This window comes from Carya illinoinensis, chromosome 6 (genome assembly GCF_018687715.1).
Source record: "Carya illinoinensis cultivar Pawnee chromosome 6, C.illinoinensisPawnee_v1, whole genome shotgun sequence".
Lineage (NCBI taxonomy): Eukaryota > Viridiplantae > Streptophyta > Magnoliopsida > Fagales > Juglandaceae > Carya > Carya illinoinensis.
The window spans coordinates 27,451,945-27,512,972 of NC_056757.1; the positions used below are offsets into that span (position 1 = coordinate 27,451,945).

Here is a 61,028-nt window from a genome sequence, read left to right on the forward strand (position 1 = left end):
AATTGTCAAAGACAACATCATTCACTTTTTCAAAAAAATCAAACCTAATCTTTTACTTTTGGCATATGACAAAATGAGCACATTTTCCTTTTCAAAAAATTCAAACCTAATCTTTTACTTTTTGCATATGACAAAATGAGCACACTTTACTTTTCAAATATTTCAAACAAAATCATCTACCTTTTGTATAAGTCTAAAAAAGTATCAATCACTTTTGAAAATATTCAAATAAAACATGCACATATGAAAGATGACAATCAATCATCTTTAATATTTTCAAAGTTCAACCCTTTAATCAAGGCATGCACATGCAAAAGATGACAATCAATCATCTTTCAAAATTTTCAAATTTAATTTTCAAAAATATTCATGCACATGTGGAAAATGTATTTTAATGCTTTATGATAAAATATTAATTTTGAGCATTAATCCTAATTTCGAATTTTAAGAGATTTACAACATTACTCTATGACTTTAGTGTGAACTTGTTTCTTTCTTATTCATGCTTGGTTCTTTGATGTGCTTGATTTCATTGTGTGAATAACTTGAGCTTGAAACTCTTTTATTCTTTGAATTCATTTGTTATCATCAGAATTTATATGTAGATTTATAATTACATAAAATTTAAAATCTTGAATTCAACATATTTGATTTCTTCTATAGTATTCATCATGAAAACCAACCTGCATGCATGCACGCTAGCTATTTGCTAATTATGAAAAACGTACAAGAAATGTGAGACCGATCAGACGTCCTATCAAGCTAGAGACTATCATGTATGTATAATGTGGTACGTACCCCAAGTAACTGATATTTGATTTAAATTGTGTAGGTCTATTTAATTAATCAGCTTCCACGTGTTTAATTATTTAGAGCTAGTTCATCACGATTTTGGAAAAAGGCAAGCATTGAAGGTTGAGCTAGCACGAAGTGTTTGACTCATTTTTAAACTTTGGTTGCACGCTTGCATGGGAAGCAAAAACCTAGGTCAAGCAAGGAACAGACAGAAAGGGTTCCAACCGAGGGCCGGCCTGGGGCTAGGTTTTGGGGAGTTTCACTGATTTTGGAGTCCCAAGTTTTAATTTGCTTTTGACTCGGTGAATTAATTGCCAGCATTGATTACATCGTACTTCTCTTGCTATCCAACCAGTAGACATTTCTAGCAAATTGTATTATAAAAAGTTGGACGTAATTAATTAGGATAATTAATTGGAGTTTTGGAGGAAAAATTCAAATATTTATAATAATTTGGTTCACTAAAAGCAAGAATTGAGGAATTCCATACCACTTTTGGGTTTTCCGAAGCCTACAAAATGAGAGGACTTTGACATACCTGTGCCTTAAAAAAGGAGAAAAAACCCTAGCTTCAATGTCTCCTTTCACATGCACTTGGCTCGTGTGATCTCTATGTGGGAAATAATTATATTAGAGTTTTGCTATATACAAGCACAGTCGTGTATTAATCTGTGTATCAATATTGATTCATTTATATTTAAAATTTAAATTAATACTGTTTTCAATAAAATCTATTTTTTGACCAATCACATCATATTAGTGTACAGATTAGTGTACAATTGTACTTGCAACTATATTTTTTCATTATATTATGTCCTATATATATATGACTTTTCCATCTTAATCCCAATTTTTAAAGTTACAAAAACTAGCTTAGGAACATTATTATTATTTATTATTTTGTTTTTTAAGTGGTAAATGCTTAGGTGTAATATTTTGACATATTTCATCACACGTTTGTAGGCTATGACCGATGACGTGGCAGTGCCCACACCTCATGGCTTGCCTAGCTTGAGGAATTTGGATAGAAGGAATTGATCATTAATTAGCATTGGTTTATCTACATGCATATGCAAAATTACATATTTTAGAGATTGACTTTACCATTTAAGAAAAACCTCCATATTGAATTATGTATCTTTAAATCAAAATAATAATAAAATTTTATTATTATTAATAAAATATTAGATTATGGGACCGGATTCAAACCACTCCACCAAAGTCTATGACCCAAGACTTGGTGGGCCGGGAGATAATATGAAAGAAGCCCAAGCTGGCCCAAGCAAGAAGAGAGATGATTGATCGCATTAAATGTGATGTTGAATGGTCGACACCAAAGTCAAGTCCCTGCTATTGATAGGAACGACTGCATTAAATGCAAAGCTATGCCGTCCAGAACATAGAGTGATCATTATACTGATAGAGGGTTGGGGATTTTTAGAATTTAATATGAATTGCAAAAGGCTGGTAACGGAAGGAGGTCAATCACTCTATGAACTCTCTAAGCTTTTCCCTTTTTATTCTATGTGAAAAACATGTTTTGACTTTGATATCAAAGATATCACAAGCACATCCGACCACCACTTCTTACTCCTTTAAAGGCACTCGGAGCGTCATCGGAGCTTATGGTTACAAAACAAGCTGTATGAAAAGTATAATTCTACCTAGCCCTTCAATTGCGTACGTACCGCACTCCGTTTTATTTTTCAAACTTCTTTTTCACATTCATTTTGTAGTTAGAAAAAAGATATACAACCTCTTAGTACTATTTACACAATTTTCACACATCACTTTTTTTTTTTTAATTTTTTTAATTTTTTCTTTCATTAAATATTTAATATATGGACGATGAATAGAAGAATTTAATTAATTTAAGAAGAATAAACTCAAAGCAAAATTTTAAAAAAATATTAAAAAATTAAAAATATATGGTGTAGGGAGGTTGGGTGGTTATATAGCTAGCATTGCTCTCTCTGTTTTTTTTTTTTTTTTCCTCCCTTTTTTTGTTTTGACTTTTTCCCATTTTGAAGATGTTTTTGAATCAGAAAAAAGTAGCTAGCTAGATATATAACTGATCATTTGTATTGATAAGCATCTACGTACGAGAAAAGAGCGGTAATTAAGGGGCTAAGTAGCATTTTCATAATCATCATGGTAACGTACACGTAATAATAAAGACTATAGGGAGGGCTATCTTTTGCAATTAAAGTAATTATAACGACATTATTGAAATTTCTAGTTCTCTGGAAAATAAAAAATAAAATAAAATTGCCAAACTGAACGCAATGTTGAAGAGCCATAGCCACTAGGGTCAATATATAATAGCCAGAGAGTCAATTCTTTTACTCAGATTTTTTTTACCGCTGTGAAAGCTGATAGGGTACTGGAGAATCTGGAGACCACCGGCCTTCGAAATTAAGGTCAAACAAGAACTTACAGGCACTGCTATATATTTTCTAATAATGGTAAGTGGTCCCTTTTACCCTTTAGACACCGTCATCATCATCAAGTACACGTTCGTTTGGAGGAATCTGCCCATTACTTTGGCTCAAAAATATATAGCTTGGGTCTGACAAAGTCAGTGGAATAGAAGCTCTGGGGAATGGAATAGAAACTGGATTTTCGGATTCTGAGAAGCTTAAAGACAATAAAATATAAGTCTAAGCTACTAGCTTTGTGTGTCATGGGATGTTAATCTAGATCATTTGAATATAAATTTGAGCCATGTGTTGGAACTTGGTTCAGGTCTACTTACGTACTTACATTTCCAAATAATAGCGTTCAAAGACTGACAATATAAAATTACTAATTCCTTGGAAGTTTGCTTTGTCTTGATTTGCAGTGAAAATATCAGAACTTTCATGAAATTAAGATGATAATTGGGAAATTAAACATGGACCCATGATCCCTAGAAGCTCCAGATTTTGTGGTTTCTTGAGATTCCTCGATTTGGATTAAACTAAAATGAGGTTCATTAAGGCAGGCACAAGTAAATTACTAGAATTAAATTAGACCTTGACAAAATCCATTTTCTTGTCTTGGGGCTTTCTTGGTAGTTGTTCTGTCTAAGAGCTTTGTTATTTGCTTCTCTGTGAGCCAGCGCAGCCTCGCAAAACACACACTCCTTTAAGTCATCGCCAGAAAAGACGGCTTAACCTTCGGAGGCAGACCCCTTTCCAGGAAGCATATAATGGCTTCAAACTAAGTGAGCTTCGTCAAGTAGTTGGTGCTTTTGTGTTGCTTCTTTGAGCTAGCTGGTGATCATTATCTTGGGGTTTGCTTCACAGGAGCAAGAAAGCAGCTTTTGTTCCAAAGTTTCAGTTTGGTTAGTTTTGCAGAAACTTTCTTAATCCACAAGTTCTTTTCTGTTAAAGATAGGAAGACACGTTGAGGCTGAAAGTTTCTCATTAGTCCATTTCGAACGGGAAATAATTTAAAAAAAAATCCGTAGATAGCGTTTCGATCTCTAGCTAGTCTTTTTCTTTCTAGTGTAGTCACCAAGAAAAAAATTAGGGTTCAGAAAGTAGGGAGAGGAAGATATGGATGGGAGTAGTACTGACGCTGAACATAAACTAGACGAAATATTGCTTCCGGGGTTTCGATTCCATCCAACTGACGAGGAGCTTGTTGGGTTTTATCTGAAGAGAAAGATTCAGCAACGGCATCTCCCCATCGAGCTTATCAAGCAGCTCGATATCTATAAATATGATCCTTGGGATCTTCCAAGTAAGAAAGTCTTTCAAGCTTATGTAAATTACTATTATGCATGACTCGTTGTAGCTTTTCATACCCTAGCTAGCTAGCAAGCAAAGATAAATTTTACTGCAACTTTGAGTCTGTTTCTGTGTTCCAGCTCAGTGGCTAATAGTTTTTGCTACTAATTTTTCGTGTAGAGTTGGGGACTACTGGGGAAAAAGAGTGGTATTTCTTCTGCCCTAGGGACAGGAAATACAGAAACAGTGCGCGGCCTAACCGGGTAACTGGAGCTGGGTTTTGGAAAGCCACGGGAACTGACCGGCCGATCTACTCTTCCCAAGGTTCCAAGTGCATTGGCTTGAAGAAATCCCTTGTTTTCTACAGAGGTAGAGCCGCCAAAGGAGTCAAAACTGATTGGATGATGCATGAGTTTCGGTTACCTTCACTCACCGACTCATTACCATCAAAGAGATTCGTGGACAAAAACATTCCTGCCAATGTAGGTATCTCCGAACTAAGGTGTATTCTTTCAATATTTTGCCTATATTTGAATTATAGATATTAATCATGATTATCTGTGCTTTATGTGCAGGATTCGTGGGCAATATGCAGGATATTCAAGAAAACGAATTCCACAACCCAGAGAACTTTCTCACAGTACTCTTGGGTCTCTCCAATACTACCGGAAACTAATTTCAGTCAATTATTCAGTTCGGAGAACACGTCATTATTAAGTACATCAAAAACCAGTACTTGTTCGGCCGTTGATCAGTTCCCTATCAACAATGATATGGCTACATTTTCTCCCGTAGATTTTCCATCGTACCAGTCATTAAACCAGAAAATAGTAGATAAACCTCCTCAACTGCCCGTACTCTCAACTGGAGAACACCACCCAAGCTTTCTTTTTTCGCCTCTAGAAACTTCAGTACCGGCAAAATGCAGCTTGGACATGCTGTTGAACATGCCGCCTTCAATGTTTGGTGATTTTGGGAACAAGCTGGCCGGCATTGAGAGCATAGTCGACGACTATGGTACCGGCCCACAAGAACATTGCAATGGCTTCTCTATAAATTTACTTCAAGACATGCAAGGTGGGAAGGTCGATGGATCAGGAGGTGATGAACATGACAATGTTTCAATGAAGTTTAATATTCCTAATACCGATGATCAGTGGGAGACAGTCCGGTCCATCGGATTTCCATTCAGTTTGCCTTTGAATAGTACGTCTAGCACTAATGCTTGGAAGCCGAACTTGGTCATGTGGGATTCTTCACCATGTCCTAGTGAAATGCCCACACGTTTTTCTACAACCAAGAGCTATACCTAAAAACTCAAAAACTAGATTAGTAGTCAAAGTCAATTCATGTTTTATAGCTTTTAGTCGACGCTAGCGCTGTCGAGTGCTAGTACTTGAGTCCATCATGATTTTATAAAATCTTTTTGTAGGCCCTATGAATGTTAATTTTCAAGATTGAAATAGAATCATGTGACCGCACGCACGCGTTTATAAGGACGTGAAGAAAGTTAATTTGACATTGACAACCATCGTTCGTCGATCTGATCTCATCGTTAGAGACAAAAATACATACACTAGCAAACACGCCAATCATGGGGGAGTTGGTCTGGTCTCAATATCATGATAACTGTATAAGAGTTTTATTTAAACTCTATGTTCCACGTATCCATCTTAATAGAATTTAAAATAGCTCAAGTTTATCAGATTAAAGATGAGTGATAACGGGATAACAGAAATCTTAAGAGATAAGATTAAAACTCTATCTCTAATTATAGTCAGATACAAACTCTTAGATTTCTTGATGGTCAGAAATCTATAAATAGCACTGAGGGATTAAAGGGTTCTCACCTACAACATTAGAGTGCCTTTTGCTATCGTGAGACACTTGTGAGGCAAAGTTGCTAGGGTGATCCTTCTCTCATAGTCAGATTTAATTCTTCATCAAACTGATGGAGAAAGGTATGCATTTATTTATTACTGTTTATTATTGTGGATCATATGAAATCGAAGATCCGTTTATTAATGTTCATGTTAAAATATTTAACATGTGGTATCGGAGCTTTAGGTTATAGATTTTTTATGATCTCAATATAATATTACACATGCCGTATATCTCTTTAATATTTCTTTCGGTCGTGAAAGATAAAAATATACTGCTTATATTATGCATCAACGCCACACATGCATGAAATTATAATTTTGATTCTGTGTAATATTACCACAGTGATATTCATAATCTGTATATGAAATATATATATATATATAGATATATATGTAAAATTGCATATGTGAATTTCTGTATATTTATGCATATGAAATTGTTTCAATTTTAGAAATTCTAAACTGTTCTGTGATTAAACCGAATGATATTGTTTTCGGGTTTAATAAATAAATAAATAAATAAAAAACACTTTTCTACTCGCTGGGTCTAGTTTTGCCACAGTGTGTGTGGTGGCTGTGGCTCTCATCGGCTGAGGGAGGTCAAGCGCCAGGAGGAGGTCGTTCTCCTCCTCGACGACGTACCTGTAACGGCGGCAGAGGGCTCTAAAGCCCAATGCTGCAGTGGTTCCGTGGTTTTTTAATAAAAAAAAAAAAAAAAAGGGGAGGTTGGACCTCGGCGGCGGGTGGGGCTGGGGATGCCTTGCCGTTCTCCTCCTCGCTGGCGAGAACCACCGTGAATTGCCATCAGTAGATGTGCTGCGTACTTGAGGGGAGAAGAACTCCCTGCTGCGGCACTGGTTCTTATCTGAGGAGCAGATCTGTTTTAACACTTTAGGTTTTCATGTTATAGACTAAAGGCTGTGGGCTGTGGGCTGTGGGCTGAGGCCCAATATATTCATTAAACTGTTTTATGTTATAAGACTTTCTATTTGGGTTGTGGGTCAACTGGGCTTGACCCAGTCCAAGATAAAAGAAAACAAACGGGCCAATAGGTGGCCCAGCCCAATAATAGAACAAAAAAAAAAAAAAAAAGGTGAGACGGGCCTGTACAGTATCTCTGGCCCAAGTCAACATATCCAATTGACTTGGTCTCGGACCGGATTGCTGAACCGGTCCGGTTCAGACCCGGACCGGACCGGTCAGATTAAAATATTAAAATATTATTATTTTAATATTAAAAAAAATCCGAATTTTATTTATTTATTTATATATACATGTTATTATTGTTATTTACATGTATGAAAATTTTATTATTGATAAATTTATATGCATGTTATTATTATTAAATACATGTATTAAATTTTATTAAATGTTATATGCATGTTATTATTGTTAAGTACATGTATTAATTTTTTTTTTCTTTTTAAATGTCATGTGCATGTTATTATTACATACATAAAATACATGTATGAATTGGCTCTTTTTTATCATGCTATATAATTATTTATCCAATATGGATAAGTGATTTTCATCAAAATTAAAGAAAAACTTGGTTGCCCAAAGGTACAAGATTTTCTTCAATTTAGGTGAACAATCATTAAATTCCATAGTAAGGTGGATATGATAGAGTGAACAATCTTGGGTGTCAAGATCTACTCCCAAAGGAGAATCTTGATGATACTACTAGTTCATCTATCAAATTAAGGTTGGAGTGAACACTTTGTGTGTCAAGATCTACTCCCAAAGGAGGGTTTTGATGACACTACTAGTTCATCCATCAAAAGAAAAGTTGGAGGGAACAATTTGTATGTCAGAGTTTATTCCCAAAGGAGAATTCTGATGATACACTTAGTTCATCCACAGAATTTAATATTGGTGAGAGCACTTTGTGTATTAAGATCTACTCTCAAAGGAGGGTTTTGATGACACTACTAGTTCATCCATAATTATTTAAATTCTGATTATTATTTATAAGTGTCTAACTCAAAGCATTATGTGACGAATATTTTCTTGCAGTAAATGTACCGACTTCATTACATTCACAAACTTCATCAGTTCTTGTTTTGAATGGCTCTAATTTTTCTGAGTGGGTTGAGCGAGTCAGATTCATCTTAGGGGTCCTTGACCTGGACTTATCCCTTACAAGTCCAAAACCACCACCCATCACTGAAGAGAGTAACAGGGATGAAAAAGAGTCATTTAAACAGTGGGAGAGATCAAACAGGTTGAGTCTAATGTTCATGAAAATGACCATATCTGAAAATATTAAAAATTCACTCCCTAGTGTTGAGGATGCCCAAAGTTTTTTGAAAAATACTGAGGAGAGATTTAAGTCTGCAGATAAATCTTTAGCAGGAACACTGATGACTAGACTTACCACCATGAAATATGATGGAGCCAAAGGAATGCAAGAGCATATCCTTGAAATGACAAATATTGCCGCTAGATTACAAACCCTGGGAATGAAGGTAGAGGAGTCCTTTATTGTTCAGTTTGTTCTGAACTCATTGCCACCTCAGTATGGTCCATTCCAGATGCATTATAATTCTATTAAGAATAAATGGAATGTGAATGAGCTGGCAAGTATGGTAATTCAGGAGGAAGTAAGACTGAAACAACAAGGGCATTACTCTGCTAATTTTGTGACCAAAGAAGCTGGAAAGAAAAAGCACCATTATAGTAAAAAGAAACGAATTGGACCACCAAGAGGTAAGGAGCCTGGAAATGTTAATCAGGTTCAACATAGTAGTACCAAATGCTACTGGTGTGGGAAAAATGGACACATGAAATTTGAGTGTCAGAAACGTAAGGCTTGGTTTGAAAAGAAGGGTAAGCCTCTTGCCCTTGTATGTTTTGAATCAAACCTTGTAAATGTTCCTACTAATTCTTGGTGGCTAGATTCAGGTGCTAATGTTCATGTTTCTATAACCATGCAGGGATACCTTACAAGCCAAACACCAAGCCCCAGTGAGCGATTTATTTTTATGGGAAATGAGAATAAGGCTGAAGTTTTGGCCATAGGGACTTTTCGTTTAGTTTTGAGTACTGGTCATTGTTTAGACCTTCATAACACAGTTTTTGTGCCTTCTGTGAGGCGTAATTTAATTTCCCTTTCTAGATTGGACTCTGATGGTTATTCCTTTTCATTTCACAATGGTAGTTTCAATTTGTTCAGAGACTCTTTATCTATTGGTTCTGGGTTTCTTTCCGATGGTCTTTATCTACTTTGTCTCGATAATACATTTATTCATAATACCTATACCCATAACCATGAAATGTGTATTGGAACTAAAAGAAACATGATGAATGAACATTCTTATGACTTGTGGCATAAGAGATTGTGGCACATCTCCAAAGAAAGGTTAGAGAGATTAGTAAAAGAATGGATACTTCCGCATTTAGATTTTACTAATCTTGAAGTATGTGTGGATTGCATTAAAGGAAAGCAAACCAAACATACTAAGAAAGGTGCCACAAGAAGTAAAGAGCTTCTTGAAATAATTCACACAGATATATGTGGACCATTCTCCACTGAATGTTTTGGTGGAGAAAAGTATTTTATCACCTTTATAGATGATTTTTCACGGTTTGGATATATCTATCTGCTACATGAGAAATCTCAAGCTGTTTCAATACTTGAGGTATTTCTCATGGAGGTGGAAAGGCAGTTAGATAGAAAGGTGAAAATCATCAGGTCGGATCGAGGTGGAGAATACTATGGAAAGTATGACGAACGGGTCATAACCCTGGCCCATTCGCCAAACTTCTAGAACAACGTGGCATTGTTGCACAGTACACGATGCCAGGGACGCCACAGCAGAACGGTGTTGCTGAAAGGCGTAATCGGACTTTATTGGATATGGTCAGAAGTATGGTAAGCAATTCTACCTTACCCAAATCATTGTGGGGTGAAGCCATTAAGACGGCAACTTATATCTTAAACCAGGTTCCTAGTAAGTCAGTTCCAAAAACTCATTTCGAGCTATGGACTGGTAGGACACCAAATTTAAGACACATGCATGTTTGGGGTTGCCCAGCAGAAGCGAGACTTTACAACCCATATGAAAAGAAATTGGATCCCAGAACAGTAAGTGGGTACTTTATTGGCTACCCAGAGAGATCCAAAGGGATAGGTTTTACTATCCTAATCACAGTCCGAGAATAGTGGAAACAGGGAATGCCAAATTCATTGAACTTGGCGAAATCAGTGGGAAAATAGAACCTAGAGATGTGATCATTGAGGAAGTACGAGTAGATGTCCCCATACCTACATCCTCAGAAAAGATAATGGTTCTTCTAATTGATCATCACAATGATACATTGGAACAAGAAAATGATCACCCATCTCAGAATGATAATATCACTGATGAACCAAGTTCGGAGTTACCAGAACAGATAGTCTTACGTAGATCTCAGAGAGATCGGAGACCTGCTATTTCAGCAGACTATGTGGTATATCTCCAAGAATCTGAATTTGACATTGGGACAAGTGAAGATCCACTAACGTTTTCACAAGCTATAGAGAGATGTGATTCTAGTAAATGGATCGATGCCATGAAAGAAGAGTTGAAATCCATGGATCAAAATCAAGTTTGGGATCTCGTTGAGTTGCCTAAAGGATGTAAAAGAGTCGGTGTAAATGGGTCTTTAAGACCAAACTCGACTTTAAAGGCAACGTCGAACGACATAAGGTCAGACTTGTTGCTAAGGGTTTCACCCAGAAAGAATGCATTGATTACAAAGAGACCTTTTCTCCAGTATCTAGAAAGGACTCATTCAGAATCATTATGGCATTGGTGGCTCATTTTGATTTAGAGTTACACCAGATGGATGTGAAAACAGCTTTTCTAAATGGAAGTTTGGATGAAGTGGTCTACATGGAGCAGCCAGAGGGCTACTCAGAAAAGGGCAAAGATCACCTAGTATGTAAGCTTAAGAAATCAATATACGGGCTTAAACAAGCTTCCCGACAGTGGTACTTAAAGTTCAATGATACCATTACTGCCTTTGGATTTAAAGAAAACATCGTTGATCGATGTATATACCTAAAGGTCAGTGGGAGCAAGTTTATATTTTTGATCTTATATGTTGATGATATCTTGTTGGCTAGTAGTGATCTTGGCTTACTTTATGAAACCAAGGGTTTTCTATCTAAGAACTTTGAAATGAAAGATATGGGTGAGGCATCCTTTGTGATCGGAATTGAAATCCTCTGGGATCGAAAACAAGGACTGTTGGGATTGTCTCAGAAAAATTACATAGAAAGAGTTCTTGAGAGATTTGGCATGAAAAGTTGCTCATCACTTGATACTCCGATATCAAAAGGTGATAAGTTTAGCCTATCACAATGTCCTAAAACTGAGTGGGAGCGTAAAGAGATGGCAAAAATCTCCTATGCTTCAGTTGTGGGAGCTTGATATATGCACAGATTTGCACGAGACCAGACATCATTTTTGCAGTTGGCATACTTGGGCGTTACCAGAGTAACCCAGGGATGTCTCATTGGAAAGCAGCAAAGAGGGTATTGCGATATCTGCAAGGAACTAAGGATTACCAGCTTACCTTTAGGAGAACTGACAACTTAGAGGTAATTGGATACTCAGACTCTGATTTTGCCGGTTGTTCTGATAGTAGGAAATCTACTTCTGGATATGTTTTCCTACTAGCCGGTGGAGCGATCTCATGGAAAAGTATGAAGCAAACTATCACTGCTTCATCAACAATGGAGGCTGAGTTTGTGGCATGCTTTGAGGCCACAGTGCATAGTTTATGGCTGAGGAACTTTATCTTAGGGCTTGGAGTTGTTGACTCTATAGAAAGGCCGCTGAGAATTTATTGTGATAATTCCTCTGCAGTATTTTTCTCCAAAAATGATAGGTATTCTAAAGGTGCTAAACACATGGAGCTCAAATACCTAAGTGTCAAGGAGGAAGTACAGAAACAAACAGTGTCCATAGAACATATTAGTACTACGCTTATGATAGCAGACCCATTAACAAAGGGTCTAGTAGCGAAACAGTTTAAAGAACATGTTGACAGAATGAGTCTTATGATGTAAACATGTTATTGAGCTCGTAAATCTTTTATTTTGTTTTGGACACTTAATGATATCTATTATGGTTGTTTTGTTTCTATTTTATTGTCTTTCCAATTCTTTGTACATTGAATGGTTTGGAAGAATGGTGACAAGATAATGTCTGCAACAGACATGAATTGGAACCCAAGGCATTACGGTATTAGCCTTAATTATCCCAATTAAAGATCATGTAAAATTGGTTGCTGGTGTTGTGGTACATGGAAGGGAATTTGTTGATTATATAACAAAGGACCGCCATGACTCGCATCAGTAGTTGATTTAACATTGATATTACAGAACTCATGTAACATACTTTGAGCTATGAAAGGTTCAGGAAATGAATTTGCGCAGTATGGTTAATTTCCTGTAATAAACCCATGAACGGAAAATATTATTTTATGGGCGTATGGGCCAAGTGGGAGAATGTAAGAGTTTTATTTAAACTCTATATCCCACACACCCATCTTAATAGAATTTGAAATAGCTCAAGTTTATCAGATTAAAGATGAGTGATAACGGGATAACAGAAATCCTAAGAGATAAGATTAAAACTCTATCTCTAATTATAGTCAGATACAAACTCTTAGATTTCTTGATGGTCAGAAATCTATAAATAGCACTGAGGGATTAAAGGGTTCTCACTTACAACATTAGAGTGTCTTTTGCCATCGTGAGACACTTGTGAGGCAAAGTTGCTAGAGTGATCCTTCTCTCATAGTCAGATTTAATTCTTCATCAAACTGATGGAGAAATGTACGCATTTATTTATTACTGTTTATTATTGTGGATCATATGAAATCGAAGATCCGTTTATTAATGTTCATGTTAAAATATTTAACAAACTGTTCACATATATGGTCGGCGAACGGATCACTAACAGAGAAAACTAGGAAATTAAACCCTCATGTACTGCTCCGGCTTTAGCTGATCTGATTCTTCTTCTTTTCATTCCTTTTTACTGGCGGGCATGGCGTGCACTGCATAAAGTATAACGTACTTAAAACATCAAGTACCATATGCTAGGCTTTAGAAAAATAAACATGAAAATTATATATCCTAGCTAGGGGTGTGCATAAAAGGCCTTGGGCCGGTCTGTCCGCAGCAACCGAAGTAAGCTCACCCGACAAATATCAGGTTATTCAGATCCAACTCTCTTACGGGTTGAGATACGCTAACATCGGTCGAAACCGATTGATCCGCAATCTTCATTTCACACTCTTCCTATGGTTTTACAAACCCTAGCCACCAGTTCGTTGTCCAAACCAGTAAGTATTTTTGTTAAACGCATTTCCCCCGAACTGAATGATCGCTTCTCAAATCCCTTACTTTGTCGCCGACGACAAGGACCTCGATGACGCAGCTATGTGGGTCATAATCGATACCGTCGCAGCCTCTCGCTCATCCTCCAAATCTCGCAAGCCTCTCGTAATCAAATATCCCAAATTTTTCTTGTTTTTATTTTCTGGGTAGAGATTTTCATTCCGTTCGGTTTGTTCTAGTTTTATTTTTCTTTTGGACAACATTAGTTTTGATTTCTATTGGTTGGTCGGCTTCTTCATATTTTTCTTGCTTTTATTTTTGCTCTTTTGGACGTAGCGTCGTCTTTATTGTTCAGTTTCTCAAAAATCAGATTGAGTCCTAGGGATGTGCATAAAAGGCCTCGGGTCGGTCCGTGGGCGTAGTCCGCTTCTCGTGGTCAGGAATGTGCAGCGCATGCCCACCACGCCTGCGTATTTGTCTCCTGAAGCACATTTGTCCTCGGATATCGAAAGGTTCGACGTGAAGGAGGAGGATGAAGATGGCCTGAGCTTTGGTTTAGGCCATGGAGAGAGAGGGAGGTGTTGGTGTGAATGATGAAAAAGAAGAAGAAGAAGAAGAAGAAGAAGAAGAAAGAAAGAAAGAAGCGACCGATCCATCTGTACAGACCCGCATGCACGGATGGGTCGGGTCGGGTTGGCACGTCTTGCCTATGGATGATCAGTAGGATTACCTCCAATGAACGATTGAATGGAGTATATATATTCTGAGTCCCCCGACAAACGGATTTCTTTAAATCAATAGACAAAAACAAACGTATACATTAAGAAATTAAGGCTTTGATATTGACAAGACATGCAAGTGACTCGATCGGAGAGAAACTCCAAGTACACTTCAAGCAAAAACACTTGTGACCGATACTGATCTATATACTGTCTCTTTGCAATTGATCTGATCAAAGGCAATGATCTCCAACTCTTCTCCAATTCTTTTCATATTTTATTTTTTCTCATAGCCAATTCATCTGCATTCGATAGTGATCACTACAATAGATTTTATTTATTGTGATGGACGAAACCATTACAAAAAATAAGCAAACCGTCACATAAATATTTTTGTGACTTTTTAAAATCGTCTCCATTATTGTCACCAAAAAAACATTACAGAAAGTATTTTGTGATAGTTTATTGTACAACCGTCATTGACAAAATTTTTGTGACGGTTGAAAGTCAGCCATGAGTTGCAATGTTCGAATGTGAAGAGATTTTGTGAAAGTTGAATTCCATCACAAAAAGTACGTTCGAACATTGATAATAACGTTTGAATGTTCACCCGATCGATTAGCATTCGAACAATAAATATCTAGTGTTCGATATTTTTCATTCGCAGGTTCGATTTTTAAGTTCGAACGTTTGAATTTTACATTTGCACATTATTGGGCAATTGCTCGAACGTCAAAGATTAAACGTTTGAACAATATAATCGCAAAATAAATCTCACAAATCACAATATAATCCCATAAATTGTAATATAATCACAAAATAAATTACAACATAATCACAATAGAACCCCAAAAATCACAATATAATTAGTCACAAAATAAATCAAAACATAATCACAATATAATCCCGCAAATCACAACATAATCATAACATAATGCCATAAATCACAAAAATCACAATATAATCATACAATAAGTTTAGAAATATACCTAGCTAAAATCAATAAAATATTAGTTCAAAATATACATAATAAATAAATAGACAACAAATATTCCTTTAAAATAAACAAATTAGAATAAATACAAAATAAACACAACAATTACCTTCATGCATAACCTTTATCTCTCCATGCTCTCTCTCTCTCTCTCTCTCTCTCTCTCTCTCCCTCTATCCCTCTCTCACGCCATCTCTCTTTCTCACTCACTCTCTCTCACAAGCACCCTCTCTCTCTCTCTAACTTCTACTCACTCTCTCTCTGGCTCCACTCTCTCTCGATCACTTCCTCTTGCTGAAATGGGGAATAAACAACATTCCCTATTTCTTAAACACGACCCAGACTTGTATGAGTTATATTTTTTTTTTTCAAAATTTTTCAAAATTTCAAAATTTTTAAACGATATTCTATTTAGCATATGATACTTTTGCGGTGACTTTTTAAATGCAAAGTAGTCGCATCAAAGTGTAGTAACGTTCGAACAAACGTTTTCAAAAATTTTTCAATCCCGCTAAGTGTCCCACCAAGTTTGATCTACATAATGTAACGTTCAAATCGAACATTGTTGACATGAAAACGTAGATGAAATTGGGTTCCCTGTATATGCTATAGAGTTAACGCGGGAAAGGTCCTACCAATTTTTTAAAAAAATTTGAATTTCATTATTTCAGGTTCCAACAAAACAAAGTACATTTGAATGTAATACTATTAACCTCGAACATAGATGAAATTAGGTTCATCGTATATACCATATAATCAACATGGAAAAGTCCTGCTAATTTTTTTACAAACATTCAAACTTTATTATTTCACGTTCGATGTAACAAAATAACATTTGAACATAACACTATTGACATGCGAATGCAGATGAAATTAGATTTCCTGTATACGCTATAGAATCAACGCGGGAAAGTTCCTGTCAATTTAAAAAAAAATAACTTTCAAACGTAATTTTGTTGACATTTGAACGTAGTCTAAATTAAGTTTCTCGTATATCGCATAGAATCAATGCAAGAAAGTTTCCGCCACTTTTAATGAATATTCAAATGTTCATTATAAAATTTCAACATAATTCCTACAATGTTCGAACGTTTATTCACTGTTCAAACATGGTTTATAAATTAATATTCAATACTATAATTAATAATAAATTATATAGTTATAGAGTATTGTAATCTATATTTATATAGTATATAAAATATAATTATATAGTATTGTAATGTATAAATACAGTATATGTAGTAATCTAGTATATAGCATATATAGTTTATATAGTATATATTATATATATGGTTATATGGTATAGAAATATGAGAGTTGCTACAGGGAAGCCCCTTGTATAGCACGAAACAGCACGAATTGTGCCAAGTGTATAAGTACAGGAAAAATAAAATAAAAAAATAAAAATAATAATAAAATGTCAAATCTCTTCATACCTAAAGTTGTTGGAAAGACAATTGTGTTTGCTACGAAAAGCTGCTCTAGCTCTTATGTCTCCCTTATCTGGTTCACTACTGACTTCTTTGGGTTAACCCCCACCCTGCAGCTCCCTATTTGATGCGCCGAACATAGAGGAGTTGAAAGCCCTTTCAACCGCCTTGAACTTTCCTCTTTCACAAACTTCTTAAATTCATGTGAACTAGCATTTTTCACATTTAAGGTATTTCCTTTGTAGTTATGGGTTCCTATTTCTTCAGCTCTGGTAGCTGCCAATATCCTCAGTACCTTCTCTAGCTCTTTCTTTAGGTTCTCTTCATCACTTTTTTCCATTTAGTAATTGATTGAATTTGTTGAAAGCACTCTTTGCATTTTATCTTGATTTGTATGCTTATTTAGTGATTTTTAACTAAATTGATAGCATCTATTTTATCTGCATTTGTATGTGTATACTTTAGCCTTCTACAATTTTAAAAAACAATTGAAAAAAAAATGTAGAGCACTAGACATGGTCAAGATTTGCATTGTTTTTTTTTTTTCCTTAAAGAAATCATTTTTATGTACAACCTCAAATTTTTCTTAAATATTTACACTATTGAATAAAAGTTATGCATGCGCACAGGAAGACAAAATAAGAAAATGATCTGTGTTATTATCAACGACATGTAGTTGGAGACAAAAGCTTCACACCGACTTTCCTAGCTTTTAATTAGTGTGCAAAGGGATTCTTTTATGAAGGGTAAAATGGAATTTTCAGACTTTCGTGCTTCCTACCTTTAGTGCATCCTAGCATTTTTCTAGAAATATATGTAGTATATAATATATGCTTATATAGTATAGTAATATGCATAGTTAGCATAGAAACTTATATTACTATTACTATATGTATTACTATAGATATTACTATATAATGTCTTACCTTACATAAAAAAAACAAAAAAAATTCAATCCTTTTATGTTTGAAGGTTTACAACTAACGTTCGGATGATATGGGAAATAATGTAACGTTCGAATGTATTAGTTATAACGTTCGAATCACTACAAGAAAAAACCGTTTTTACGGCCAAAACAACTTGCGGTGAGCAGCAATTGGACGGTAGAAATATCAAATTTACTGTAGCCGTGTTTTTCTTCTGGAGAGCTAGGGAAGCATCGCTAAAAAGACTATTTGAAGCGATAATGTGTTGTTGCAAATAGAGTTGCAGAAACATACTACGTTATTGGTCTTTGACGGCTACGTTCACTATATTTGCGGCGAGTAATGACCGCTCCAAAATGTCATCATAAAATCCTCCCAGTTAAGTTATTTCGCCCCGTTTCCTTTCCCCTGTTTCTTTTCTTTCTCCCCCTTTTCTCTTTTCCCCCAGCTCGAGACTCCCTCTATATTCTCTCTGAGTTTGTTGCTGCCTTTCCCAAGCCGTGCCATCGCCATCTCGTCGAGGAGGTGAGTCTCTTAATCCTCCATCTGTTTCTTTCTCTATCTTCGTCTCTGTGCGCATCTCTCTCTCTCTCTCTCTCTCTCTCTCTCTCTCTCTCTCTCTCTCTCTCTCTCTCCCTCTCCTTTATCTCTTTTCGTCCGTTTCTCCCACTTTGTATTTCGCCCTAATTTTCTCTCTCTCAATGGGGTTGGCTCTGGCTTTTTCTTTATATTATTTTGGGATCAGGATCCGTAGAAAGAGAAGATTTGATCAACGTATGGAAGCGGTGACGGAAGAGAACTAGGTATTTGTTTTCCAGAACAAGTTATTTTATTTATTTATTTATATTTCATTTTCTATATTTTTCTTTGTTCTTCATTTTTCCTATTCTGTCTATTGAAGTTTCTCTGTTTTGCATTCCTTTTTTCCATGTTAGTCATGTTAAAAATGACTGAGCGTAAATGTATTCGAGATTTGCAAGTTTTGTTTCTTCGCGGTCAATATTATGTTTTGACTTCATTGTGAATCTATACAAAGGGCATTTTCATTTTTTCTTTAGACTTCTCTGTTTGTTTTATTTGTGTTGTTAATTTATTTGGTTTCTAAACTACTGGGTGTTAGTCCCTGAAATGTCAAGCATTGGAAGCAGTCAACTAAAGGGTGATAGTTGATAGAAATGTAAAATGTATCGAGATGCAAAATTCTACTTTCTTTTTTGTTGGCTGACAATTTTTTATGATGGTTTTTTGGGGTTTGATGCAAGTATTACAAAAGGAGATACAAGATTCAAGCTCCCTACTGCAATGAGATCTATCCGTGTCGCCATTGTCACAACGAGTATTGGTTACTCTAGTATTACAAAAGTATTTGTTACTATTTCTATATATTACACGATATATGTTCACATAATCACATTAATTCTTGGTTTTGCAAACTTGTTTCCACGCCATGCATTTTGCTCTTGTGATTCTCTTCATCTGGGTGTTGGTTAGTTGTTATGTATTTGATTTACTAGAGCATGTTGAGCAACCAATTTGATTTATAAACATTTATGTGCATCTAGTAGGAGTTTGTGTTGTTGTTTTAAGTTCTTAATTGTTTGTGACACGGGAAGTCTGCATGTGTTTCTAAGTAATGTTGTGTAAAGCTTTCAGATTCTTCATTAGAAATATCTTAACTGGTTTCAACTACCTGAATGGGGAAAATAAGAAATTTATTTATTTTATTTATATCCAAAAAAATTAGATTACATTGGGTTGATAGAGAGTTTTGGGAGTATATAGTGCTAATATTTGTATTTGTTATTATGCTTTTACAAGAAAAGCTTGTTTGCCTTATATTAATTTACAATGTATATGTTTGCCTTGTGATTATGCAGGGTTGGATGCTCTGATTTTGGTTCTAAAATCGATCTTGATCCTCTCTACATATGTTTGCCTTGTGATCCTCTCTGATTTTGGTTCTTGATGACCTGAATGATAGATATATATCTTGGTGGTAGTAGAAGCTCAACATTTTGAAGATGACATCAGTGATGTTAGTATAAACTTTCTTCACTTGTCCTTCTTGATGGTGAAGAAGGTTAAGTGAGGTGTACACTTTATACACACTTAAGTAGATTGGAACTTGATGTTTTTCCTCCTGTAACTTTTGATGAACATTAGTGAGGTAGATGTTTTGTCTCCTATGCTTCACATATCATTATTGATTAAGCCTCTGTGATATTACCTATGTGACATTAGAATCATGTATGCCACGTAAATTAAGCATGTTTTGTCTCCTATGCTTCAATCTTGCTTTTTTTTTTTTTTTATTCATCTTTAACTTTTATATGATCTTTACCTTCTAGAGGATATTTATTTCCTATTTTTTTGGTTAGTTTCTCTTTTGCTTGGATTTTTATTGATTTTCCTTGAAATATATGGTTTTTATTGATCTCAGATTTGTTGGCTTGGATTTTTACTAATTGGTTTTATGCTTTTATTTTTTTTTTGCATAGTCAAACATCATTTGTTGTGATTTAGGATTTTGTGTCTTTTTTTTTAAATGCTGAACATTATTTGCGGCGAGACCTTCTCCTTGCAAATAATAATTTCCTGAGAACCAGCCTCACGGCAACAGAGTTTGTACCTCATGTGAAACTATAATTTGCGACAAAATGGCTTCGTGGCAAAAGATATTACATCTGATGCAATGCAGAGGTCACCGAAATTGATCAATCCAGATGTATTACTCCCGACCAATTTACCACGAACCAATTTTGGTCGGGTGCCTTTTTTTGTGGCGAGAAGTAGACTTTTTGTGGCGAAATTACATGGCCGCAAAAGATCTTAATTTTTGTTGTGAATGTTACTAGTATATATGCAATGTGTCGGAATGTCAAATGACATTTCTAATCACATCCAAAATTTGAACTGTTGCACTTAGCCATTGAATCCGTCACATCCCGCTGTCAATCACCACCACAACCATCACAAAAAATATTAGTTTCCATCTCTTCCTTTTATATTTTTTTCTTTTAACCTTTTTAGAGAGTTTCGGTATGAACTGAAACATATTTGGAGTCAAATTTGTAATTTGATTTTTCAGCCGCCCATGAGTGGCCAATGGCCACCATAGATGACGCACTCAGTGTATACTTCATTTTTATGGTAGCCATTATAAGATTAATGTCATATTTGAAAAAATTGGAATTGGTTGGGTCGACTAAGCCATTTCTGGGTTTGAACATCAAAATGTCCCATTGGCAACGTTTGAACGATCATATGTACTCAAAACGTATGTTAACTTACATTCAAATGTATTGTTATGTTCAAACATATATATAATCAAACGTTTGAATGTAACGTTTTGACTCCTAAAGTTCGAACGCAACATTTCTATAGTTTGAGCGTTTAGATATACATTCAAATTGTATATCTCAAACGTTTGAATGTAACATCTCATGGGTTGTTTTAGTCCTACTGCTCGAATGTAGGACTGCAATAGTTTGAACGTTCAATCAAATACGTTCGAATACACTAGCACATTCGAACGTATTTACATGAAACGTTCAAATGTAACATTTTGTGGGTCTTTCAACTCTTAACATTCGAGCGTGAATACCTATACGTTTGAATGTTAAGTATAGTCCTACTGTTTGAACATAGGACTGCAATAGTTTGAACGTTCAGTCAAATACGTTCGAATACACTAGCATGTTCGAACGTATTTACATGAAACGTTCGAATGTAACATTTTGTGGGTCTTTTGACTCCTAACATTCAAATGTACCTATATGTTATCATTTTACATTTAAACATTATGTTTGAACATATTTCAAAACAATTTTAATTTGTTTCTAATTATATATATGTATGCTCATGTTTTTTCTTTTTGTAGGATATGGCTCATCCTTTGACAACTAGAAAATAGGGTAGAGAAAGAACCCAAAACACTTTTTAGATAGACTATAGAACTATTATGGCCAAACGTGAAGTGTATATCAACGAGTTTGACAAGTTGACATGGGAGGAGAATAGTTTGGGGTCCCCGTCTTTATTTCCAAAGGCTGGACTAACATCTGCACACTGAGAGGGAGGATACACCCCTCTATGGTTTGCGAGCTTTATATGGAGATATCATCCATGCCTCAGGATGTATTTAGGGCTATAAATGAATCAGTATGTTTGAAAGACTACCTGATACTCACTTGGTTAAACTCGAATCGAATTCGACTCGTTAAAAAAAAAAAAAAAAAGCTTGTTCATGAAAGCAGATACGTACTCAATTTGTAAATGACACATACTTGATTAAACTTGACTCGACCAGGTTAAAGCTTGTTAAAGCTTGCTCGTTTATACTATACTTGACTCGATTAAAACTCATTCATACATATGTTTATGTGTGTGTGTGTATGTGTGTGTGTATATATATATATATATCAACTTTTATACTTAAATATATAATATGTAACCTAATTATTTATACCTATTCACCTATGCATATATATTGAATATACTATATATATATTATTTAGTTTAGCACTTAAGACTTCTTAAGCCATTAAATTATAATTTATACAATAGTTAATCGGTATGACTTAATAATTTAATATAGGAGATGTTATTATGTAACGTATGTAATATGAGCCACATACCATGATGCTAATACACACACACACACACACACACACACACACACATATATATATGTACATATAGTTATATATCTATATATATAGATATATGTAACTAGTTAACATTTGTTCATGACAATTATAAATTATATGTTTACATAAATTAAAAATTAGTTATATGTTATAATTATATCTTGTATAAAATGTTTATGACATAGTTTATAGCCGGTAGTTAAATATTATTAACTCTATCTAGGATATATTTAATAAGTTTAGTTATATAATTATTTTTTCTTAAATTATTAACTCATAATATATTTTAAAAAATTATATTATTTATTATATTATTATAATATACTTTCCTTTATGCTTAATTGTTATATAAGGCAATTGAAATGTTGGATTTCCAATGTCATGCGCTCTTTTTTTTTTTTTTTAATAGAACATATAAACTTTATTCAACTCAAATAATCCAATGGATGAATACATGAGGGAATGTCCCCCAAAATAATACTCTCCTCAGAGAGTTTAATTGCATCCTTGGCTAAGACATGAACCAAATTATTACAAACTCATGACACATGTACTACTGACCACCTATCAAAATGAAGCAATAAGGTTTTGACATCTGATAAGATCATTCCTGCTGAAGTCCCTTTCTGGTTTGGGTTATTAAGATCCTCTACAACCTGTTGTGCATCACCCTAAAAAATAACATGTTTAATACCCAACTGTTGACACAAAATAACTGCTTTCAATACTCCATAAGATTCTGCTAGATGAGCATCAGGAAAAAAAATTTTTGGTGAACTCAGAGAAGCCACCATTCTGCCCTCCCAATCCCTAATCACAACACCAGCACCTATCTTGCTTCTTCCTCTATCAACAGCCGCATCCCAGTTGGCTTTGAATGTATTCAATGGTGGAGGACTCCATCTAGGAATAATGTGACTAGTTTCTACCTAAACAGCTTCACAGGTTTCATTAGCTTTCTTGAAATCTGATACAGCAGTTCTGGCTACCTCAACTGCCTTCCCTGGATCCCAAAATTTGTTTTCAAAAACTAAGCTATTTCTCTCTTCCAAATCTGGTAAACTATTGCAGCAAACTCATCAAGCTCCTCATTTTCTAGAACAGAAATTAAGTGAATCCACAGCTCCTTTAACATACTTTCCATAACTGCACCTTTCTGCAATTTCCTAAGACTTATATCCTACACATCTTGAACTGAGCTACACGACCACAAAGCATGCATGACAGACTCTGGCTCCTGTTGAAAAACTGGACACAGAGGAGAGTCCACTATCCTTTTCATGAGAAGATTAAGTTTTGTGGCCAATGACTCATGACAGGCCCTCCAAAGTAGCATTCTATTGGCATTAGTGACTCCTAGTTTCCAAATATGAGACCAGGTTTTGTTCTTTTGGACAACATATGAAGACTGACCCTGATCCTTTGTCTCCATCGTACCTAATAAATGATAGGCACTTCTTACAGAAAATTTCCCATCACTAGTGCATCGCCAAGTCATTAAATCACTTGCATTAGTAATGCTCAAGGGTATTCGACTTATAACTGCAACCTCTTCTGGATCAAAAACTTCCTGCAATAAGGTCACTTCCATTCACCTCCTTGCTGGTCAGTTAGACAACTAACTTTAGAATTTTCATCCAGGACCTTTCTTGAAGATTGGACTTTATATGAAGTTGGTCTTGGAACCCATCTATCATGCCATATTCTAACTGAGTCAACATTTCCAATATACCAGAATATTCCTTTCCTTAAAACCTCTCTACCTGCAATGAAACTCCTCCATAAGTAAGAAGGATTGCTGCCCACTTTTGCCTTCATAAACTCTGCTATGTGAAAATATTTTGCCTTCAAAACTCTAGCAGCTAGTGAGTCTAGACGTTTCATGAGCCTCCACTCTTGCTTAGCTAGGAGGGCAACATTGAACTTCTCAAAGTCTCTGTAACAAAGACCTCCATCTTCTTTTGATATACCTAGAGTTTTCCAAGAGATCCATTTTACTTTAGATTTGTGCCCTTTCATCCCCCACCAGAATTTCTGCATTAATGAATTAATAGCAGTCAAAATTATTTTGGGAAGTTTGAATATGCTCATACAGTAGGTTGGAATAGCTTGCACAACAGATTTCAACAAAACCTCCTTGCTTGCCTGAGATAAGAACCTCACTGTCTAGTTTTACATTTTTGCCCTTATGCTATCCAAGATAGGTTTAAAGGCATTTAATTTTTATTTTCCCACATAGGCTGGAAGTCCTAGATATTTTTCAAAGGACTTTGCTTCCACCAGGCCTGCAGCTGCCAATATAGCATCCTTTGCTTCAATCCTTATGTTACAACTAAAATAAATAGTTGTTTTGTCCATATTAAGCCTTTGTCCAGAAGCATTTTCATAAGCTTTGAGAATACCACAGAGCCTGCTCCACTCCAATGCATTGGCTTTACAAAAAAGCAAACTATCATCTGCAAAAAAGAGGTTATTAACTAATAAACTTCCTCTAGCAAAAGGAAAGCTTGCAATAAAACCCTTCATTTCAACTTGGTCTAGCATCTTTCCAAGCACCTCAGAACAAAGAATAAATAGGTATGGGGATAAGGGATCCCCTTGTCTTAGACCCCTCATAGGATTAAATCTTGGCTGAGGTCTTCCATTAAGCAAAATGGAATAATTAACAGTGCTTACACACTACATGACCAAGGCAGTCCATTCCTCACTGAAACCCAATTTTAGTAAAATAGCTTCCAAAAAAGCCCACTCAATCTTGTCATAGGCCTTACTCATATCTAGTTTTAAGGCCATATACCCTTCCTTCTTACCCCTCATCCTATTTTTTAAGGCCATATGTCATGCGCTCTTATCCCTTATTTAATTGGATTTACTATGTCAAATTTTTCTCTTCTTCTTCTTCTTCTTCTTTTAATTTTTTTTTTTTTTCTAAATGTAAATAACTGTTTTTCTTTTGTGGTTTTCTTTGAAGGCCCTTTTGTATATTTCTAAATTACTAGCATTAGCTCGTTTATTGATTCTTTAAATTGCAAATGGATACAATGCAAAAAAATTAAGTTATCTTACATGCATTTTTTATTTCTCTAATACTTTATTTTATTAATTTATATAAATTAAAATTTAAAAAAACAAAAAAAACAAAACTCGAGTCGAGCCGACTTGGTTCGAGCTCCTTTTTGTGTTGAAGATCAAGCTTGAGCTCGAGCTTGATCTGGAAGCTTGAATTATTGAGCCGAGCTTGAGTAGAAAAAAAATAAATTTTTAGTTGAGTCGAGGTTGACAATTCAAAAATCAACTCGGCTCGATTACAACCTTAGATGCATCATCTCACACTGTAATTGTAAGAGGCTTTTAGTGTGAGATATCGAAAGATGTCATTGCCGAACTACTTAGGATTCGTTGCGTATCTGAGGCATCGACTATAGTGGATGTTCAAGTTGATGATGCACTAGATGTAGGTACATTTGCATCATCTACTAGACATTGGCATGCAGATTGGTTGAAGGGTGAGGGGATTGGTTAGCCTTAGGATGACGACCACTATGAGGATTCTTCATTCTCACTAAGAGATACTACACACCATTCAATAAGAAGAGCACGTTCTCCCAAATGTTGATGCTACTATTTTTCCATATGTTGTATCTCATAATTGCAACAAACATAGATCCTGTGGCACATAAGGCCACATTCAGTTAAACTCGCATATAGTTTCTTCTACGAGTGGCACGTGGAGAACCTATCGACTTGTCATTGTGCATATTTGAGAGCATCTGTTATGAGACAAGCATCATCTCCACTAACAGCCTACCATATGGGATAATTATTACTCGGCTATTACTATAGCAGAGAGTGGCACCCCAAGCATAGGAGTGGTTGACTGAGCAGATAAACTCCCTAGACGTGACCTCACATTGTTGGAGCATTGGACAAGGAAAGAGGCGTGCTTGCTGTGAGCTTGGCCTACACCAGATGCAATGATTTGTAGGGGATGTGTACCCTGCTTGGCTCGATGCAATGGTCTTGATTATTATTGCGCACATCGACTAACAAAGCGCGTCATTATAGCAGAGTGTCACTGAGGTTGGCCATCGCTTAGATATCCTAAACGAAAAGGTCAACACATTGACTAAGGAATTTCATGCATTTGTAAACAACTCGTTCTGGGCTTTGCTACACTTTTATCGTATTTTGTATTTTTATTTTAATATATTTTTTCTATACTTTATGTAAGAAACAATATCATTTAATATATATAGTGTTTTTGTATTTCAGTTCCCAATCTTTTTTAATTTGGAATTCCATATTTAATTTTAAATCAATTCACTTTCAAACTTTAATGAAGATCATTCGAACATAAACTAAATCGTTTAAACTATAAGACAAAATGCTCGAACAAATAATCTACACATTCTAACGTTCGAACGAATAACTTACAAGTTTGCACGTAAGTGGGCTTAATGTTTAAACATACATGAATCGTTCGAACGTAATATTTTATATGTTTGCACATATTCATTTAAAAAGGACATCTTCTGAGTTACGTTTGAACGAATTAACACTATTTTAAGTCAACTATATAAACATTTCTCGTCCAATGACGGTTTCCTTCAACAGTCACAGAAAATAATTTTTGGTGACTATTTCAGTACTGTCACAAATTCAAAACCGTCACAAAAACTCAATTGTGTTGTAATGAGTATTGATGCGACTTCTTGATCAATATATATCTATTCTAATTAATTTGTAGTACTGTTTTTTTTTTTTTAATCTTTTTCCAAAAGTACTCTAGATGTGATCATGGCCGGTGAGCACATGCAATAGCATATGTACCCCTTCAAGAGAAAGATTGCCGGTGTTCTCTTACAATAAAGAGAAAGATTGTGCATACCCTTTTACTTTGTATATTTTTAAAGTAATTTCCTTCGTAATTCATCCGATAATATATATATATATATATATATATATATAAAAGGTCACGATAGTATATATCCTGCTGCATGTATCTCCTTAGTTTGTCGTTCTTAATTCTATGGCATGCATGAGTTATTTATTTATTTAGTTTTTAGTTTTATAGGCCTAGCTGTCGGCATGACTTTTGTTACAAGTCATTGAACAATTATATATATATGGTACTGATGTTTTGTGTGAAGCAAAAGAACCAAGTATATATATACGAGACATGGTATTGAGTACAAGTCACATAATTAACTTGAAGATGCCCATACTCGTACAAAAGTCGCGAACGACTTATTGTCACCGGCCTAGCCCCCTTCATGATCTTAGTTTCATGCCTACCTCCTATATACCTAGCATTTCTATACATATATACACATACATATATTCGATCCATATATATTATAGTATTTTTTTTTATACATTTGAGGAAAGGGTTTCGAACTCCAGACTTTTATTTTAGAGACTGAAGGTATTTAATTAATATTGATACCAATACTGAACATGCAATTATGTTCACAACGATATTAATGGAGATGATCACTCTATGTATTTGCAACACTAGCCATCAATGGTAGGGCGAGTATATATATATGCAAGCATGCATGCGAGTAATCATCATGAATTTATTTTATCTTTTGCTTTTAAATTGAGTACATAATTAAATTTTCAATTATGTATATTTATTTTTAATTAATTGAGAAGTGAATATTTGAAATTCAAGTTGGCCTCTAACACGTAGTAATTATTAGATAGGCTGGTTTAATATAGAAATGTAATTCATCATTCTTTCATCATCCGTTAGTATGATATTATTAAATAATTAAAATTTTATTTTTTATTTTTTACTTATTCATCAATTGCCAAATAAGATAGCGGAAGGATAATAATTAAAATGATTATAAATAATATTTTTTTAACTACTTTAATATGTGAGTAATGTTATACATAATTATAAAATACGTAAGCACTGTATAATTATTTTAAAAAAGAATAAAATTTATTATTAAAATTTATTTTTTTCATATAAATTTAATATTTATTTATCCTTTTTAAAATAATTATACGATAGTTAGATATTTATAAAATTATAACTGTAAGTGCATTTCTTTTAATACGTAAAAGGCTTTGTTGTTTTGTCAAGAACGCCATTAATATTGTATATTGATCTCAGTGTAAGCCCACTCTGAGACAACATAATTTCAATTGGCCCAAAGTATTGAGTGGATAAACGATCGCGTTTCTTTTGACCCAAGAAGGCGAAGCTTCGCTGGTTTACTTACACAACTTTTCATCGAATGTATGGTTATTGTATACCATAAAATCAATCACTTACCACGGTTACTTACGATGTTTTGGAATAAAATGATATAAGAAATTTGTGAATAATAAAAAATAATTTGAGTTATGATGTTTTATAAAGTTTTAAAAAATGAAAAATAAAAAATTGAAGAAAATATTGTAAAGTTAAAATATTGTTATAATATAATTTTTTAATTTTAATTTTATTTTAAGATTTGAAAAAATTCAATTATTTTTTATGTTTTGTTTGAAAGTTTAAAAAATTGTAATGATTAGATGAAAAAATTAAAAATTAAAAATTAAAAAGTGTATATTTAAATGGTATTTGAATATTGAAATGTGATTATATAAAATAAGATGAGAAAAGATGAGATAAATATAAAAACATCTCAATATCCAAACAACCTAAATAGGCTTCAACACAAATGAGATTTGCCCCCTTCAATTCTCCAAAGGAAATTAATCGTAATGTCTGAGATACTTCTCCCCTGTCAATCTAAACAAAGGAATGTCAGATACTTCTCCACTGGCAAGCTTAGCCAAACGAAAAACATGTGAGCTCTTAGTTCTGGTTTGGTTATAAAGTTCAAACCATCTCATCTGATATAATCATTATAATTTTTTCAAATTTTTATACAAAATATAATAAACAAGTCAATTTTTTCAAATTTTAAAATAAAAATTATATTATAATAATATTTTATTCAAATTTTAACTTTTACCTCATTTTATCTCATCTCATATGAGTAATCAAACGATGTATTTCAAGATGGGCAGCACAGTTTGCACCCCATAAACCTTTCAACTGTGATTATTTACAAAAATGTAGGAAGAAAATTTGCAACTGTTCAAAAAATACTTTTTATTTTTATTTTTATTTTTCCTTTTGGTAAAAAAAATATAGGATTGAATAATATAAGAAGTGATGGGAAGAGACGTGGCTTACTCTCTTTTTCTCTCTAACAGAAATTTCTACTAAGGCCAGTTTCTCACCCCTTCACTAGGTGAAGGGGGTTCGGAACTTTGGCTCCATCCACCTCCTCCCTTAGCCAGCCTCATTGGCTTTTCCCATTTGTCTATTTTTCTTAATTTTTCTCTCCGTAGCGCCGATTCTCACTAATCTCCTTATTTTTGGCAACATCCAACCAATACGCACTGCCTTTTCATTGTCTACGGTGGCTGATCTTCATGCTTGAGAAAGAAAATCGTGATTCCACTTAGAGCATGGCCCTTGCTATGCACATTTTCCACCCACAGTAGCGTCTTGGCACTGCTTTTGAGCCCACGAGTGACCCTGCTGGCTTTAGAGGCCTCAGATCCTTCGGATCTGCCCATCCGTTCACCTCCTTAGGTGGCGTGTGTCTTGCATGCGCCACTACTACTTGTGTTGCCCTTTACCCTTGACTCGACTTAAAGTCCGACTACTATCCTATGTTACCGCTTTTCCTAACCCACGATCTTGCAAGGTGAATCATGAATCTTTCTAAAAATCATCTCAAGATAACAAGTGACAGTATACCCGCCATCTTCATCACTTCGAGTAGAGGTTCCACCACCCCCCCAACGATAGTTGCATTGTTTGCATTTATACGCACACATTTTTTTCGTCTTTTTATAAGACGGCATCATATTGTAGGACATGAGTGGGGATCAAAAAATTGGTTCCAAATAAACTTGATTTTTTTCTTTTTTCAATCACTTTGCATGTTTTGGGGCATTTGTTGGGGAACTCCACCTCATCTTCACGTATAATCTTTTTAATTTAATGAAGTTAAGCTTGCTTAGGAGAAAAAAAAAAAAAAAAAAGGAAAAAAAGAAAGAAAGAAAAGAAGTAATGGGAATTGGGGAAATAGCTAAGGGAGTTGGGAGTATCTGATCCTTGCATTTTTAGGACAAACCAAACTATCCTATCTCATATTATATAATCATTACAACTTTCTTAAATTCCTACATATATAAAATGTAATAAACAATTTAATTTTTTTCAAATCCAAAAACAAAACTAATATTATAACTATTTTTATTCAACTTTTAATAAAATATCTCATCTCATCTCATTTCTTGTTCACGAACAAGAAAGCAATGAGGGATGCGTGTGGGTGGGGTTGGGTTGGCCCAAGTTAGACTTCTCTCCAAGCTAAACTCGATCTAGTAGTCTTCCTCTTACAAATTGTTAATATTACCTCCAATTTTATAATCGAGAGGACTTTATCAAGATTGACTAAACAAGATGATGACTCTCACCAAACACCAAAAGCCAACACAAGAAATCCCACAGATGAAGCTGATCTACAAATGCCCCAAAACTGCATGGCAGCTATGCATTAGAGACAGAGACGACAATGGAGAAACAAAATGAGGTTGTGGTGTTTGGGACATGGTCCAGCGGCTACTGCAAGAGAGTTGAGATAGCCCTTGCACTCAAGGGCATACCTTACGAGTACAAAGAGGAAGATCTGACAAATAAGAGTGAGTCGCTTTTGTACTACAATCCTGTTCACAAGAAGGTACCTGTTCTTGTTCATAATGGGAAATCCATTGCCGAGTCACTTGTTATTCTCGAGTACATCGATGATTGCTGGAAACACGCACCAAAACTACTGCCAGAGGATCCTTACCTGAGGGCCAAACTTCGCTTTTGGGCCAACTTCTATGATCAGAACGTGGGTATATCATAACAAGAGAAACGTTGTTTTTTATCTTAAATTTTACTATTTCCAATTATACTGATGTATAGATATGACAGATTTTAATTGGCTTTGTATTTAAACAATTAACTTATTAAACTACTTTAAATATGTCATATCACCATGTATGACCAAAGATAATAAAATACCATGTATGACCAAAGATAATAAAATCTAAGACGAAGAATATAGTATTACTCTAGCTTAAGATATTTATTTGTCCAAATTTATGATCTCCATCCATTTGTCCTAATGACTTTCTTATATTTAGCAGTTTATGGCAAGTACCACACAGATCATCATGTCAAGAGGCGAAGAGAGAGAACGAGCAGTCAAAGATTTCGGCGAGGTGCTTAAGGTGTTTGAGGATGGAGTCAAAAAGGATTTTCCTGCAGAATTTCCTTGTTTTGACGGCAAGAACTTGGGGTTTCTCGATATTGTTGTGGGCACGATTGCTTGCAACTACGAAGCTTTTCATGAAGCGTGGTAGCAGTGATTTTCAGCCCTGAAACGAGCCCAACATTTTGGTCGTGGCTAACTGCTCTGAAGAACCACCCATTGATGAAAGAGATGCTCCCACCTCATGACAAGTTGGTTGCCAAGATGAGACAAAAGTATTTCCAGTCTGCTTGAGTTTGATCCTTGTGCTGCCTTTCAGAAATCTTATTGAATAAACCAAGATTTGTGTTCTTTGGTACCATTGACTAATTGCCTATAAATAAAGTCGTTTCGATTGGCATCCTTTACCTTTTTTTTTTATTTAGAAAAAAATGGAGTGTGTATTAGATGCTAAATGAGTAATGTTAAATATAAGTCCGTTTGATATATTTTAGTATTTTATCTCATTTCATCATTACATTTTTTTTAAAATTTTTATATAAAATATTATAAAAAATTCATTTTTTTCAATTTTAAAACAATAATATTATTAATAAAAGAATATTTTTTTCAATTTTCAACTTTCATCTCATCTGAACTTATTATCCAAACCATACCATAGTTTTAGAGTGTGCAACTCTTGCACTCTCTTTGAAATAAAATGGGGTCCACTATTAAAAAAATAATTTTTCTATATAAGTCATAGATTTATTCATTTTTTTTAAAGGTATGCATGCATACCTCAAGACTATAATTATTATTTCTCAAGTAATGTTATATACAATTATGGAATGTGCAATCCAAACATACTCCCTTTGAAAAAAAAAAAGGAGGGTTGGGGGTCACCATTAAAAAATAATTTGATACATGCCTAGCATTTCTATATATATACATACATACATATATATATTTGATCCATATATATTATAGTATTTTTTTTTTTTATACATTTGAGGGAGAGGGTTTCGAACTCCAAACTTTTATTTTAGAGGCTGAAGGTATTTAATTAATATTGATGCCAATACTGAACATACAATTATGTTCACAACGATATTAATAGAGATGATCACTCTATGTATTTGCAACACTAGCCATTAGGGTTGTGCAAAAAAATCACAGATCCGGTCCGTCTGAATGGCTCGACCCTACGACCTGAATGCTAAATACGGTTTAAACTAATGTTCAGGTCGAACCCGTGAAATACCGGTTTCAACCCAAGCAACCCGCCTAAAGTCATTTCTACGAGGAAGAGATCAAAGATGGTGGCCTCAACACTTTTTAACAATTTTTTTCTCTGATTTCACACAAAGAAACGTCTAATGATTTCCTTCAGAAGCTCAGCCTCAAAACTTTTTAATGATTTTTTTCTTTGATTTCGCACAAAAAAGCGTGGGTTCTGATGATTTCGTTCAAAAGCTCAACCTCAACACTTTTTAACGATTTTTTTCTCTGATTTCGCACAAAGAAGCATGGGTTCTGATGATTTCCTTCAGAAGCTCAGCCTCAACACTTTTTAATGATTTTTTTTCTTTGATTTCGCACAAAGAAGCGTGGGTTCTGATTTTTAACGATTTTCATTTCTGTTTCTCTAACCATTTTGCTGATTCTCTGGTTACAGGCTCGCACGGGACTTTCTGTACATGCGCAATACCTTAAAATCAAGCACAAATCCAAATGACGATAACACATACTGAAATGCAACGATCAGCAATTGCTGATAGCACGCCGGCCAAGGTATTCTATACAGACTTTTCAGGAAATGTTTGCAAAAGAGTTCCCTACAATTGGCAGCAAGTCGCGAGGTCCATTTCCTTGGATTATGATGCCAGGCACCTCACAACCCAATTGCAGCTTCAGAGTCGGACAAATCCAAAATGTAATACTAACCTAACGTATGCCCATCACCGTAGAAGCAAATGGTCGTAGCCGCCACTGAAGAAGAGAAACAACATCTGATGCTTGATGGGCATGGGAAGTCAGGTTGACCACCCGACCCGAAATGGTCGGAGCTGAATTGATGTTTCTTGTTGACGGGTTGGGTCGGATCGGGTCCAAACCCAGTACGGGTTGATCGGGTTGCAGCCCTAGACTAGCCATCAATGGTAGGGCGAGTATATATGCAATCATGCATGCAAGTAATCATCATGTATTTATTTTATTTTTTGCTTTTGTACATAATTACATTTTCAATTATATATATTTATTTTTAATTAATTGAGAAGTGAATATTTGAAATTCAAGTTGGCCTCTAACATGTAGTAATTATTAGATAGGCTGGTTTAATATAGAAACGTAATTCAACATTCTTTCATCATCCGTTAGTATGATGTTATTAAATAATTAAAAAAAATTATTTTTATTTTTTACTTATTCATCAATTGCTAAATAAGATAGCAAAAGAATAATAATTAAAATGATTATAAATAATATTTTTTAACTACTTTAATACGTAAATAATGTTATATATAGTTGTAGAGTATGCAAGTATCGGGTAATTATTTTGAAAAAAAAAATAAAATCTGTTATTAAAAAAATAAATTTTTTTATATAAATTTTATATTTATTTATTTTTTTAAAAATAATTGTATGATAGTTACATATTTATAACTACAATTGTCATTTCTTTTAATACGAAAAAGGCTTTGTTGTTTTGTCAAGAAGGCCATTAATATTGTATATTGATCTCGGTGTAAGCCCACTCTGAGACAACTTAATTTCAGTTGGCCCAAAGTAATGAGTGGATAAACGATCGCTTTCACCTTTCTTTTGACCCAAGAAAGCGAAGTGACCAGTGTAAAATTGTAAGTGCACAGTATCATAGTTTTATAATAAAGTGATAAGAAGAGTATCATCCTCAAGGATTAGTACCTTACTTTTGCCAAATATCAAAATTATACTAATCTCGATTTTATCTAGATGAATCACTAAAATTTTTGTAGTTGCAAATTAAACTAAGATCAACTCAAAGAGTAATACGCAATTGAAATAAAACTGAGGTTCGAAAATCAAATTAATGAGAAAGAAAACTTCTAGGAAATCGATTTTACCTAATTCTTCACTATACTTTTCTCATCCAGCTAATTTAATTTAATTCTTTTTGTTCATTAGCAAATATCTAATTCATCCAACAGTCTCTTTCGATAGTCAATTGGAAATTATTCTTGTTTATCAATTTGCACAAGAATATGCAAATTAAATAATTAAGAAAGTAATAAGACCAATGATTTAATTACTACATAGGTTCATACAAATCTTTCGATCTCTATACTTACCTATGCTGAAATATTCAAGATCTACCCTATGATTCCCTCTTTCGATAGCAAATCACAAGATTAAATATCATCTAATCAATGGCCAGTTAATTAGAATCAATAAACTCAGAATAAATCAGATAAACAAAGAGAGAATTGCCTTCAATTAGTATAGACAATCAAGCATAGTTCGAAACTAGGTTACATCGTTTTCTTAGAATAAATAAAATTTAGCTCATGAAATGAAATTCAACATAAACGAATTCACCATAATTGTTATGAGAATATTAGAAGAAAATAAACGCTGAAAAATATTCCTCGCAGCCGCAACTCGTCTTCAAAAACTCAAGGAAATTATTCAATGCTTTTCTCCCGTCTGTGCTCGTGTATGATTCCAACGTACGTACAATATATGGAATTTCCTCTACAAAACAGATGATTTTAATCCTTCTAACTGTCTTTTTCTATCCCAAAAAATGTTCTACAGTCTAAAGGTACGGTCATAGTGTGAAAAATCACTTTTATATAGTGTGACGGTAGAAGACCCTAGATCTGTCAAAATACGATGTTCGCTCGAGCGGGGTGTCGAACGCACATTGAGCGTTCGACTCTGCCTGATTTCGCTCGAGCGGCCAATGTCTCCGCTCGAGCGATCTTTGTTTTCCAGCAACCTGCTCGAGCTCACTGTCGAGCGGCAGTCGAGCGTTTGAATCTGTCTGAATTCGCTCGAGCGGACAAAAGCCTTTGCTCGATCGATCTTGTAAAATCTGCAATACGAAATTTTGCAAGTCATCACGAAACTTTGCTAGTTTACTTACAGACCTTTTCATCGAATGTTTAGTTATTGTATACTATAAAATCCATTATGTACCCTCGGTTACTTGGGATGTTTTGGAATAAAATGATATAAGAAATTTGTGAATAATAAAAAAATAATTTGAGTTGTAATGTTTTATGAAGTTTTGAAAAAGGAAAGATAAAAAATTGAAGAAAAATATTATAAAGTTAAAATATTGTTATAATATAATTTTTTAATTTTAATTTTATTTTAAGATTTTTAATTTTTAATTATTTTTTATGTTTTGTTTGAAAGTTTAAAAAAATAATAATGATTAGGTAATGATTAGATAAAAAAATTAAAAATTAAAAATTAAAAAGTATATGTTTAAATTGTATTTGAATATTGAAATGTGATTATATAAAATACGATGAGAAGATATGAGATAAAGATAAAAACATCTCAATATCCAAACAATCTAAACAGGCTTCAACACACATGAGATTTTCCCCCTTCAATTCTCCAAAGAAAATTAATCGTAATGTCTAAGATACTTCTCCCCTATCAATCTAAACAAAGAACGTCAGATACTTCTCCTCTGTCAAGCTTAATTAACCAAACGAAAAATATGTGAGCTTTTAGTCCTTGTTTGGTTAAAAAGTTCAAACCATCTCATTTGATATAATCATTACAATTTTTTCAAACTTCCATATAAAATATAATAAAGAAATCAATCTTTTTAAATTTTAAAATAAAAATTATATTATAATATATTTTATTCAATTTTTAACTTTTACCTTATTTTATCTCATTTCATATGGGTAATCAAACGAGATATTTCAAGATGGGCAGCACAGTTTGCACCCCAGAAACCTTTCAATTGTGATTATTTACATTTGGAAGAGAATTTGCAATTGTTCAAAAAATACTTTTTATTTTTATTTTTCCTTTTGGTGAAAAATTACAAGATTAAATAATAGAAGAAGCAATGGGGAGATAAGTGGCCTCTCTCTCTCTCTCTCTCTCTCTCTCTCTCTCTCTCTCTCTCCAACAGACATTTCTAGTAATGTCGGTTTCCAGGGTTCTCACCCATTCACTGGGTGGAAGGGGTTCAGAGCTTCTACTTTGTCCACCTCTTCCCTTAGCCAGCTCTAATAGCTTTTCTGGTTTGATGCTTTCCTATTTGTCTATTTTTCCTAATTTTTTTCTTTAGTTTTCTCTCTATAGCGTCGACCCTCACCGATCTCCTACTTTCCGGCAACATCCGACCAACATGTGCCACCTTTTCAGCCTCTACGGTGGCCGATCTTCATGCTCGAGAAAGAAAATCGTGATTCCGCTCGAAGCGAGGCCCTTGCAGTGTGTGTTTTCCACGTGCAGCCGCATTCTGGCGTTGCTTTTGTGCCCATGCGCGGCCCTGCAGGCTTCAGACCCTTCACTAGTGGCTCGACTCAAACTTCGACTGTTATCCTATGTTACTACTTTCCCTAACTCGTGATCTCGTAAGAGGGATCGTTGACATTTCTAAAAATCATCTCAATACAACAAGTGAAAGTATGTCCGCCATCTTCACTGCTTCTAGCAGAGGTTCCACTACCCCCAGCGGTGGTTCCATTGTTTGCATTTATACGAATACTTCTTTTTTTTTTTTTGTCTTTTTATAAGACGACGTCCTATTGTATGAAATGGATATGGATTAAGAAATTGGTCCCAAATAAACTTTTCTTTTTTTTTCTTTTTTCCACCACTTTGCATGCTTTGGGGTGTTGTAGGGGAACCCCACCTATTTTTCATGTTTTATCTTTTTAATTTAATGCGGTTAAGCTTGCTTTAAAAAAATAATAATAAAAAAAAAAAAAAAAAAGGTGATGGGAACTGGGGAAACAGCTAAGGAGTTGGGAGTATCTATCCTTGCCTTTTTAGGATAAACAAAACTATCTCATTTTATTATATAATTATTATAATTTTTTAAAATTTTTACATAAAATATAATAAATAATTTAATTTTTTTCAAATTCTAAAACAAAACTAATATTAAAAAAATTTATATTATAATAATATTTTATTTAATTTTTAATAAAATTTCACATCTTTTCTCATCTAATCTAAACTATGTAATCAATGGACGTCTTAATTGGCAAGAGAAATTGGGGAAACGAGAGGTCAGCCTTTCCGAACGAGAAAGCGATGAAGGATGCGTGTGGGGTGGGTTGGGTTGGGTTGGCCCGAGTTAAACTTCTTCCCCAAGCTAAACTGATCTAGTAGTCTTCCTCTTACAAATTGTCCTCTTACAAATTGTTAATATTATTTCCAATTTTATAATCGAGAGGACTTTATGAACATTGACTAAACCAGATGATTACTCTCACCAAACACCAAAAGCCAACGCAAGAAATCCCACAGATGAAGCTGATCTATAAATGCCCCAAAACTGCATGGCAGCTATGCATTAGAGACAGAGACAACAATGGAGAAACAAAATGAGGTTGTGGTGTTTGGGACATGGGCCAGCGCCTACTGCACGAGAGTTGAGATAGCCCTTGCACTCAAGGGCATACCTTATGAGTACAAAGAGGAAGATCTGACAAATAAGAGTGAGTCGCTTTTGTACTACAATCCTGTTCACAAGAAGGTACCTGTTCTTGTTCATAATGGGAAATCCATTGCCGAGTCACTTGTTATTCTCGAGTACATCGATGATTGCTGGAAACACGCACCAAAACTACTGCCAGAGGATCCTTACCTGAGGGCCAAACTTCGCTTTTGGGCCAACTTCTATGATCAGAAGGTGGGTATATCATAACAAGAGAGACGTTTTTTATCTTAAATTTTACTATTTCCAATTATACTGATAGATATGACAGATTTTAATGGGCTTTCTATTTAAACAATTAACCTATTAAACCACTTGAAACATGTCATATCACCATGTATGACCAAAGATAATAAAATCTAAGACGAAGAATATAGTATTACTCTAGCTTAAGCTATTGATTTGTCCAAATTGGTGATCCCTCCCTCTACGTGTGGCTCTATGAATAAGCGCTAATGACTTTCTTATATTTAGCAGTTTATGGCAAGTGCCACACAGATCATCATGTCAAGAGGCGAAGAGAGAGAACGAGCGATCAAAGATTTCGGCGAGGTGCTTAAGGTGTTTGAGGATGGAGTCAAAAAGGATATTCCTGCAGAATTTCCTTGTTTTGACGGCAAGAACTTGGGGTTTCTCGATATTGTTGTGGGCACGATTGCTTGCAACTACGAAGCTTTTCATGAAGCGGTAGCAGTGATTTTCAGCCCTGAAACGAACCCAACATTTTGGTCGTGGGTAACTGCTCTGAAGAACCACCCATTGATGAAAGAGATGCTCCCACCTCATGACAAGTTGGTTGCCGTGATGAGACAAAAGTATTTCCAGTCTGCTTGAGTTTGATCCTTGTGCTGCCTTTCAGAAATCTTATTGAATGAGCCAAGATTTGTGTTCTTTGGTACTATCGACTAATGGCCTATAAATAATGTCGTTTCGATTGGCATCCTTACCTTTTTTTTTTATTTAGAAAAAAATGGTGTGTATTAGATGCTAAAAGAGTAATACTAAATATAAGTCGGATTGGTTACATTTTAGTGTTTTATCTCATTTCATTATTGTATTTTTTTAAAATTTTTATATAAAATATTATAAATAGTTAAATTTTTTTTCAAATTTTAAAACAATAATAATATTAATAAAAGAATATTTTTTCAACTTTTAATTTTCATTTCATCTGAACTTACTATCTACTATAGTTTTAGGGTGTGCAAGTCCTATACTTTCTTTGATATAAAATGGAGTTCACTATTAAAAAAATAATTTTTCTATGTAAATCAAAGATTTATTCATTTTTTTAAAAACAATGCGCGAAGGTATGCATATCATAAGATTATAATTATTATTTCTCAAGTAATGATATATGCAGTTCTGGAGTATGTAATCCACACATACTCCCTTTGAAAATATAGCCGGGGAGGGGGGTGTCACCATTAAAAATTAACTTTTTTCAAGATAATCCTAGATCTATCCATTTTTTTCAAATGGAATACACAGGAACTACACACATTCTAAGACTGTAGATATCATCTCTCTTATTTTTCGTACTAAAATGCCTCCATCTTATTTTTAATATTATAGGATTATTTAATTGATGTGATAGAGTCTTTAAGTTCTTTTATAATTAAGAATCATTACAGTTTGAATAATTATTTTATGACAAACACAATTGTTTTAACAACTTTATTTTAAATGGAATAAATTTATGTAAAATTTAAAACTCAAATCAAATGAGAAATTCAAAGAGGTTAGTGTTCATTTTATGAAATAACGCTACCATATTGATTGGTTACCTATGTTTTTTTTTTTTTTTTTTTTTTTTTTAAATAAGCATTTGGGTCTTCATTCATCACTAAAAAGGTCACTACAAGAAAACTGCTTATTTGCGACTATTTTCAGATAAAATTAGTTACAAATAATCTTTTGATGGCAATAAATTAATAACAAAAGTCTAATTTTCTTGTAGTGCATTGACATCATGGCAATATTTCTCCAACAGAAAACAACTTTAAACTACCTCACGCCTTGTAATGCAGACTTTGCAAGAAGATGAGCTGCCTTGTTTCGTTCCCTTGAAATAAATCTAAGAGACTACTGTTATTTTTCCCTTAATTGTTAAGATCATCTCAATTTATTTTAAACTAATTATTGATGAGTTTTACTATTTTTTTAACATTTTATAAAAAGTTAACTCATCTCAACCTCTTTCTTCATATCTTAACCTATTTCATACATTTAAATATACTAGTAGTTGGGCAACGTCCAAGGGACGTTCGTCCAGTGTATAGAAATATTATTTTTATTAAGGAAAAAATTTTGAATAATAATGTAATATTTTTAGAAAAAAAATATATAAATTCTAACATCAAATAGTAAGATAGACTTAAATCAGTTTTAAAGCATTTAGAATTTATAAAAAAAAAAAAAAAAAGAATCTTGAAACAAACATGTGCAGCATAGGAGATAAACTGTTAACAGTAAAGGAACGTGGATAGCACGTTTTCTTAATTTAATAAAGCGATTATTTTTAAAAAGTAACATAATTTTTATAAAGAAATAAAATACTAAGGTTTTTATAAGATATTATTATTTGATTTTAATGTTTCATAATGAATTTAAATTGATAAATAAATAATATTTTATTAGGATAATTGTATTCATAAATGTAGTTGGTAAATATATTTAAACTTAATTATTTTACATTTCTCTTTGTTTATATAAGGAATGAATAAAAATTTTAAATCACATAAATAAATTGATATATAAATTATAATTTATATAAAAGATCATATATATATAATAGAATATAGAATATATATTTATATAATTTATATAGATATATATAATAGAATATATATATATATATATAGATATCTAATATACCTCATAAATAAATGATCATCAATGCATAGGTTACAGGATTATGCATGCTGCATGAATTTTAATAATTATGAATTTATTCATAAGTGATTGGGGAGAGAGATTAAAAAATTAAGAACTTTTAAGAAGAGAGAGTCACTTTAATTTATTCATGTAACTAACGGCGTTAATTTTAACGGTAAAACAACAAAAACCGTTAAACCAATAAAATTCCGTTAGATAGCCACTTTATATATAAAAAGATATCTTAATGAGATCTATAAAATGTTACTATTCATAGATAAACTCATCATTTGAGATACTTTTCGAAATCAAGTTTTTTCAAATATGAAACCTTTGTATGCTATGTTATGGTAATATGATTAATCATTAGTGATGATGGTTTAATAATGATGCTTATATCAAACAATTATGTTCACAACGATATCAATAGCGATTATCAGTACTCTACGTATTTGCAATTATAAGCATCAATGGTAGTGAAAAGTATGTGTGTGTATAATATATATATATATATATATATATATGAATTATTTTATTTTTTTAACTTAAAATTGAGTGAATCACGTTTTTAATTGAGAAATAATATTTACAATCGTGAGGTGCAACTGCTGCGCACTTCTTATATGAGAAAAAACTATTTTTTTTAAGAGTAGACTTGACTGTTTTTTAAAAATAATATGTGATATTTACACAATATATAACTATATCAAACATTATTACATTACTTTTTTAATTGCTTTTCATGTTTGAATTGGTAAGGGAATCTTTCGACAATATTTAGAGGAAAACTATAAGATAAGTAGTAGATTATACGATGAATATTGTTATATATTGTTATAATTTTCTTGGAACAAATCATAATTAAGATAGATATTAAATATTAAAATAGTTAATGTGGTTTGACTTTTAGATGGATACAGGTTTCGGCTTTTTAAAAAGATTTTTGTTACATATAATTACAGTTGGGCACTAATTTATGTACCAATACTGATTTATTCATACTTAAAATTTAAATTAACACTGTTTTTAATAAAATTTATTTTTTGATCAATCACATCACATTAGTACACAGATTAGTGCACAATTGTACTTACAACTATACTTTTCCTTTTAAAAATGAACCTTTTTATTTTGTACTTATAATTTCAGTCATTTTGATATTTTTATTACGAACAATATTATGTATAATCGTTAAGTATGTAAGTGTTGTATAGTTTTTTTGAAAAATAGTGAGATCTATTATTAAAAAATTAATTTTTTTATATAAATATCGTATTTATTTATTTTTTTCAAAATAATTACGTGACGCTTACATAATCACAACCGTAAATATTATTTTTCTTTTATTTCAAATGCGATGTCAAACTTATTATTAACGAAAATCCGTTTAACCACATCATATTTAACCACGATTTATGTTCACGAACGCAATACATAGTAAATAAAAAACGAAATTTATTTTAAAAATAATAACTTAAATCTTAGAAATAGTCTATAAAAGGAAAAGTCGCAAGGCACTGGCTATAGCTGACCTAATTCACGAGCGGATAAACAATAATTTTGATCTTTCTTTTGAGCCAAGTAAGCCAAGGTTTGCACCTTTTCATCGAATTTACTCTAAAAAAATAACGATTAGTTAAACTTCTTCCCAAGCCAAACTCTAGTCTTCCTCTTACAAATTGTTAATAGAGTTTTGTTACGTAAAAATAAAGTCATATACTAATTTACATACTAATATTGATTCTTTTATATTCAAAATTTAAATTAGTATTGTTTTCAATAAAATCTACTTTTTAACCAATCAAATTAAATTGGTACACATATTAATATGCATTTGTAATTGCAACTAAATTTTGTCTTGTTTTAGTATTATCTCCAATTTTATAACCGGTTGGGCTTTATGACCATTGACTAAACCTGAGGCTGACTCTCACCAAACACCAAAAGCCAACGCAAGAAATCCCTTAGATGGAGCTCTATAAAATTCCCCAAACTGCATGGAAGCCCTGCATTACACCGACTTAGAGACACAGAGGCAACAATGGAGAAACAAAGCGAAGTTGTGGTGTTTGGGACATGGGCCAGCTCCTACTGCAAGAGAGTTGAGATGGCCCTAGCGCTCAAGGGCATACCTTACGAGTACATAGAGGAAGATCTGACAAATAAAAGTAAGTTGCTTCTGCACTACAATCCTGTTCACAAGAAAGTACCTATCCTTGTTCACAATGGAAAATCCATTGCCGAGTCACTTGTTATTCTCGAATACATCAATGATTGCTGGAAACACGCGCCAAAACTACTGCCAGACGATCCTTACCTGAGGGCCAAGCTTCGCTTTTGGGCCAACTTCTATGATCAGAAGGTGGGTATATCATAACAAGATAAACGTTTTTTTTTTATCTTAAATTTTACTATTTCCAATTATACTGGTAGATATGTAAAATTTTAAATGGATTTCTACTAAAATGGCTAACTTATTAACCTACTTGAAACGTGTCATATCACCATGTGTGACCAAAGATAATAAAATCTAATACGAAAAATATAGTATTACTCTAGCTTAAGCTAATATGATTTGTTCAATTTTGTGATCCCTCCCTCTCTACGGTTCTATGAATAAACGCTAATGACTTTCTTATATCTAGCAGCTTAAGGTAAGTACCACACAGATCATCATGTCAAGAGGCGAAGAGAGAGAGAACGAGCAGTCAAAGATTTCGGCGAAGTGCTTAAGGTGTTTGAGGATGGAGTCAAAAAGGATTTTCCTGCAGAATTTCCTTGTTTTGACGGCAAGAACTTGGGGTTTCTCGATATTGTTGTAGGCACGAGTGCTTGCAACTACGAAGCTTTTCGTGAAGTGGTAGAAGTGATTTTCAGCCCTGAAACGAACCCAACATTTTGGTCGTGGGTAACTGCTCTGAAGAACCACCCATTGATGAAAGAGATGCTCCCACCTCATGACAAGCTGGTTGACAAGATGAGACAAAAGTATTTCCAGTCTGCTTGAGTTTGATCCTTGTGCTGCCTTTAAAAATCTTACAAGAATAAACCAAGATTCACGTTCTTTGGTACTATCGACTAATAGCTGTATAAATAAAGTCGATTGGATTGTGATTTGTTCTTTTCTTTAAACTGTCATCTTATATATATTTGTAATTACCTTACAAATACATTACAATTATCTTATATGTATTTGTAATTAACTACAGCTGTATACATAATGATAAAATCACCATCCCCAATATTTTAAATGACATGAAGGAGGTTCATCAACGCAACCTTCATAGGCAATGCCACTGGGGAATTTCCCCGAGGAAGATAAATATGAAGTTAGTAGACTCGGAGGAAACCAGAAAACATAGCATGCCGGCGTTTGGATTAAAGATTGTGGCATGTCATGGAGTCATCAGGTTGAGGTGATTGAAAACCATGATTGTAAATGACAAGTAACTGTATGAAACATCCGAGCCCGACATTAAGAGTAGAAAACTAATATGAGATCACATTGTAACAAACAAAATCTTAGAATAGTGGATTTGTCGACAAAATGGGAGTCCTTGCATTAAACCAACAAAAGAAAAATGCAAAAGATCCAAATAAGGAAACCTCAAATTACTTCTCCATAGTTCGCCACTCTGCCACAGCCAAAATTATGCTAAAGCTGCTTGAAACACGCTAAACTTTATATCTTTAACTCTTTGAGACTTGCTTTTCTTTTGCCTTTTGAATCTTCAAGACCTTCTTCACAATCTTTTGCTCTTCCACCAAAAAGGCTCGAATGATCCTACAAAAGATTTGAAAAAAAAAAATAGGATATACTCCGTCACAACTTTTAGGATGCACATTTAAAACAACCATCATGCAAACCAGAGAAAAGGGTGAGAGAGGGTTGATTCTAGGGTCTAATAAGAACAAACCTTTCTCTGACAGCACCTCCAGACAGTACCCCACCATAAGCTCTGTTAACAGTCCTTCGGTTCCTAGATAACCTAGACCTCTTATATTCAGCAGGTCTCAAATGAGGAATCTGCAAACACACCAAACATTTGTATCATAGCTGAAAGTAAACTAATAATATTCACGAGGATACGACATGAAGTATCACACATTATAGCCATAATTGCAATATAACAACCTCAATCAATAATATTGCCAAAAAAATAACCTTGCGCATGTATTGAATTTTCAAGTTATCCAAATAACATTCTAAACTTGAATGTATCCTGACATAAGGCAAATCTTAACATTCCCACTCATCATTGGGTGACACATGAAAACAAATGACAAAAAGGATAGTAGTCCCTAGAGATAGATGGGATGCTACACAATTTGCCCGTCTCAAGCCCAAAGATAATGCTGCAACAGGTAAAAACCTCAAAACTACCGAATCCAATGATATGATTCTGGTTTGGTACTGCATTCAGATACCAAAAATTGGCAATGAGTGGAACGCATATCCTGTTCTCTTCTGTCTATATAAGAGAGATAAGAGCAGAATTCTCCATAAAATTCTAAGAGGTTTATATGTTGCCAGTTTGGACTTGTCCTATTCAGATGTTTACATGAGATTGACACCTTATATCAAAAGATAAAAACAGCTTAAATATCAGCCATTAAGAGCTGAAAGTCCAAATCTTCACAAATGTCTCATCATTATTGTGAAGAGAAATCAACAAAGTTGCTATATGAAGGGGTCCTCAGTGCTCATAACGTTTTTACGCATAAGAAAAAGTTTCCATAACTTTAAGAAAATGTTTGATTGCAAATGTAGATCCAAACCACAGCACACAAACACCGCCAGCATTTCAAAATTATTTTTCTGAGATAGTTGTTTAAAAAGTCGAATTTCCTTCAAAAGAATAGCAGCTTCTGTGGACAGCTGCCATCAGGACATTGTTGAATGAACCTGAAATGCACCTTCTTTAACCAATTGAAAGGCCTTTTCCACCGAGTTAACTCTTAAAACAACTATAGAAAGAAAAAGGTAAGCAAACTTTTGAGCAGCCCATGTACAGGGTCAATTATACTTTCTTCTTCAAAGATATGAAAAACTGATTGAAGAGTAACAAATGTTCCTTTAGCAGGATCCTATGAAGTTCTAGACTATTTAGTATCTTGATCTTTGTTCATATGTTTATTGATCTATATTCAGCTATATCAATTTATGGCACCGACAGAGAACAACATTGACAAAGAAACTTGCACAAATGTCAATGCCTACCATGCAGAAAAAATCTGTAGGTATTAACTAATCAGGTGAGCAAACTCGAGATATCCATGCATATATCTCCACTTGTTCTAGCATCTAGCCAATCATCTCTCGTTTGCACACCACGTTCAAAGTATACTAGTTTTTCTTTGCAAAACAAAATGTCCACACGTGTTTGAGAGGCAGATCAAAAGCAAGATTAATTTGGCACTATGTTAGATCTGTTTAGAGAAAAGACCATTTTCAATCCCCACCGAACTAATACACCTACATGATAACAATATGTCACGTGATCATGCTGAAACTAATATCTACAATCCACCCAACCAAATCAATCAGAGTTCTATTATTTTCATGTTCAACAGCAAGATCAATCATGCTGAGACTTGCTCTCTACAATCTTCTATCATTTGAAAATGAGATCATTCAGAGTTCTGTCATTTTCATGTTCAACAGAAAGACCAGTCAGTTCACTGTTTTCACACATTTCTTTGATGAGTAAGATAACTGCTTTCACAAATTACAGCAGTTTTACGCAGATTTCACCAAAGAAAGGCTTTATATTTGGACATAAAAAGAGATCAAAGCGGCATCAGCTCCACAAAAAGATTAATATAGAAAACGACAGGTTCAGATCTCAATATTTATAAAAGCTTAAAAAATGAGAATCCATTGAAGAAACTAGAAGAAGAGTAATACCCCTTGGATTCTCTTTCCAGTGACGGGACACTTAGGTCCACTTGCCCTCTTCTTAGTGCTCTGGTACACTAGTTTGCCTCCTAATACAACCAAAAAACAAACAAATAATCAAAATTTTAAACCAAATGCCTCGCCCATACACCACAAAATAAATACAACGTTTGTATAACCCACAACTGCATAGATAAATACAAAGAAACAACTAATAATTAAGGAAGAAACAGATATTCAATGGTTCACCAGGGGTTTTGACGACACGGTGCTGGTTGGATTTGGTGGCATAGCTGTGTCGCGTGCGATACGTGAGACGCTGAACCATCTTTTACAAGTTCCGGGCTCTCTCGCTCTCTCTCTACACCAGGGTTTTGGGCGATAGCAGAGGAGACTTAAGCCTGCGAGAATGAGATAGAGAAGACTATATCGAGGGTTTCGACTGTTTATGCCCTAGATCAAACGGCTCCAAGTTGATCTTTTCTGGCGTCCTCTGTCTTTGTTTCTCGAATGGGTTTGACGGCCGAGATTCGGACCCATGGATGATACTGTCTTAATTCCACCCGTTTCACCGTATTAAGTTGCATAATTAGAGCACTAGTAATGAATTTAATAAACTTTAGCTAGAAAATTTATTTTTATAAATTTTAACTATTCACTTTTTATATTATAAAATAATAAATTCAACAAATTTTTTATAATTCTATTAAAAAATTGATTTTTAACTTTTTATTATTTTAATTCTAAAAATTCATTTTTACATGAAATCGAATCCTAAGGGAAAAATGAAATTATGAAATTTTTGGATGGAATTTAATCATTTTCACATAACAATAAATTGCGATACTAAAACATGAAAATCATTTAAAAACAATTGCATACTTCACTAACAAAAATATAAGAATTATCAATGACCCTGTAGATATCAAAATCCAATAAAAATAAATTTATACATTATACAAGAAACTAAAATGGGAGAGATGTTTTTAGCAGCAATGAGGTTTAGTGGCCAAAAGACAGAAAATTGATCCTGAATGAACATCCTATGGAAGAACGAAACATCATTTTATAGTATAAAAATAATATTTGATCAGCCCTTTCAACCTAACAAATTTGACTAATCATATGATCTGAAGTTAAAAATATTATTCATTTGTTGAACTCACTACTATATTTTATTTGATACTTTAATTATTTTTTGGCTAAAATTTAACTTTAACTAGCTCATTATTAATGCTCTTAGATTATTAGAAATGGTCTCAATAAAATTTAAATTTAGTCAAAATTTAAATATATTGCATAAAAAGAAATTGTAATGGATTCAATAAAATTATATTAATTTTAACTTTTATCAATTTATAAATTTATTGAGCCATAATTGCTAGCCAAAATAACCCTCTCCCAGTCCGTGTGTGCATATGAGCAAGAGACGCTGATGGTTAAATGTATTCATTTGTAGTGTTAAATTGTTAGAATAAACTAGTTGTCAAATCACGTCATGGCTTTTTTTTTACTGTTTATGGCTCAGTTGGAAGTTATAATGGAATGATAATTGTTGGAAAAATAACCTATTTTGTAAAGAAATTTTAAGAATTTTAATTTAGGAAAAATATAATTACCATCACAATTATGTATTAATTTGTGCATTAATATAATGTAATTGATCAAAAAAGTAAATTTTATTAAAAACAGTATTAATTTAAATTTTAAATATAAATGAATAAGTATTGGTATACAAATTAGTACACGACTATATTTATATATAACAAAATTCTTTAATTTATTGGGGTACAAAAGAGTGTAAACTATGAAGTTGGCATATATTTATAACCGTTAAAAAATATATTCATTAGAGAAATATAATCGTTAAAAAAATATATTCGTTAGAGAAATATAACTATTAAAAATATAGTTATTGGAAAAAATAAAGCTGAAAAAAATATATTTATTTTAGAGATATGACCGTTAGAAAAATATGATCATTGAAAAAATATATAAGTTAAGAATATATCATCATTGTAAAAAAAAAAAAGGTTGATAGAAAATTTTATCCGTTAAACTAATGAATATTAGAAAATTTATACGTAATTTTTTAATAACGAATAAATATTCAAATTACAATTAGAATTAAAATAAATGAAATGGTCAAAATTAATATTTTAATACAATAGTGATAGGTTTGTTGAGTCTATTATTTTATATTGTTGAAAAATAGCTAGCTAAATTTGTAAAAGTGAATTTTCTCATTAAATTTTAGTTAAATTTTGTTGAGTCCACTAAAAGCACCAGTGGTGAAATCAACTTAGCTACATTTTGGCCAAAAGTTAACTAAATTGCATAAAAACTCACTGCAATATACGCAACATATCTATAGCATTTTTAACCTTTATAATTTTCTCAAATCTGGTCAACCCAAGTTGCTGACCAAATATTATTTTGGATATAAAAGATTTTTTCCCACTTGCAATCCGTTTCGCGCGTGTTCCACAACTCCAGAAAATTCCTCTTCTTCTCAAAAGCACAAAGCTCATTTTGCCCAAATCCCAAACTCAACTATTTCGGCCAAACTCAACCATTTTGCCCAAGTTTCCAGCAGCTGAATGTTTACTTGTAAGCCACATCATTGTAGTCTCCTACCGTCGCCGCCAAACACCTCCTTGTAAGCCACATTGTCATCGCCTTTTTTTTTTCCCCTCTATATTGATTTTTTCCCCAAAAAATTGAATTCTGGAATGTGGTTTCCCAGTTGAAGTTATTTTATTTGATTTGTTCATTCCATTGTCATAAATTTGTGATTACCGTATAATCCTTTTTTCTTTTTTTCCTTTTAATTTGTTCAATGCATGCGTAGATTTGATTCTTTAAGTTGAGAAATGGGGATCTTGACACGAGCCATCATTTGAACTCAAATATGGTAGTGTATGGGGTTAGTGCCATATTGTTTTTAGTGTAAAAGGCCTATTGCTATTTGCAAAAAGCAAGTTGTCAAGTCTATCTTGTTTCCCTCCATGTCAGCCATCATAGAAAAGGATGCAAAACATCTTCATTTTTTATCTTCAATTCCCTAATAATGGATCTAAACTCATCATGCATTTCAATTGAGTTTTATTTTACGTTCTAGAACACAAATGAAATGAGAGACTTGACATCATTGTTTTTGGGACCGTACCGTACCGGCCAGTACATTCCATATCAGTTATTATGCCGGTACAGATATGATACCTATTTCGTACCGGTTGAAATACTGGCCGATTTTTCGGCCTTTATCTTTTTTTTTGTTGCTATAATCTCATTTTTTGACCCCCAATTCATATCAGACTATTTATAATTTATATATACATATATATTTATGTATAAGTTATTCATATATAGACTATTATTTTGAAATATAATTTATATATATTTATATATATAATTTATTTATATATCAACTATCTCAAAACGGTACACGAAACGGTACTGGTATCGAAATATTTCGTTCCAGTGCCTTGACAGGTACGACATCCGGTACGGTATTCAAAACATCACTTGACATCCCTAGGAAAATCTTCAAACTTAGAGAAGTACCATCTTCTTGTAATATAACTTCCTCCCATTAGGTAGAAAACAGTGCCCGGAGCGAAAGAGAATACATACCATGTCTAAGGTATGAATGAGATCCTTGTAAAATCTATGATTTTGAGAAGATAATGTGGGCATAGCATGTATACCATGTCTAGCATCCATTGTGTTAGGTGTTGGGCGTAGATCATGGTTGCTGTGGATAAGAAATAACTAAGAGTGATGGGACCCTAGTGGTGAACATAGGAAGGAAAGTGGATGGACATAAGGCCACGTAAGGGGACCCTAATGGTGAACATAGGAGATACGTTGCAAGCTTGGAGCAAGGACAAGTTCAAGTCATCTGAACATCGGGTCCTTTTAAAACATCTAGCAAACCTTTTTTCTCTAGCTTTCTTTTAGTACTTTGAGGATGGAAAGGTGATTACAGCATGAGATGAAGTGATTGGAGAAGGAAATATGAGGCTTTACAAGCCATTTGTCTCCTTAAGCTATTTGAAACTCAAGAGAGCAATGAGTGGGGGAAAGTTTGAAAAGGTTGGCTTTTCTGTTAGATGGGATTGAACTCCAAAATTGATGGTTGAAATATAAAGCTACTTTTAATGTGTGTTGATCATATATTTGACAACTTTTCATTTGTTAGTTTTCAAGATATTAGTGCATATAAGGTTTCTTCATATGGTTTTTTGTATGTGATGTTAGTGCTGAGAACAGAGAAAGAGAGAAGGAAAAAAAAAGGCTATGATGTTGGTCACTGAGTTTGTAAGTTCCACTTTCTCCTTCTGTTTTATTTATTATTTTTATGGTGGAAGAAAACAAAATGGGAGTTAATTGTGTTTGGAAAGCTTTGACCTATAAGTTGTTGATAGTGGAAGAGCTTGTTCAGTTGGAATTCCAACCCCCAAGTTATGCATTTGTATCATATATTATTTTTATTCATGAATTTATTTACTTATCAATGAATGGAGATAGAATAAAATCTAGCCACAAAGCAGCTCTAAAGTCTTTTATTTGTTAATTTTAGTAAAACAAAAAGAATTATATCTGTTGAAATAATATAAAAATTAAAAAATTAATGTGTAATTTTTTAATAATAAATAAATATTCAAGTTATTATTAGAATTAAAATAAATGAAAATGTCAAGATCAATATTTTAATATAATAGACATAGATTTGAAGAATTTGTTATTTGGTATTGTTGAAAAGTAACTAGATGAATATGTAAAAGTAAATTTTCTAGTCATTTTGGCCAAACTTTGACTAGGTTACTATTAATTCTCTCAGCAAATCAAAATTGAATTTGGAATTCGATAAAAACCGATACAAACAATTGACTATTCACTCAATTGAATTAAGTAAATCACGATAATTTAAATTGGTTATTTTAATATTAATAAAAATACGAAAATTTATATATAATATAATTCAAATATTTAATATCATGAATAAAAGAAAATAAGATATAAATTCAATGACAATAAAAATATGATATGAATCAAACAAATTTTAATAAAAATATAATTTGTATGTATTTAACCTCAATTACCAATATTTTATATATGAAGAGGATAAAAACCATTAAATTATAAGCAAGCAAATATAATATATTATACACAACCACAAATTTAATATAAAATATTTATTCATTTCCTTTTTTTAACTAAAAATAATAAACCCTCCTCTGTTTTGCCATCCTACATGCCTTGGGCAACGTGAGAGCATGTTAACTTAACCCATAACTTAATTTATAGGATTAAATATTAAAATAGTCTCATTGGTTTATCTCTAGACAAATTAATTTTTATATTCATAATTCTAAACCTTTTACTCCTTTTTTAATTATTCTATAGATATACGGTTAAAAATATATTAAGTAATACGTCAATATCAATAAATTATGCCACGTGTTGTCAAAAAACTAAAATTAAAAAAGATAATTTAAAATATTAAGGGTTGTTTGGATATTAAAAATATCTCTAAATATGTAAATAATAGTAAAATAGTTTATGAATAGTAATGAAATAGTTTGAATTAAAAATATTTTATTGAGTTTTTAGAAAAGAGAGAAAAAGTTTGATACAAATATTATAAATTTAAATTTTTGTTTGAATATAGTTGTTAACGTCTTGTTTTGTAAGACTCCCAGCAACTCGAGTATTCTCTCTTGAGCATGCAAACACAAAGAAAACACCGTGAGATGAAGGGACTGTGGTGGTTGCCAGGAGTCTCTAATGCCAAAGTTAGTGTCGTCTTCAAGTAATGTAAAAGAAGGTAGAGAGTTCAGAGTGTCCAGAGAGCCTCCATGTTACCTGGAGATCGGCTTATATACGTGGTTCAAAGGCCAGACGCTCATTTCTTGTGTCAGAGGTACATGTCACCTCCACCATGTCCTTAGTTAGGTGCCATAAAGCAACATGACCTTCTATCCCCTCTGCTAGTAGTAGATGCGATACATCGGATCTCTTCTCTCTCTTTACTTGTTGTCAGAGAATTAAAAGTCTCTCACCTGTACAGCCTGCCTGTTCGTTCGGGCCTTCCGAGCCTAGGTGGCGTAGTGGAGGAATTTGGGCGGTGTGCTCTCTGTTTTCTTCCCTTTAGGGCCAAGGGGCCTCCCGTGGACCCAAGGGATTGTCTAGTTAGCTCAGGCCTCTAGCATTTGGCCTTGCATTCCTAGGCCTCAGACCCGGAGGGAAAATTCCCTTACAATAGTTTTTTAGTATTATTTTTATTTTGAAATTTAAAAAAAAAATTATATTATTATATATATATTTTGTTTGAAAGTTTAAAAAAAATGTAATAATTAGATAAAAAAATTAAAAATAAAAAAGTGTTAAGTAGTGTTTAGAAAAAAAATATTTAAAATTATCTTAAAATATCTAAAAACAATTATATTTACAAAAGCATGACGTACCACACAAGCATATCGGGATAGATGTCTAGTCACATCATTAACTAGGTTGTGTGACCAGTTCTGTGCATCCTAGATCACACAATTTAGGCAGTAGTATCTAAGATTACGTTTGGGGGGTAATGAGATGATTTTAGATATTTTGTAAATAGTTTTTCTATACAATCTCCCACTATTTCTCAACCACTGCACACCAGTCCACGTGCTATTTATTTTTTAATGTGAAATGTGCATTTTGTTTACAATGATCCAAATTCATTTCCCCCCAGCCCATTGTCCTTCCACATGGCCTGACCTCTCCGCCCCCGTTCTTGAACTCCAACCTCTCCTGAGCAGCCTTTGTTGTGAGACTATCTTTATTGCACCTTAACGTCTGAAAACCCTCATCAATTTGTACATTCTCCTACAATCCAAGTCATTCCATTACAAACTTAAGAAAAATCTAAAACAACATTTTGAAAGAAAAACCAAAACCCATATTACAACAAAATAATATCAAAATAGCCATCACAAACCCAGAAGCCTAAAACACAACCCAGCAACAAAAGCACCAAAATAAAGTTCTAATTCAAAAATAAAATCCTTTAAAGGAAAAGCAATAGAAAACATAAATCCAAGAGTAAAAAGACACAAAACAGAGAAAATAATTCCCAGAATAGTAAAAAAAACATAGAGATGGTTTGCTCTAATTGGTTACCAAATCCACGGCTTCTTTTAACACAGGCTCCAAAACTTCGGTCTTATTATCCATCACAAGCCCTTGATTTTCAGGTGCACTACCAAATGGAAATAGAAACTAGAAGAGCATGAAAATCACTATGAGCAATCAATGAAAAAACAGAGTGGGATCTTGTTGGGGTGAGGAAGAAACTGAGGGATGCTCGGGTAATGGGTGATGGAGGAGTTGAGGGGTTCTCGATTAGTGGGTGATGGTGATGCTGAATGTCGAAACTGACAAGTTTTGAATTGAGGGGTGACGACAAAAATGAGGGTGACGGTGGCTTCACTGAGAGGTGACGACGTTGAGGGAGGGGAGGGGGGGGGGGGGGGGGGGGGGGGGGCGGGGGGTTGTGAAGTGTAACTAAGTGGTTCAGGAGGGGGAGAAAGGGACGTCAAGTGAGGAAGGGGCTCATTGAACTGGGATGTGGTTGATCAGTCTGGTTCACTAGCTTAAGTGTGTGGTGTGTGTTACCCTGAACTGGAGGTTGAGTAGAATATTTATTTTGTAAATGGTAATAATAAAGTAATAATAAAATATTAAATAACAGTAAATAATAACATAAAATAGTAAAATAATGATAAAATAATAAATAGTAGTGAAATATTCTTATAACACTTCACTGCCCTAAAGAACCTTTAATCACCTAGTGCTTGGGTCACCTAATGCCCAAGCCACCTCGGTCATGTGACCCAAGTCGCATTGCTCGGTCCTCCTCCTTGGCAGTGCCCTTGCGAAATTCAAGTATATTCATGCATGGTTAGGACTGCAAATGACCATTCAAGTTGAATTCGAATAAGGTATACGATTAACATGTTTATTCGTTTGAATTTGGCTCAAATTCGAATGTCTTTATTTGAACTTGACTAATTAATCATTAATATTGTTTGAATTTGGCTCGAGTTCGACTAAAGAAAAAACCACTCAAACTCTAACTTGATTTTTTTTTTTTTAAATTGAATCTTGTCTTTTGATTAGTAAATTTTTTTAAAATTAAAAAAGAACTCTAACCATTTAATTATTCAACTAAATAATTCTGTTTCAAAATTCTTAAAGTATTACATTTTATAAAATAACTTATAATTATAAATTATAAATATAATACATAATATAAATGTAATAAATTAAACTATTTAATACATATAGATAATATAATATATCAATAGTTATAGTTGTATGATATATTATTATACAAATCATCCTATACACATTTTGAGAATATAATATATATATATTAAATAAGATAAATTATAAATAAATTAATAATATATAATTAATTAAGTATATAAAATATAACTAACATGTAATTTACATATATAAAACATATTACGAGCTTCAAAATGAGCTCAAACGAGTCAAGTAGACCTTATACGAGTTTTGTTCACAAGTCTAAATCGAGTTGAGTCAAGCTGAACCGAATTTATACAAGTTTTGCTCGTTTAATATTCAAAACTATATTAATGTTTACGAACATCTAATTTATTAAATAAATCGAGTTCAAATAAAGTATACATGAGCCAAACTCAAATTGTTCTGTTCATTTGCAGCCCTATGCATGGTTGTGCTTGCAACCTATGTCATGTGAGATGAGGAATTGCAACCTATATCTAAATTAAGAGATTAAGTAATAACTTTGATAATTTAGTGATGACGTTGGAAGTGCACCAAGTCTCCATCAAAAAGTTAGGAGCAAAAGGTTAAGGGGGGGGGGGGGGGGGGGGGGGGGGGGCACTTGAGTGAATCAGTAGGACACTTCAGTGTGTTTACATTATATATCTTTTGCATTAACCCAACGCTACTTGCTTTATCTGTTGTACAAATCCATGGCCAAGTTGCATCTGCACAGGCCACACCGCTCAAAACAAGTTAATGTCGTGGCAGAGCATGCTATGTCAACATGGAAATAGCAAAAATGAGGGTTCCACGTGAATCTTTCTGTTAACAATGTTAATTTGGTCTAGTTTTTCACGACACCACACTAATTGGTTCCTTGTTAATCTTGACATATTCAGAACTCTTGAAACCAACCTCAGTTCAACCTGTGCAACCAATAGTGAATGATCCAACTTCTCGTTGTGATGCTTTTGGAACCTCTTTACTATGCAATTCCCGCTTTTCTGTATGTCTTTGAGCTTTCTCTCCTTCTGCATGCAAAGACATTAAATTAAAATTAGGAGGGTTGAGATCTTGAAATATAAACCAAAAGTCCAAACAAACAGTATCTTGAAACTTGGAAAGCAGAAAACCTTCTGAAGATCAGCTCGAATGTGCATCAGGAATGCCGAGTCCGCATCATTTTGAAGAGTGACATGATTTTTCTGGGGACCATTTGGAACCATATTCCCTGCATCTTTATCTGCACGAAGAAACTGCCAAAACATCCGCCTTGATTCCTCGATGATTTCTGCTATCATGCCACTTGAAATTGCATCCTCCTCCTCCTCCTCCCTCGTTACCCTCCGATGCTTCACGCAATCATCTGGCAAGGCAGATATACTCGATTAAGAAGTTATACTCGAGGTGAGGTACAAGATGCGTTTTCTCTTACCTCTAATGACTGGCACTTGAAGAAGGTTTCGAAGCACGCATCGATTGCTGACATAGTTGTGCACTCTTGGGCCTTGAAATGGCTCGTTCTCTATAAACCTTTGCAAGAGTACTTGAAACAATTGAAAGTCTCCTGCAACTTGATTATACCGATGAAGACCTTGGGAATCGTATTCCTGCAGTTCTTGGGCTTTCCCATGCTGCCAATGGAGGATTTCCCATGAAAGGCAAACCTGTCCTACATAAACCAATTCCAAGTCCCTTTGCAATTCTTCATTCACTTTGTGCATCGGGTCAGCATTGACTCTTCGCGCTTTGCGCGGCCATATCATGTTGTAAGGAAGAGATTTAGCAACTGAAGCTCCAGATTTTTGCATTGAAATTGGCTTAACTGGTTCTTTCAGCTGGAGAAATCCTGCACATCGACCATGACGAAGCAGATCAGTAAAGTTAGAGAAATATGATACGCTTTCAAATAATTGGCTCGAAATTATTAACTTTTCTCGGTCAAAAATTGATTTGGAAGGTCTGTCTGTTGGATACTTTAAGAACCATAAAGATCTGGAAGTGGGGCATGATAATATCTTTAAAAGATCATTGGTAGAACTAAAGCCCAAAGGGATCTGGACGTGGGGTAGCCATAAATAATACCTTTAAAGGATTGGCAGAACTAAAGGACGAAGGGAAGGAGAAAGGTTGGGTTAGATGACATCAAAGGCTTGGATATGGACTCACCAATAGTCGTGGCTGTTAACATAATAATATGCACATATGATGAATAGAGCCTTTAATGCACATGGTCATTAGGGTAAAACGTAATGATGAAGGAGACCCCCCCACCCAATATAATTCTCTTAAGGAATCCTTAAAAAAGACTAGTCCTCAGCATAAGAATATGTTACGACGTAACGGTATGTTCAACAACTGTAAAAACCGAAATTAAATCTGAATTTAATCATTTACAGTCTTATCGGCAGATATATCCCACTTTTAATTGATTTTTCATGACTGATCTATACAGCCACTTAAAAATGATATAGGTGTGATTGAAGATAATAAAGCAATAAAAGTAATATTGCTACATCTTTGATTATGTCATCTTCGGTCACACTCGCTAAATATTTGACACAATTTAAATGGCTTTTTATCAAGTGGTTGAGGTATAAAGGCATTTATAACGTGACATACGTGCAGAGTAACGTTAGGTACAAATCTTAAATAAATAAGTTATAAAAGTGGGTCTTACTAATAAAAAAATACTTTTATTTTTACACTTTTTTAAGGTAAAGTCTACCATTTAACATTAGCTTGTATAGAACTTATGTATAAATCATTTCTATGTAAACAGTGCGATCGAAAAAACAAAATGACGAACATCATTTTAAAAAAAAAAAAAAAAAAAATTGTAAACGAAGATGTTGCTCAACTCAGACGTGCTATTGAGACTAGGATAGTTTTTCCAAACCCAGAACTCACCAATTGCATGCATGGTCTGGCTATTCAACATATCCAGTTTTCGAATTTTGTCAGAGTAGCTCTTGTAAACCTTTTGGATCTCTTCCATTCGATCTTTGAACTCGATCTTTTCATGAATCTTCAGTGGCTTTAGACCTTCAACCTTGGTTGCAGACTCTGGCTCCTCTTCTTCTTCTTCTTCTAAAATAGTATGAAGTCCTCCAGTTCTCTTATTCCTCAGTTCCATCTTCAGCAGCTCTAGTACATCCTCGTCCTCCTCCCATAGGAAACCCGAGTCGTTTTGGTAGTCAAGACTTGATTCGGATGGTTCCTCCCGAAAGTTAGTTCCTTCAGATTTCTCCAAAATATTTTCGGGTTCTGACTCTTCTTGGACTAAACCTCCCTCTTCATTTTTGTTCTCAACCTTTCCAGATTCTCCCCCAAACAAAGATCTCTCTTCCAAGCCGATTAAATTCTGTAGATGGGATTCTAATTCTATATATTCTTCATCAGAATCTTGTGATGAATCAATGGCACCTATTTCTTCGCTCCCTGCAAGTCTAGTTTTACTGCTGGAAACTTCCTCGATATTGTCACAAGTTGAAATTTCTTGAACATCTATTACTTTTTCGCCATCATTGGCCAAAAGGGCTTCAGTTTCCAATCCATCACCCACGTTTTTATCACCCAAAACCGCATGGTCAATCATGGGATTGCTAATTGACAACCCACTTGAGCCAATCGACTCCGGTTCCGACCCAAGTCGTACAGAGCAATCATCGCAAACCGATTCAACTTCATCTCCAGAATCATCCTTGAGAACATTTCTTTCTGTACAATCCCTCTCTCCCCTCCCGGAGACACTTTTTTCAGTGAATGTTTCCTCTTCTGCTTTCTCTGCAGCCTTTCCAGAACTAAAGTTTTCAACAGAGTTCTCTGCTTTTTCTCCATAAACGGCCTCTTCTTCTGAATTGAGCTTTTGGAAATCTCTGTCGGTGCAAGCGTTATACTCAGTGGAAGCCGCATACAGTTCTTGGAAGCTGAAGCTCATGGTTTTTGGTTCTTCCAAGAATCCACTGACACCTTTCCCAGACATGAACACATACTTACTAGCGCAGACAGAGTTGGAATTTTCTCTTTCTCCACTACTTTTATTGCCACTTTCACTTATCTGTAAGCTAAGACATGTCTCTTCTTTTTTGAATCCATCAATATGAGAATCACTTGAACTATTTTGATCATCCTGTTGAAAGTTTTCCGAATCAATTGCCGGAGATCTGAGAAAGGAAAGAAAAACTCCCAGTTCTTAACTAATGATCAAAAGCATCAAAAAGAAATATCCAACACACAAGAACGAATAAGAAAACGTACCTGAATATGAATCTGAGAAGTAATCCAAAAACAGAGAGCAAGTAGTTGCAGACAAAAAACCATACAGAACCCATAACCCGAATCGTGTTCCCGAACGCAGAATCATTCATAAAACGCTGTGTAGCCAAATCAAAATGAGCCTTAAGCGTGAGAAAGTTTTTGGGAACCATAATTACAATCAACCTTGAAGGCTTGTTTATTATTTTTCTTTTCCCTCAAATTCTAAGCAAAGTTGTAGAGTGACATGGGCACAGAATTTCTCGATCAAGCTTCACTGGAGAGAGTGGCCGCCCCACTTGCAGAGAGCGAACATTAGGGGAGGAGGGTGGAAGGAAAATGAGAGGCATTGTTAGAGATCAAAGGGGCGAGATTGGAGGAGGAAAATCAACGTTCAGTTCACCCAAGATTTGATTTCTCGGGCGCAACATATAAATGGTTTGTACTTTGTATTGCGGTTTAGAGAACATTTACTTTAAAGTTGAGAGAGTCTACGGAGAGTCAAATTATTGTTGGGTGGGCCAGGCGGTGGTATTTATTTATTTTTATTTTTTACAGTTGTGGAGGCGGGCATAGAGATCATGTGATTATTTTGAAAGAAAATAAAATTTATTATTAAAAAATTAATTTTTTTTATATGAATCTAATCTTTTAATTATTTAATTATTTTAAAGTGATTATACACTTCTGTAATTATTATTTTTAACTTTTTAATAAAAATTAATATTTGTATGAATGTATAAATATGTACTTATTTTAAAAAAATAAATCAATATGATATTTATATAAAAAAACTAATTTTTTTAAAAAGAGTGCACGATATTTATGCAATTAATAAATTTATTTTATATTATGTTTTATTTAATAAAAATTATTATTATTGTTATTATTATTATAATTTTTTTATTTGTCCACCAAGACCTGATAAAGGATTTATTTTTAGAAAAACGATAGATTAACAGCTGCTTAACAATTTGTTTACAACGATAGATAAAAATAGTATACTTTTTTAAGTTAGTTTGACTTTCATTAAGATTTGATTGATTTAAATATTAAAAAATATTATATTATTAAGTATAGTAAATCAACGGTAATTCCGTGGTGAGGATATCATTTCTCTTATCTTTGCCGTACAAAGAGAAAGTGTACACAGTGTCACAGACTATTGCTTTATAATAAAATAGGAAAAGGAGAATATTAGAAGAAATCACGTCATTACTTTATTATTATTTTTTATTAACACGATCGTGTTTAATTACCATCATACTCTTATTAAAGTTGATAAAAATTACATATTTATTAAACAT

The 61,028-nt window shown here is 33.7% G+C and overlaps 5 protein-coding genes and 2 pseudogenes across 6 annotated transcripts; 4 read left to right on the plus strand and 3 right to left on the minus strand.

Annotated features, from left to right (window-relative positions):
* The first annotated feature begins 3,827 nt into the window (after positions 1–3,827).
* Positions 3,828–5,931, plus strand: LOC122314465 (putative NAC domain-containing protein 94). Its single transcript, XM_043130083.1, has 3 exons — positions 3,828–4,521; positions 4,689–4,990; positions 5,084–5,931. The coding sequence occupies exons 1-3, from the start codon at positions 4,335–4,337 to the stop codon at positions 5,819–5,821; spliced, it is 1,227 nt and encodes a 408-aa protein (XP_042986017.1). The 5' UTR covers positions 3,828–4,334; the 3' UTR covers positions 5,822–5,931.
* A 25,089-nt stretch (positions 5,932–31,020) lies between these two features.
* On the plus strand, positions 31,021–32,128 carry LOC122314111 (annotated as a pseudogene).
* Positions 32,129–38,138: 6,010 nt separating this feature from the next.
* On the plus strand, positions 38,139–39,418 carry LOC122314112 (glutathione S-transferase U10-like). Its single transcript, XM_043129521.1, has 2 exons — positions 38,139–38,582; positions 38,865–39,418. Exons 1-2 carry the CDS (start codon positions 38,262–38,264, stop codon positions 39,219–39,221), a joined length of 678 nt encoding a protein of 225 aa, XP_042985455.1. The 5' UTR covers positions 38,139–38,261; the 3' UTR covers positions 39,222–39,418.
* A 3,835-nt stretch (positions 39,419–43,253) lies between these two features.
* On the plus strand, positions 43,254–44,467 carry LOC122314232 (annotated as a pseudogene).
* A 248-nt stretch (positions 44,468–44,715) lies between these two features.
* LOC122314233 (60S ribosomal protein L34-like) lies at positions 44,716–47,651 on the minus strand. The gene is made up of 4 exons (XM_043129700.1): positions 47,413–47,651; positions 47,173–47,252; positions 45,182–45,291; positions 44,716–45,048 (listed from the first exon to the last, which is right to left on the minus strand). The coding sequence occupies exons 1-4, from the start codon at positions 47,489–47,491 to the stop codon at positions 44,955–44,957; spliced, it is 363 nt and encodes a 120-aa protein (XP_042985634.1). The 5' UTR covers positions 47,492–47,651; the 3' UTR covers positions 44,716–44,954.
* Positions 47,652–50,606: 2,955 nt separating this feature from the next.
* Positions 50,607–53,112, minus strand: LOC122312720. The gene is made up of 3 exons (XM_043127391.1): positions 53,104–53,112; positions 50,874–50,954; positions 50,607–50,804 (listed from the first exon to the last, which is right to left on the minus strand). The coding sequence occupies exons 1-3, from the start codon at positions 53,110–53,112 to the stop codon at positions 50,688–50,690; spliced, it is 207 nt and encodes a 68-aa protein (XP_042983325.1). The 3' UTR covers positions 50,607–50,687.
* A 683-nt stretch (positions 53,113–53,795) lies between these two features.
* LOC122314378 lies at positions 53,796–60,168 on the minus strand. Of its 2 annotated transcripts, XM_043129914.1 has the most exons (6): positions 59,725–60,168; positions 58,375–59,630; positions 56,900–57,313; positions 56,598–56,830; positions 56,380–56,495; positions 53,796–54,036 (listed from the first exon to the last, which is right to left on the minus strand). In XM_043129914.1, the coding sequence occupies exons 1-6, from the start codon at positions 59,892–59,894 to the stop codon at positions 54,000–54,002; spliced, it is 2,226 nt and encodes a 741-aa protein (XP_042985848.1). In that variant the 5' UTR covers positions 59,895–60,168; the 3' UTR covers positions 53,796–53,999. The 2 variants fall into 2 exon arrangements, with proteins under 2 accessions (XP_042985848.1, XP_042985847.1); XM_043129913.1 differs by lacking the exon at positions 53,796–54,036 and having other exon boundaries at positions 56,112–56,495.
* Between the last annotated feature and the right edge of the window lie 860 nt (positions 60,169–61,028).

Excerpts from the sequence above, each read along its gene's own strand:
- LOC122314465 (XM_043130083.1), top strand. The coding sequence starts at position 4,335 with ATGGATGGGAGTAGTACTGACGCTGAACATAAACTAGACGAAATATTG. Across the intron at positions 4,522-4,688 it reads TGATCCTTGGGATCTTCCAA|AGTTGGGGACTACTGGGGAA; the intron begins GTAAGAAAGTCT and ends TTTTTCGTGTAG. Across the intron at positions 4,991-5,083 it reads ACAAAAACATTCCTGCCAAT|GATTCGTGGGCAATATGCAG; the intron begins GTAGGTATCTCC and ends CTTTATGTGCAG.
- LOC122314112 (XM_043129521.1), top strand. The coding sequence starts at position 38,262 with ATGGAGAAACAAAATGAGGTTGTGGTGTTTGGGACATGGGCCAGCGCC. Across the intron at positions 38,583-38,864 it reads CCAACTTCTATGATCAGAAG|TTTATGGCAAGTGCCACACA; the intron begins GTGGGTATATCA and ends TATATTTAGCAG.
- LOC122314233 (XM_043129700.1), bottom strand. The coding sequence starts at position 47,491 with ATGGTTCAGCGTCTCACGTATCGCACGCGACACAGCTATGCCACCAAA. Across the intron at positions 47,253-47,412 it reads CCGTGTCGTCAAAACCCCTG|GAGGCAAACTAGTGTACCAG; the intron begins GTGAACCATTGA and ends TGGTTGTATTAG. Across the intron at positions 45,292-47,172 it reads CTGGAAAGAGAATCCAAGGG|ATTCCTCATTTGAGACCTGC; the intron begins GTATTACTCTTC and ends GTGTGTTTGCAG.
- LOC122312720 (XM_043127391.1), bottom strand. Across the intron at positions 50,805-50,873 it reads CACAATGGATGCTAGACATG|ACATGGTATGTATTCTCTTT; the intron begins GTATACATGCTA and ends TTCATACCTTAG.
- LOC122314378 (XM_043129913.1), bottom strand. The coding sequence starts at position 59,894 with ATGGTTCCCAAAAACTTTCTCACGCTTAAGGCTCATTTTGATTTGGCT. Across the intron at positions 59,631-59,724 it reads CTTCTCAGATTCATATTCAG|ATCTCCGGCAATTGATTCGG; the intron begins GTACGTTTTCTT and ends TTCCTTTCTCAG. Across the intron at positions 56,496-56,597 it reads TTCGAGCTGATCTTCAGAAG|AAGGAGAGAAAGCTCAAAGA; the intron begins GTTTTCTGCTTT and ends CTTTGCATGCAG.